This window comes from Anastrepha obliqua, chromosome 6 (assembly GCF_027943255.1).
Source record: "Anastrepha obliqua isolate idAnaObli1 chromosome 6, idAnaObli1_1.0, whole genome shotgun sequence".
NCBI lineage: Eukaryota > Metazoa > Arthropoda > Insecta > Diptera > Tephritidae > Anastrepha > Anastrepha obliqua.
Window position 1 is genome coordinate 2,441,754 of NC_072897.1, and position 72,089 is coordinate 2,513,842.

At 36.4% G+C, this 72,089-nt stretch overlaps 4 protein-coding genes across 4 annotated transcripts; all 4 read left to right on the forward strand.

Moving 5' to 3' along the window:
• The first annotated feature begins 24,225 nt into the window (after nucleotides 1-24,225).
• Nucleotides 24,226-24,703, forward strand: LOC129249768 (uncharacterized). The gene is made up of 2 exons (XM_054889394.1): nucleotides 24,226-24,328; nucleotides 24,413-24,703. The coding sequence occupies exons 1-2, from the start codon at nucleotides 24,251-24,253 to the stop codon at nucleotides 24,659-24,661; spliced, it is 327 nt and encodes a 108-aa protein (XP_054745369.1). The 5' UTR covers nucleotides 24,226-24,250; the 3' UTR covers nucleotides 24,662-24,703.
• Nucleotides 24,704-31,358: 6,655 nt separating this feature from the next.
• LOC129250055 (uncharacterized) lies at nucleotides 31,359-32,427 on the forward strand. Its single transcript, XM_054889698.1, has 2 exons — nucleotides 31,359-32,076; nucleotides 32,161-32,427. Exons 1-2 carry the CDS (start codon nucleotides 31,936-31,938, stop codon nucleotides 32,407-32,409), a joined length of 390 nt encoding a protein of 129 aa, XP_054745673.1. The 5' UTR covers nucleotides 31,359-31,935; the 3' UTR covers nucleotides 32,410-32,427.
• Nucleotides 32,428-35,022: 2,595 nt separating this feature from the next.
• On the forward strand, nucleotides 35,023-38,274 carry LOC129249865 (uncharacterized). Its single transcript, XM_054889533.1, has one exon. It carries the CDS (start codon nucleotides 35,023-35,025, stop codon nucleotides 38,272-38,274), a length of 3,252 nt encoding a protein of 1,083 aa, XP_054745508.1.
• Nucleotides 38,275-57,541: 19,267 nt separating this feature from the next.
• On the forward strand, nucleotides 57,542-58,329 carry LOC129249866 (uncharacterized). Its single transcript, XM_054889534.1, has 2 exons — nucleotides 57,542-57,998; nucleotides 58,081-58,329. Exons 1-2 carry the CDS (start codon nucleotides 57,858-57,860, stop codon nucleotides 58,327-58,329), a joined length of 390 nt encoding a protein of 129 aa, XP_054745509.1. The 5' UTR covers nucleotides 57,542-57,857.
• Nucleotides 58,330-72,089: the final 13,760 nt, after the last annotated feature.

A 72,089-nucleotide genomic window follows, 5' to 3' on the forward strand; every position in this document is an offset into this window, starting at 1 on the left:
ACACACTTTTTTAATAATAGGTTGCCAGAAGGAAAGCAAAAAAAAATGTATCCCACAAAAACAACCCTTATGATGCAAATATCTATTTAAAATTATTAAAATTAAATGTATTACACAAAAAAATATTTACATTATAAATTTTAAAATAATGGCTTTCTTCAAACTGATTTAATTTAAAAAAAACCTTTCCCTGTAAAATTTCGAGTTTGTGGGATACATTTTTTCGGCGGTTATGACTCGATATGTTAGCGAAAAATTATCAAAATGTAATCGTATGGTTAATAGATTTAAAGAGAAATACCCCCAATGGGTTTTCGCAACAACTATTATTGAAATTTCTGAGAATGATTATGAAAAACCCTGTTCAAGTAAAGCAGGACGACCAAAGGTTAGCTACACAGATGCAAAAGATTGGCTTAAGAGGAAGCTGGCAAGTGATCTTTCTTGTGAAAACAATGACGCTGTTGATTTTTTGATTCATGCAACTATTGTTGCGGCAAAAAAATCAAAACGTGATTTAGCATTTATTTTAAAGAAAACTGCGCATCAAGCAGAACAAAGCGAAATAAGAAAAGCTGTTACCTCCAAAAAACCCGAAGCAGTTCCACTAACTCCGGAAGAAGCTCTCGCATTTTTACTTCAAAATGATTTAGCAAAAGACAATTTATCAACATGAGGTTGTTAAATAAAGAAAGGAATTGCAGTGTATATCCAAGCTATGAGGAAGTAATTAAATGCAAGCCACTTTGCCGGCCTAAGGAGGTATCTGTGTCGGTGTCTTCAGAAAAAATAATGTGACTGATGTTTTCAATAGAGCAATGGATTCTTCATCCCCCTTCTATCCGCTAGAGAAAAATATCGGAAAAGAGAGAAGCTACCAGAAGAAATAATACATTTGCTTGCACCTTCAAGTGAGCTACAAATTTTCAACCACTTGCCAGGGGGATCTGAATACGATTCGTATAATTCTGATTCTGATATATCGGAAGCAGACGTTGTGAAGAACGCTTTAGTTTTAGATTCGGAAGACTGTGATTTCGAATGATTTGCTTGGTACATATAACTTTCTATATTATATTCAAGTGAATTTAATAATTCTGTAACTTCTCTCGCATTTCAGATGTACAGTTAATTTTATTATAAAAATAATTGTTTCACTAAAAACATATGTATAAATATTTGGATAATAAAATTATTTGACCACTTTTGCCTATCATATGCAAATTTTTCATTTTATGAAACCAAATTTTTACTATAGGTTCAAGGGAGGTACTCCTAGGGACTGGCCGATTTCAACTATTTTTGGTATCGTCGATGCGTATTACGAGATTAAACATATTTACCAATTTTCGTTAAGATATCGCAATTTTTGGAGCTGAAATTCAAAAATTTTTACTATAGGTCCAAACGGCGTACCCCTGGGGAATGACCGAGTTCATCCATTCTTGGAATTTTTCTTAACTAAGTCATACATAGCTTGTATGTGAAATTTCAATGGCCTAGTACCACTCCTTCTAATTTATGCCAAAAAATTTGAATTTCAGACCATAGTGGAGCAGTAGAAGTAGTACAAAAGTACCACTAAGGTGACGATTTTATCGATGGCGTCCATATAAAAGAAGATGCGTTAAAACTTGCCGCACAAGTCAAAAACATTCACGCCGCACCGGGTTTCCTCATCCGTAACTTGGTATCCAACTCATCTGCTGTTCTCAAGAAACTTTAGGGAGATTCTGGCCAAAATCAAACTCCCAAGGACATGGCGCATACGGAAAAAATATTAGGTTTGTTTTGGGATGCAAATAATAATATTTTCAAGTTTATTTGCAGATTCTCCAAAATGAGGCGAGACATCTTGCAAGTTAGTTTGGTGCCGACAAAGAGAGAGACGATCCAGGTCTTAATTTCAATCTTTGACCCCCTTGGTTTGTTGGCACCTTATAGCATAGGCTTGAAAATACTACTACAGGAGATATGGCGCTCGTGCATCACTGGGATGACCCGCTCCCGAATCAGCTATACAATCAGTGGTGTCAGTGGAAGACGTTGCTATCAACAATAACCCCCGTTAAGATTCCACGATGTTATTCACCACTACTTCGAGCCTCTGAATGTAATCAACTCCACACGTTCGTGGATGCTGGCGAGTACGCTTACGCCAGTGGAGCACACTGAGTTGCGGCATTGCACCTTGCATATAATGAGAAGTGAGAATGCACCTATAATCAATGCTGAGAATTTCTCTACCTGGCGCCGACTATATCGGGTGATAGCGGTGGTAATTATATTTATAGAAACGTTAAAATCTGGCATACAAAAATAGTCGAATGTATTTCACATTTAAAACGCAATTATTCTCAAGGCTAATGACATCCTAATTAAAGAAGCACAGCTGTGTGAAAACCATCCAGAAATTCTTACTCTCAGATCCGGTAAGAGAATTGAAAGTGACAGCAAACTAATACCTTTAAATGTTTACATAAGTGACGAAAATACGGGGAAGAGCCAAAAGCTTGAGTTTTGCCGCTTCCATAATTTTACCGAGAAACCATCCAATCACCTTTCTAATAGTTCGACATTATGACAAACGAAATTACCACAAATTTCATGAAGCGGTCCTAAACTCAATTTGTGAACAATATTATACCTATTTATTTCGCGGCTGCATGTGCCTTATCAGAATGTAAGGCGATCATGTCAACGCTGCAAGAACGAAAGCGCTAAGCCAAATACTCAGCAAATGGCATTACTGCCAGCAGCACATTTGGAAAGCTTTGAGCGACCTCTTACCTACGTTGGCATAGATTTGTTTGGACCGATTTATGAAACAACTGTAAGGCGTCGAGAAAAAAGGTGGGGCGTAGTCTTGGAGCCTGGGAAAGATTGGTCCCTTCGGTTAAATCCGTGATTAATTCTATCTGTCCTTCGTTAAAATTGTGTTACCGCTGTATGTTTTCATTTATATCGCTCCCCCTGTAGTCATACATTATTTACTTACATATTTATATGTATAACTCGGTATACGAATGTCGCCACTATATGTATTTATTTATTTACATATGTATATGTATCATATATAACATAAATAGTTACAGTTGGTGCTTTTTTGCGATTAAAGTAAGCGGAAAACATACAAAGCATTTTTAAAGCGACGGGTAGTACGTATGCATATAAGTGAATATACTTGAAATAAGCTAAAGCTAAAAAATGTTGTATTTGATTTTCTAAATTGCTACAACGGCAAAACTGTTTATACAATCACAGTGAGTCAAAAGAGTATTGGCACTCTCGAAAAATCTAAGCTTTCAGTGCTATAACTTTTATTCTAATGAAAGTATATTGGGCAATTTTTGGCAAACTATAATGTGTTTATTAATGAAAATTGGTTTAGATGTTAGGGAGGTGTTAAGGAACAATCTTTACAACTCCAAATTATTCGGGAAATAATAATTTCGTAAGTATTTGCCTTCAAAGTGCCCTCGGGAACTTCACTATAATGTGGAACATAACACTATATATTTTTTTACACTTCACTAAATATACTCTCACACGCGGGTTTTAACTTATTTTTATACTTATATTCGAATTATTTTAAATTTTAATAATTTAAATAAATAATAAATATTTTTAAAAATTAAATGCAAATGCATTCGGAAAGGAGTTCTACGCAAAAATACTGTGTTGTGCGTAGCCGGAGTTGGACTGATAAGGTTATTTTTTTGAGAGGAAACGAGTTTTTAATAAAGACAACTACGACCACCCGATTTGTTTTGCAGAATACAATACACTTATAAACCGTAATTTTTGCCTTTTAATTACTTTGTTATTTTTTGTCATACGCTTAATATCATTGTTTTTAAGTTTCGATGAGTTGTATGTTTTTATTTTCAAAAATATTTCTTAATTTTAAATTACAGCTAAAAATACTGCAGTTTTACAATCAACCCTCCACTGAACATCTCTGCATACGAACTTCGTTTTTATTTCAGGTGTATGGCAACACCAACTTTTCGCAAAATTATAGAACTTTAACACTAAATTATTTAAAAACTATAAGGCTCCTGAGGGTGCCGGAGGGAGTTTTAAGATGGGGATACACCCCTATATCCCCCCCTTTTAACCTTTTTTTTTCAAAGCGATATACATTACTATATACTAAATTTTTCCCGAAAGTATAAAAAAATAGAAAACGGTATTTTCTAAATGTATTTATTTATTACGTATCTGAACAAAAAAAAATTATTTGGACTTAGGCTTACAAGCCCAACATTGAAAGGTAAAAAATAAATAATTCACATCAAAAAAGTATTGGCACAGGTAGTGTAATAAGCTTGCTCCATTGCAGCTGTAACGCGCTAATACTTTGTGTGCCCTCCTTTAGACTGAATCCCGGTCTGCAAACGTCTCTTACCAGGTTTGAAGTTTCGGAAGGTGTTATTTTACTCCATTCAGCAATTATTCCCTCTTTTAGAGAATCCTTTGACGTTATGTGGTGAGATTGTATCTTCCGTTCCAGAAGATGCCATAGAATTTAAGTCCGTCGATTGGGGATGTTTAAAGCTGTTTGCAATGGTATATCAACCACTCCTGTACAAGATAAGACGAATGTTTTGGGTCATTATCTTGTTGAAAATGCCAGATTGTCCCATTAAGGCCCAGTTTTTCGACGCTTGAACTTAAATTTTCTTTAAGAATGTTGCGATACACATGCTTATACATTGTCTCATCGAGCTTTCCGACACTATATGTCGCGAAACACCCCCAAACCATTACATTTCCTCCACCGTGTTTAGCTGTATTGAGCAGGTTGTTCTCTTGAAGCTCTTTATTTGGCTTTCGCCAAATCTTTTATGCTGCATATGACCCAAGTAAATTGAATTTTGATTCTTGACTAAATATGGTGGTGTTCCAAAAAGCGTCGGGCTTATTTAAATACTGTTTAGTAAATTCTAGCCTCTTCTTTTTATTTACCTTCGAAATAAAGGGTTTGCTTCGAGGAACCCGGCCATGATACCCAGCCTTTTATAGGGTATTCCGAACAGTTTGGGAGCTGAAATTGATTTCAAATAAATTTTATAATAAGCCATAATATCAAATAAGTCTCGCACAATTTGACAGCCGAAGTTTTTGGATTTTGTGCCACCGTGGACACCACAATTCGCTCCTGTCGTTCGGTTAATTTTTTTGGGCGGCCAGATCTGCTCTCCGGAGTTATTTTGACAGCATTCCAACAATGCATAACGATGTTTCGAACGCTGGACCATGATTTATCGACAAGTTTGCCAATTTCGCGATAGGATTTTTTTCTAAATACAGTTTTATCATTAATTGACGTAGTTCTAGGGAAATTTCAGCACCACGGCCCATAAGCTAACATAAAAAACGTGCCAATACTTTTTTGGGGTGAATTTGTGCCTTATTTTACCTTTCGAGTTTGAGCTTGTAAGCCTATGTCGATATTAATTTTTTTTTGCTCAGATACGTAATAAATAAATACCGTTTTCTATTTTTTCTTATACTTTCACTAGATGGAAAGTTATAACACTGAGAACTTAAAGTTTTCGACTGTGCAACAGATTTTTTTGACTCTCTGTATATCCACAATACGAACATAAAAGGAGTATCAGACCAAAAACGAGCTATAATGACAAATAAACTTTTAACGGATGTTAACATTGAAAACTTAAAAACAAGTAGCCAATAAAACAGCAAATATTCTAATAATAATAATAATAACGAAACCAACGATTCAATAGACCTAAACAATAATGATGAACAAAATCCCAACAAAAATACAAACAGCGCAAAAATTCTAAATGAAATAGACACTAGTCTAATAAAGTGGAAAGGGGTAAGCTCAGTCATTTTTCTTGGAAATTAATATTTAAAAGACACCATTAAATACAGGGTGGGCCATATAGCGTTTGCTTATTGAACCACCTATTTTTTTGAGAATGGTAACACAAATGACATGTGAAATGTGTTCAAAATTAACTTAAAGGTTTGACATTTACGAAATGGGACGCTATACGCTTGAATAAAATTGGGAAATATTGAAAACCTATTTCCAAAGTGGTGAGTCTTCTTCTTCTTTTCTGATTTTCACATCGGTTGCTACGTCAATAAGCAAAATTGTCGGATTTGGGGCTCAGAAAATCCACACGTTACTGTAGAGAAGAAAATGCATCCACAACGAGTCAATGTTTGGTGCGGTAATCAACCGAAATTCCGATATCAATTGACCGGCTCGGAGCTGTGATTTAAGCCCGTTGGACTGTTTTTTGTGGAGAGCCGTTAAGGACAAATGCTATGCGAACCATCCAGCGATGATTGATGCTTTAAAACACGAAATCGAAGTTGCCATTCATGAAATTGGAGCCCAAAAATAAAAAATGTGCTTAAAAATTGGGTTGATCGAATGGCCTACTGTAAAGTCAGTCGTGGCAGTCATTTGAACGATATTATTCATTCATTCATAAATGACAATGTTCAATCTTCAAAATAAAAAAAAAAAAAGTTTGAAAAAATATTGATTCGTTTTTTTTAAAGCCGATTCAAAAAGCAAATTTTACATGGCCTACCCTATATATCGAAGCAAGAAACTACACTACACTACCAACAATGCTAAATTATCAGGCATGTTCTGCAAATCGTTTCGCATTTTCCGTTTTCAAATCGTTTGACATGTCCTGTAAATCGTTCCGTTTTCGTTTTTTTTTCGAACATCAGCAAATCGTTTTGTCACCCTGTTCTGGAAATCGAAATCGTTAAAATTTTCCAGTTATTATAAATTTTCGGCAACTTAAACGTTAGAGGTTTGTGGCATTCTTATAAACTGTTTGTTGAAATAAATCTATCAAAATGTGAGTTTTTACTAAAAATAACTGCATATATTTATGTAAATAAAAGTGTTTATTTAAAATATTTAAAACTTATTCAAAAACATTTAGGGGAAAACACAAGAACTCCAAGCAAGAGCTTATTTTAGTCGAGTTTATGGAATCTCATCCAGATTTGGCGAAGAATTTTTCGAAGGGCGACAGAGTTGCTGTTGAGGAAAAGTGGAAAGAGCTAACGACGCTGCTAAATGCAGAAGGGCCGCCCCAAAAAGATGTTAATGGATGGAAAAAAGTAAGTATTTAGCAAATCTATATATATATAAAAATTCAGCCGTTTTTCGCGTTGTGATGCACTTTACGGAGAATGACTCAACCGATTTTAACCAAACTTTGCCATATTGAAGAGACACATGTGGAGAAGGTTTGTAACTATGTTTGGTTAAAATCTCCTTTACTTCTTCGTCAACACACAGTATACACGAGGCAGCGTTCTTTTTACGCGTGTGGTTGTTATTGTAAACGGTTGCATGGAGCGTACATTTTACTCACATATGTACAAGTTAACGCAGCAGTATTTATGCCTAAATTTTCATTCCATTACATACATTTCAATGGAAAAACTTTACCCGTAAAATTCCAACACGAGTATTTGAATTTAAAATGGGATGGATCTGTTAAAGATTTGCTACCTGAAACCGACCAGGAAGATAGTATTTAGCGTTCTTTATATATTTTTATCTATCGTTATTCAAGTTTACAAGATTTTAATATGAATAACATTAGTTTGTTAACAGAAAACTTTAAATATATGAAGGACATTACTTTATTTTTGTTTTATCGAATATACTAAGATATGTATACATTTATTTGTTTAAATCAAATGTAATTTAATTTGAAGGACTAAGTAAAAAAATTAAATAAAAACAAACGGGAAGTCACTTCCTTAAAATAAACTTTTGTGTAACCCACACACTTTTTTAATAATAGGTTGCCAGAAGGAAAGCAAAAAAAAATGTATCCCACAAAAACAACCCTTATGATGCAAATATCTATTTAAAATTATTAAAATTAAATGTATTACACAAAAAAATATTTACATTATAAATTTTAAAATAATGGCTTTCTTCAAACTGATTTAATTTAAAAAAAACCTCTCCCTGTAAAATTTCGAGTTTGTGGGATACATTTTTTCGGCGGTTATGACTCGATATGTTAGCGAAAAATTATCAAAATGTAATCGATTTTATCGATGGCGTCCATATAAAAGAAGATGCGTTAAAACTTGCCGCACAAGTCAAAAACATTCACGCCGCACCGGGTTTCCTCATCCGTAACTTGGTATCCAACTCATCTGCTGTTCTCAAGAAACTTTAGGGAGATTCTGGCCAAAATCAAACTCCCAAGGACATGGCGCATACGGAAAAAATATTAGGTTTGTTTTGGGATGCAAATAATAATATTTTCAAGTTTATTTGCAGATTCTCCAAAATGAGGCGAGACATCTTGCAAGTTAGTTTGGTGCCGACAAAGAGAGAGACGATCCAGGTCTTAATTTCAATCTTTGACCCCCTTGGTTTGTTGGCACCTTATAGCATAGGCTTGAAAATACTACTACAGGAGATATGGCGCTCGTGCATCACTGGGATGACCCGCTCCCGAATCAGCTATACAATCAGTGGTGTCAGTGGAAGACGTTGCTATCAACAATAACCCCCGTTAAGATTCCACGATGTTATTCACCACTACTTCGAGCCTCTGAATGTAATCAACTCCACACGTTCGTGGATGCTGGCGAGTACGCTTACGCCAGTGGAGCACACTGAGTTGCGGCATTGCACCTTGCATATAATGAGAAGTGAGAATGCACCTATAATCAATGCTGAGAATTTCTCTACCTGGCGCCGACTATATCGGGTGATAGCGGTGGTAATTATATTTATAGAAACGTTAAAATCTGGCATACAAAAATAGTCGAATGTATTTCACATTTAAAACGCAATTATTCTCAAGGCTAATGACATCCTAATTAAAGAAGCACAGCTGTGTGAAAACCATCCAGAAATTCTTACTCTCAGATCCGGTAAGAGAATTGAAAGTGACAGCAAACTAATACCTTTAAATGTTTACATAAGTGACGAAAATACGGGGAAGAGCCAAAAGCTTGAGTTTTGCCGCTTCCATAATTTTACCGAGAAACCATCCAATCACCTTTCTAATAGTTCGACATTATGACAAACGAAATTACCACAAATTTCATGAAGCGGTCCTAAACTCAATTTGTGAACAATATTATACCTATTTATTTCGCGGCTGCATGTGCCTTATCAGAATGTAAGGCGATCATGTCAACGCTGCAAGAACGAAAGCGCTAAGCCAAATACTCAGCAAATGGCATTACTGCCAGCAGCACATTTGGAAAGCTTTGAGCGACCTCTTACCTACGTTGGCATAGATTTGTTTGGACCGATTTATGAAACAACTGTAAGGCGTCGAGAAAAAAGGTGGGGCGTAGTCTTGGAGCCTGGGAAAGATTGGTCCCTTCGGTTAAATCCGTGATTAATTCTATCTGTCCTTCGTTAAAATTGTGTTACCGCTGTATGTTTTCATTTATATCGCTCCCCCTGTAGTCATACATTATTTACTTACATATTTATATGTATAACTCGGTATACGAATGTCGCCACTATATGTATTTATTTATTTACATATGTATATGTATCATATATAACATAAATAGTTACAGTTGGTGCTTTTTTGCGATTAAAGTAAGCGGAAAACATACAAAGCATTTTTAAAGCGACGGGTAGTACGTATGCATATAAGTGAATATACTTGAAATAAGCTAAAGCTAAAAAATGTTGTATTTGATTTTCTAAATTGCTACAACGGCAAAACTGTTTATACAATCACAGTGAGTCAAAAGAGTATTGGCACTCTCGAAAAATCTAAGCTTTCAGTGCTATAACTTTTATTCTAATGAAAGTATATTGGGCAATTTTTGGCAAACTATAATGTGTTTATTAATGAAAATTGGTTTAGATGTTAGGGAGGTGTTAAGGAACAATCTTTACAACTCCAAATTATTCGGGAAATAATAATTTCGTAAGTATTTGCCTTCAAAGTGCCCTCGGGAACTTCACTATAATGTGGAACATAACACTATATATTTTTTTACACTTCACTAAATATACTCTCACACGCGGGTTTTAACTTATTTTTATACTTATATTCGAATTATTTTAAATTTTAATAATTTAAATAAATAATAAATATTTTTAAAAATTAAATGCAAATGCATTCGGAAAGGAGTTCTACGCAAAAATACTGTGTTGTGCGTAGCCGGAGTTGGACTGATAAGGTTATTTTTTTGAGAGGAAACGAGTTTTTAATAAAGACAACTACGACCACCCGATTTGTTTTGCAGAATACAATACACTTATAAACCGTAATTTTTGCCTTTTAATTACTTTGTTATTTTTTGTCATACGCTTAATATCATTGTTTTTAAGTTTCGATGAGTTGTATGTTTTTATTTTCAAAAATATTTCTTAATTTTAAATTACAGCTAAAAATACTGCAGTTTTACAATCAACCCTCCACTGAACATCTCTGCATACGAACTTCGTTTTTATTTCAGGTGTATGGCAACACCAACTTTTCGCAAAATTATAGAACTTTAACACTAAATTATTTAAAAACTATAAGGCTCCTGAGGGTGCCGGAGGGAGTTTTAAGATGGGGATACACCCCTATATCCCCCCCTTTTAACCTTTTTTTTTCAAAGCGATATACATTACTATATACTAAATTTTTCCCGAAAGTATAAAAAAATAGAAAACGGTATTTTCTAAATGTATTTATTTATTACGTATCTGAACAAAAAAAAATTATTTGGACTTAGGCTTACAAGCCCAACACTGAAAGGTAAAAAATAAATAATTCACATCAAAAAAGTATTGGCACAGGTAGTGTAATAAGCTTGCTCCATTGCAGCTGTAACGCGCTAATACTTTGTGTGCCCTCCTTTAGACTGAATCCCGGTCTGCAAACGTCTCTTACCAGGTTTGAAGTTTCGGAAGGTGTTATTTTACTCCATTCAGCAATTATTCCCTCTTTTAGAGAATCCTTTGACGTTATGTGGTGAGATTGTATCTTCCGTTCCAGAAGATGCCATAGAATTTAAGTCCGTCGATTGGGGATGTTTAAAGCTGTTTGCAATGGTATATCAACCACTCCTGTACAAGATAAGACGAATGTTTTGGGTCATTATCTTGTTGAAAATGCCAGATTGTCCCATTAAGGCCCAGTTTTTCGACGCTTGAACTTAAATTTTCTTTAAGAATGTTGCGATACACATGCTTATACATTGTCTCATCGAGCTTTCCGACACTATATGTCGCGAAACACCCCCAAACCATTACATTTCCTCCACCGTGTTTAGCTGTATTGAGCAGGTTGTTCTCTTGAAGCTCTTTATTTGGCTTTCGCCAAATCTTTTATGCTGCATATGACCCAAGTAAATTGAATTTTGATTCTTGACTAAATATGGTGGTGTTCCAAAAAGCGTCGGGCTTATTTAAATACTGTTTAGTAAATTCTAGCCTCTTCTTTTTATTTACCTTCGAAATAAAGGGTTTGCTTCGAGGAACCCGGCCATGATACCCAGCCTTTTATAGGGTATTCCGAACAGTTTGGGAGCTGAAATTGATTTCAAATAAATTTTATAATAAGCCATAATATCAAATAAGTCTCGCACAATTTGACAGCCGAAGTTTTTGGATTTTGTGCCACCGTGGACACCACAATTCGCTCCTGTCGTTCGGTTAATTTTTTTGGGCGGCCAGATCTGCTCTCCGGAGTTATTTTGACAGCATTCCAACAATGCATAACGATGTTTCGAACGCTGGACCATGATTTATCGACAAGTTTGCCAATTTCGCGATAGGATTTTTTTCTAAATACAGTTTTATCATTAATTGACGTAGTTCTAGGGAAATTTCAGCACCACGGCCCATAAGCTAACATAAAAAACGTGCCAATACTTTTTTGGGGTGAATTTGTGCCTTATTTTACCTTTCGAGTTTGAGCTTGTAAGCCTATGTCGATATTAATTTTTTTTTGCTCAGATACGTAATAAATAAATACCGTTTTCTATTTTTTCTTATACTTTCACTAGATGGAAAGTTATAACACTGAGAACTTAAAGTTTTCGACTGTGCAACAGATTTTTTTGACTCTCTGTATATCCACAATACGAACATAAAAGGAGTATCAGACCAAAAACGAGCTATAATGACAAATAAACTTTTAACGGATGTTAACATTGAAAACTTAAAAACAAGTAGCCAATAAAACAGCAAATATTCTAATAATAATAATAATAACGAAACCAACGATTCAATAGACCTAAACAATAATGATGAACAAAATCCCAACAAAAATACAAACAGCGCAAAAATTCTAAATGAAATAGACACTAGTCTAATAAAGTGGAAAGGGGTAAGCTCAGTCATTTTTCTTGGAAATTAATATTTAAAAGACACCATTAAATACAGGGTGGGCCATATAGCGTTTGCTTATTGAACCACCTATTTTTTTGAGAATGGTAACACAAATGACATGTGAAATGTGTTCAAAATTAACTTAAAGGTTTGACATTTACGAAATGGGACGCTATACGCTTGAATAAAATTGGGAAATATTGAAAACCTATTTCCAAAGTGGTGAGTCTTCTTCTTCTTTTCTGATTTTCACATCGGTTGCTACGTCAATAAGCAAAATTGTCGGATTTGGGGCTCAGAAAATCCACACGTTACTGTAGAGAAGAAAATGCATCCACAACGAGTCAATGTTTGGTGCGGTAATCAACCGAAATTCCGATATCAATTGACCGGCTCGGAGCTGTGATTTAAGCCCGTTGGACTGTTTTTTGTGGAGAGCCGTTAAGGACAAATGCTATGCGAACCATCCAGCGATGATTGATGCTTTAAAACACGAAATCGAAGTTGCCATTCATGAAATTGGAGCCCAAAAATAAAAAATGTGCTTAAAAATTGGGTTGATCGAATGGCCTACTGTAAAGTCAGTCGTGGCAGTCATTTGAACGATATTATTCATTCATTCATAAATGACAATGTTCAATCTTCAAAATAAAAAAAAAAAAAGTTTGAAAAAATATTGATTCGTTTTTTTTAAAGCCGATTCAAAAAGCAAATTTTACATGGCCTACCCTATATATCGAAGCAAGAAACTACACTACACTACCAACAATGCTAAATTATCAGGCATGTTCTGCAAATCGTTTCGCATTTTCCGTTTTCAAATCGTTTGACATGTCCTGTAAATCGTTCCGTTTTCGTTTTTTTTTCGAACATCAGCAAATCGTTTTGTCACCCTGTTCTGGAAATCGAAATCGTTAAAATTTTCCAGTTATTATAAATTTTCGGCAACTTAAACGTTAGAGGTTTGTGGCATTCTTATAAACTGTTTGTTGAAATAAATCTATCAAAATGTGAGTTTTTACTAAAAATAACTGCATATATTTATGTAAATAAAAGTGTTTATTTAAAATATTTAAAACTTATTCAAAAACATTTAGGGGAAAACACAAGAACTCCAAGCAAGAGCTTATTTTAGTCGAGTTTATGGAATCTCATCCAGATTTGGCGAAGAATTTTTCGAAGGGCGACAGAGTTGCTGTTGAGGAAAAGTGGAAAGAGCTAACGACGCTGCTAAATGCAGAAGGGCCGCCCCAAAAAGATGTTAATGGATGGAAAAAAGTAAGTATTTAGCAAATCTATATATATATAAAAATTCAGCCGTTTTTCGCGTTGTGATGCACTTTACGGAGAATGACTCAACCGATTTTAACCAAACTTTGCCATATTGAAGAGACACATGTGGAGAAGGTTTGTAACTATGTTTGGTTAAAATCTCCTTTACTTCTTCGTCAACACACAGTATACACGAGGCAGCGTTCTTTTTACGCGTGTGGTTGTTATTGTAAACGGTTGCATGGAGCGTACATTTTACTCACATATGTACAAGTTAACGCAGCAGTATTTATGCCTAAATTTTCATTCCATTACATACATTTCAATGGAAAAACTTTACCCGTAAAATTCCAACACGAGTATTTGAATTTAAAATGGGATGGATCTGTTAAAGATTTGCTACCTGAAACCGACCAGGAAGATAGTATTTAGCGTTCTTTATATATTTTTATCTATCGTTATTCAAGTTTACAAGATTTTAATATGAATAACATTAGTTTGTTAACAGAAAACTTTAAATATATGAAGGACATTACTTTATTTTTGTTTTATCGAATATACTAAGATATGTATACATTTATTTGTTTAAATCAAATGTAATTTAATTTGAAGGACTAAGTAAAAAAATTAAATAAAAACAAACGGGAAGTCACTTCCTTAAAATAAACTTTTGTGTAACCCACACACTTTTTTAATAATAGGTTGCCAGAAGGAAAGCAAAAAAAAATGTATCCCACAAAAACAACCCTTATGATGCAAATATCTATTTAAAATTATTAAAATTAAATGTATTACACAAAAAAATATTTACATTATAAATTTTAAAATAATGGCTTTCTTCAAACTGATTTAATTTAAAAAAAACCTCTCCCTGTAAAATTTCGAGTTTGTGGGATACATTTTTTCGGCGGTTATGACTCGATATGTTAGCGAAAAATTATCAAAATGTAATCGCATGGTTAATAGATTTAAAGAGAAATACCCCTAATGGGTTTTCGCAACAACTATTATTGAAATTTCTGAGAATGATTTTGAAAAACCCTGTTCAAGTAAAGCAGGACGACCAAAGGTTAGTTACACAGATGCAAAAGATCGGCTTAAGAGGAAGCTGGCAAGTGATCTTTCTTGTGAAAACAATGACGATGTTGATTTTTTGATTCATGCAACTATTGTTGCGGCAAAAAAATCAAAACAACGTGATTTAGCATTTATTTTAAAGAAAACTGCGCATCAAGCAGAACAAAGCGAAATAAGAAAAGCTGTGACCTCCAAAAAACCCGAAGCAGTTCCACTAACTCCGGAAGAAGCTCTCGCATTTTTACTTCAAAATGATTTAAGCAAAAGACAATATATCAACATGAGGTTGTTAAATAAAGAAAGGAATTGCAGTGTATATCCAAGCTATGAGGAAGTAATTAAATGCAAGCTACTTTGCCGGCCTAAGGAGATATCTGTGTCGGTGTCTTCAGAAAAAATACAAGAAAAAATAATATGACTGATGTTTTCAATAGAGCAATGGATTCTTCAGTCCCCCTTTTTCCAGCTTTTCTCTATCCGCTAGAGAAAAATATCGGAAAAGAGAGAAGCTACCAGAAGAAATAATACATTTGCTTGCACCTTCAAGTGAGCTTCAAATTTTCAACCACTTGCCAGGGGGATCTGAATACGATTCGGATAACTCTGATTCCGATATATCGGAAGCAGACGTTGTGAAGAACGCTTTAGTTTTAGATACGGAAGACTGTGATTTCGAATGATTTGCTTGGTACATATAACTTTTTATATTATATTCAAGTGAATTTAATAATTCTGTAACTTCTCTCGCATTTCAGATGTACAGTTAATTTTATTATAAAAATAATTGTTTCACTAAAAACATATGTATAAATATTTGGATAATAAAATTATTTGACCACTTTTGCCTATCATATGCAAATTTTTCATTTTATGAAACCAAATTTTTACTATAGGTCCAAGGGAGGTACTCCTAGGGACTGGCCGATTTCAACTATTTTTGGTATCGTCGATGCGTATTACGAGATTAAACATATTTACCAATTTTCGTTAAGATATCGCAATTTTTGGAGCTGAAATTCAAAAATTTTTACTATAGGTCCAAACGGCGTACCCCTGGGGAATGACCGAGTTCATCCATTCTTGGAATTTTTCTTAACTAAGTCATATATAACTTGTATGTGAAATTTCAATGGCCTAGTACCACTCCTTCTAATTTATGCCAAAAAATTTGAATTTCAGACCATAGTGGAGCAGTAGAAGTAATACAAAAGTACCACTAAGGTGACGATTTTATTGATGGCGTCCATATAAAAGAAGATGCGTTAAAACTTGCCGCACAAGTCAAAAACATTCACGCCGCACCGGGTTTCCTCATCCGTAACTTGGTATCCAACTCATCTGCTGTTCTCAAGAAACTTTAGGGAGATTCTGGCCAAAATCAAACTCCCAAGGACATGGCGCATACGGAAAAAATATTAGGTTGGTTTTGGGATGCAAATAATAATATTTTCAAGTTTATTTGCAGATTCTCCAAAATGAGGCGAGACATCTTGCAAGTTAGTTTGGTGCCGACAAAGAGAGAGACGATCCAGGTCTTAATTTCAATCTTTGACCCCCTTGGTTTGTTGGCACCTTATAGCATAGGCTTGAAAATACTACTACAGGAGATATGGCGCTCGTGCATCACTGGGATGACCCGCTCCCGAATCAGCTATACAATCAGTGGTGTCAGTGGAAGACGTTGCTATCAACAATAACCTCCGTTAAGATTCCACGATGTTATTCACCACTACTTCAAGCCTCTGAATGTAATCAACTCCACACGTTCGTGGATGCTGGCGAGTACGCTTACGCCAGTGGAGCACACTGAGTTGCGGCATTGCACCTTGCATATAATGAGAAGCGAGAATGCACCTATAATCAATGCTGAGAATTTCTCTACCTGGCGCCGACTATATCGGGTGATAGCGGTGGTAATTATATTTATAGAAACGTTAAAATCTGGCATACAAAAATAGTCGAATGTATTTCACATTTAAAACGCAATTATTCTCAAGGCTAATGACATCCTAATTAGAGAAGCACAGCTGTGTGAAAACCATCCAGAAATTCTTACTCTCAGATCCGGTAAGAGAATTGAAAGTGACAGCAAACTAATACCTTTAAATGTTTACATAAGTGACGAAAATACGGGGAAGAGCCAAAAGCTTGAGTTTTGCCGCTTCCATAATTTTACCGAGAAACCATCCAATCACCTTTCTAATAGTTCGACATTATCACGAACGAAATTACCACAAATTTCATGAAGCGGTCCTAAACTCAATTTGTGAACAATATTATACCTATTTATTTCGCGGCTGCATGTGCCTTATCAGAACGTACGGCGATCATGTCAACGCTGCAAGAACGAAAGCGCTAAGCCAAATACTCAGCAAATGGCACTACTGCCAGAAGCACATTTGGAAAGCTTTGAGCGACCTCTTACCTACGTTGGCATAGATTTGTTTGGACCGATTTATGAAACAACTGTAAGGCGTCGAGAAAAAAGGTGGGGCGTAGTCTTGGAGCCTGGGAAAGATTGGTCCCTTCGGTTAAATCCGTGATTAATTCTATCTGTCCTTCGTTAAAATTGTGTTACCGCTGTATGTTTTCATTTATATCGCTCACCCTGTAGTCATACATTATTTACTTACATATTTACATGTATAACTCGGTATACGAATGTCGCCACTATATGTATTTATTTATTTACATATACATATGTATCATATATAACATAAATAGTTACAGTTGGTGCTTTTTTGCGATTAAAGTAAGCGGAAAACATACAAAGCATTTTTAAAGCGACGAGTAGTACGTATGCATATAAGTGAATATACTTGAAATAAGCTAAAGCTAAAAAATGTTGTATTTGATTTTCTAAATTGCTACAATGGCAAAACTGTTTATACAATCACAGTGAGTCAAAAGAGTATTGGCACTCTCGAAAAATCTAAGCTTTCAGTGCTATAACTTTTATTCTAATGAAAGTATATTGGGCAATTTTTGGCAAACTATAATGTGTTTATTAATGAAAATTGGTTTAGATGTTAGGGAGGTGTTAAGGAACAATCTTTATAACTCCAAATTATTCGGGAAATAATAATTTCGTAATTATTTGCCTTCAAAGTGCCCTCGGGAACTTCACTATAATGTGGAACATAACACTATATATTTTTTTACACTTCACTAAATATGCTCTCACACGCGGGTTTTAACTTATTTTTATACTTATATTCGAATTATTTTCATTAAAATTAAATGCAAATGCATTCGGAAAGGAGTTCTACGCAAAAATACTGTGTTGTGCGTAGCCGGAGTTGGACTGATGAGGTTATTTTTTTGAGAGGAAACGAGTTTTTAATAAAGACAACTACGACCACCCGATTTGTTTTGCAGAATACAATACACTTATAAACCGTAATTTTTGCCTTTTAATTACTTTGTTATTTTTTGTCATACGCTTAATATCATTGTTTTTAAGTTTCGATGAGTTCTATGTTTTTATTTTCAAAAATATTTCTTAATTTTAAATTACAGCAAAAAATACTGTACAAATACTTCGTTTTTATTTCAGGTGTATGGCAACACCAACTTTTCGCAAAATTATAGAACTTTAACACTAAATTATTTAAAAACTATAAGGCTCCTGAGGGTGCCGGAGGGAGTTTTAAGATGGGGATACACCCCTGTATGTATGGGGATACACCCCCAAATGTATTTATTTATTACGTATCTGAACAAAAAAAAAATTATTTGGACTTAGGCTTACAAGCCCAACATTGAAAGGTAAAAAATAAATAATTCACATCAAAAAAGTATTGGCACAGGTAGTGTAATAAGCTCGCTCCATTGCAGCTGTAACGCGCTAATACTTTGTGTGCCCTCCTTTAGACTGAATCCCGGTCTGCAAACGTCTCTTACCAGGTTTGAAGTTTCGGAAGGTGTTATTTTACTCCATTCAGCAATTATTCCCTCTTTTAGAGAATCCTTTGACGTTATGTGGTGAGATTGTATCTTCCGTTCCAGAAGATGCCATAGAATTTAAGTCCGTCGATTGGGGATGTTTAAAGCTGTTTGCAATGGTATATCAACCACTCCTGTACAAGATAAGACGAATGTTTTGGGTCATTATCTTGTTGAAAATGCCAGATTGTCCCATTAAGGCCCAGTTTTTCGACGCTTGAACTTAAATTTTCTTTAAGAATGTTGCGATACACATGCTTATCCATTGTCTCATCGAGCTTTCCGACACTATATGCCGCGAAACACCCCCAAACCATTACATTTCCTCCACCGTGTTTAGCTGTATTGAGCAGGTTGTTCTCTTGAAGCTCTTTATTTGGCTTTCGCCAAATCTTTTATGCTGCATATGACCCAAGTAAATTGAATTTTGATTCTTGACTAAATATGGTGGTGTTCCAAAAAGCGTCGGGCTTATTTAAATGCTGTTTAGTAAATTCTAGCCTCTTCTTTTTATTTACCTTCGAAATAAAGGGTTTGCTTCGAGGAACCCGGCCATGATACCCAGCCTTTTATAGGGTATTCCGAACAGTTTGGGAGCTGAAATTGATTTCAAATAAATTTTATAATAAGCCATAATATCAAATAAGTCTCGCACAATTTGACAGCCGAAGTTTTTGGATTTTGTGCCACCGTGGACACCACAATTCGCTCCTGTCGTTCGGTTAATTTTTTTGGGCGGCCAGATCTGCTCTCCGGAGTTATTTTGACAGCATTCCAACAATGCATAACGATGTTTCGAACGCTGGACCATGATTTATCGACAAGTTTGCCAATTTCGCGATAGGATTTTTTTCTAAATACAGTTTTATCATTAATTGACGTAGTTCTAGGGAAATTTCAGCACCACGGCCCATAAGCTAACATAAAAAACGTGCCAATACTTTTTTGGGGTGAATTTGTGCCTTATTTTACCTTTCGAGTTTGAGCTTGTAAGCCTATGTCGATATTAATTTTTTTTTGCTCAGATACGTAATAAATAAATACCGTTTTCTATTTTTTCTTATACTTTCACTAGATGGAAAGTTATAACACTGAGAACTTAAAGTTTTCGACTGTGCAACAGATTTTTTTGACTCTCTGTATATCCACAATACGAACATAAAAGGAGTATCAGACCAAAAACGAGCTATAATGACAAATAAACTTTTAACGGATGTTAACATTGAAAACTTAAAAACAAGTAGCCAATAAAACAGCAAATATTCTAATAATAATAATAATAACGAAACCAACGATTCAATAGACCTAAACAATAATGATGAACAAAATCCCAACAAAAATACAAACAGCGCTGAAATCACAAACAACCTGGACAACGACATGACAGCAAAAATTCTAAATGAAATAGACACTAGTCTAATAAAGTGGAAAGGGGTAAGCTCAGTCATTTTTCTTGGAAATTAATATTTAAAAGACACCATTAAATACAGGGTGGGCCATATAGCGTTTGCTTATTGAACCACCTATTTTTTTGAGAATGGTAACACAAATGACATGTGAAATGTGTTCAAAATTAACTTAAAGGTTTGACATTTACGAAATGGGACGCTATACGCTTGAATAAAATTGGGAAATATTGAAAACCTATTTCCAAAGTGGTGAGTCTTCTTCTTCTTTTCTGATTTTCACATCGGTTGCTACGTCAATAAGCAAAATTGTCGGATTTGGGGCTCAGAAAATCCACACGTTACTGTAGAGAAGAAAATGCATCCACAACGAGTCAATGTTTGGTGCGGTAATCAACCGAAATTCCGATATCAATTGACCGGCTCGGTGCTGTGATTTAAGCCCGTTGGACTGTTTTTTGTGGAGAGCCGTTAAGGACAAATGCTATGCGAACCATCCAGCGATGATTGATGCTTTAAAACACGAAATCGAAGTTGCCATTCATGAAATTGGAGCCCAAAAATAAAAAATGTGCTTAAAAATTGGGTTGATCGAATGGCCTACTGTAAAGTCAGTCGTGGCAGTCATTTGAACGATATTATTCACTCATTCATAAATGACAATGTTCAATCTTCAAAATAAAAAAAAAAAGTTTGAAAAAATATTGATTCGTTTTTTTTAAAGCCGATTCAAAAAGCAAATTTTACATGGCCTACCCTATATATCGAAGCAAGAAACTACACTACACTACCAACAATGCTAAATTATTAGGCATGTTCTGCAAATCGTTTCGCATTTTCCGTTTTCAAATCGTTTGACATGTCCTGTAAATCGTTCCGTTTTCGTTTTTTTTTCGAACATCAGCAAATCGTTTTGTCACCCTGTTCTGGAAATCGAAATCGTTAAAATTTTCCAGTTATTATAAATTTTCGGCAACTTAAACGTTAGAGGTTTGTGGCATTCTTATAAACTGTTTGTTGAAATAAATCTATCAAAATGTGAGTTTTTACTAAAAATAACTGCATATATTTATGTAAATAAAAGTGTTTATTTAAAATATTTAAAACTTATTCAAAAACATTTAGGGGAAAACACAAGAACTCCAAGCAAGAGCTAATTTTAGTCGAGTTTATGGAATCTCATCCAGATTTGGCGAAGAATTTTTCGAAGGGCGACAGAGTTGCTGTTGAGGAAAAGTGGAAAGAGCTAACGACGCTGCTAAATGCAGAAGGGCCGCCCCAAAAAGATGTTAATGGATGGAAAAAAGTAAGTATTTAGTCAAATCTATATATATATAAAAATTCAGCCGTTTTTCGCATTGTGATGCACTTTACGGAGAATGACTCAACCGATTTTAACCAAACTTTGCCATATTGAAGAGACACATGTGGAGAAGGTTTGTAACTATGTTTGGTTAAAATCTCCTTTACTTCTTCGTCAACACATAGTATACACGAGGCAGCGTTCTTTTTACGCGTGTGGTTGTTATTGTAAACGGTTGCATGGAGCGTACATTTTACTCACATATGTACAAGTTAACGCAGCAGTATTTATGCCTAAATTTTCATTCCATTACATACATTTCAATGGAAAAACTTTACCCGTAAAATTCCAACACGAGTATTTGAATTTAAAATGGGATGGATCTGTTAAAGATTTGCTACCTGAAACCGACCAGGAAGATAGTATTTAGCGTTCTTTATATATTTTTATCTATCGTTATTCAAGTTTACAAGATTTTAATATGAATAACATTAGTTTGTTAACAGAAAACTTTAAATATATGAAGTACATTACTTTATTTTTGTTTTATCGAATATACTAAGATATGTATACATTTATTTGTTTAAATCAAATGTAATTTAATTTGAAGGACTAAGTAAAAAAATTAAATAAAAACAAACGGGAAGTCACTTCCTTAAAATAAACTTTTGTGTAACCCACACACTTTTTTAATGATAGGTTGCCAGAAGGAAAGCAAAAAAAATGTATCCCACAAAAACAACCCTTATGATGCAAATATCTATTTAAAATTATTAAAATTAAATGTATTACACAAAAAAATATTTACATTATAAATTTTAAAATAATGGCTTTCTTCAAACTGATTTAATTTAAAAAAAACCTTTCCCTGTAAAATTTCGAGTTTGTGGGATACATTTTTTCGGCGGTTATGACTCGATATGTTAGCGAAAAATTATCAAAATGTAATCGTATGGTTAATAGATTTAAAGAGAAATACCCCCAATGGGTTTTCGCAACAACTATTATTGAAATTTCTGAGAATGATTATGAAAAACCCTGTTCAAGTAAAGCAGGACGACCAAAGGTTAGCTACACAGATGCAAAAGATCGGCTTAAGAGGAAGGTGGCAAGTGTTCTTTCTTGTGAAAACAATGACGATGTTGATTTTTTGATTCATGCAACTATTGTTGCGGCAAAAAAATCAAAACAACGTGATTTAGCATTTATTTTAAAGAAAACTGCGCATCAAGCAGAACAAAGCGAAATAAGAAAAGCTGTTACCTCCAAAAAACCCGAAGCAGTTCCACTAACTCCGGAAGAAGCTCTCGCATTTCTACTTCAAAATGATTTAAGCAAAAGACAATATATCAACATGAGGTTGTTAAATAAAGAAAGGAATTGCAGTGTATATCCAAGCTATGAGGAAGTAATTAAATGCAAGCTACTTTGCCGGCCTAAGGAGATATCTGTGTCGGTGTCTTCAGAAAAAATACAAGAAAAAATAATATGACTGATGTTTTAGAGAGCAATGGATTCTTCAGTCCCCCTTTTTCCAGCTTTTCTCTATCCGCTAGAGAAAAATATCGGAAAAGAGAGAAGCTACCAGAAGAAATAATACATTTGCTTGCACCTTCAAGTGAGCTTCAAATTTTCAACCACTTGCCAGGGGGATCTGAATACGATTCGGATAACTCTGATTCCGATATATCGGAAGCAGACGTTGTGAAGAACGCTTTAGTTTTAGATACGGAAGACTGTGATTTCGAATGATTTGCTTGGTACATATAACTTTTTATATTATATTCAAGTGAATTTAATAATTCTGTAACTTCTCTCGCATTTCAGATGTACAGTTAATTTTATTATAAAAATAATTGTTTCACTAAAAACATATGTATAAATATTTGGATAATAAAATTATTTGACCACTTTTGCCTATCATATGCAAACTTTTCATTTTATGAAACCAAATTTTTACTATAGGTCCAAGGGAGGTACTCCTAGGGACTGGCCGATTTCAACTATTTTTGGTATCGTTGATGCGTATTACGAGATTAAACATATTTACCAATTTTCGTTAAAATATCGCAATTTTTGGAGCTGAAATTCAAAAATTTTTACTATAGGTCCAAACGGCGTACCCCTGGGGAATGACCGAGTTCATCCATTCTTGGAATTTTTCTTAACTAAGTCATATATAACTTGTATGTGAAATTTCAATGGCCTAGTACCACTCCTTCTAATTTATGCCAAAAAATTTGAATTTCAGACCATAGTGGAGCAGTAGAAGTAATACAAAAGTACCACTAAGGTGACGATTTTATCGATGGTGTCCATATAAAAGAAGATGCGTTAAAACTTGCCGCACAAGTCAAAAACATTCACGCCGCACCGGGTTTCCTCATCCGTAACTTGGTATCCAACTCATCTGCTGTTCTCAAGAAACTTTAGGGAGATTCTGGCCAAAATCAAACTCCCAAGGACATGGCGCATACGGAAAAAATATTAGGTTTGTTTTGGGATGCAAATAATAATATTTTCAAGTTTATTTGCAGATTCTCCAAAATGAGGCGAGACATCTTGCAAGTTAGTTTGGTGCCGACAAAGAGAGAGACGATCCAGGTCTTAATTTCAATCTTTGACCCCCTTGGTTTGTTGGCACCTTATAGCATAGGCTTGAAAATACTACTACAGGAGATATGGCGCTCGTGCATCACTGGGATGACCCGCTTCCGAATCAGCTATACAATCAGTGGTGTCAGTGGAAGACGTTGCTATCAACAATAACCTCCGTTAAGATTCCACGATGTTATGCACCACTACTTCGAGCCTCTGAATGTAATCAACTCCACACGTTCGTGGATGCTGGCGAGTACGCTTACGCCAGTGGAGCACACTGAGTTGCGGCATTGCACCTTGCATATAATGAGAAGCGAGAATGCACCTATAATCAATGCTGAGAATTTCTCTACCTGGCGCCGACTATATCGGGTGATAGCGGTGGTAATTATATTTATAGAAACGTTAAAATCTGGCATACAAAAATAGTCGAATGTATTTCACATTTAAAACGCAATTATTCTCAAGGCTAATGACATCCTAATTAAAGAAGCACAGCTGTGTGAAAACCATCCAGAAATTCTTACTCTCAGATCCGGTAAGAGAATTGAAAGTGACAGCAAACTAATACCTTTAAATGTTTACATAAGTGACGAAAATACGGGGAAGAGCCAAAAGCTTGAGTTTTGCCGCTTCCATAATTTTACCGAGAAACCATCCAATCACCTTTCTAATAGTTCGACATTATCACGAACGAAATTACCACAAATTTCATGAAGCGGTCCTAAACTCAATTTGTGAACAATATTATACCTATTTATTTCGCGGCTGCATGTGCCTTATCAGAACGTACGGCGATCATGTCAACGCTGCAAGAACGAAAGCGCTAAGCCAAATACTCAGCATATGGCACTACTGCCAGCAGCACATTTGGAAAGCTTTGAGCGACCTCTTACCTACGTTGGCATAGATTTGTTTGGACCGATTTATGAAACAACTGTAAGGCGTCGAGAAAAAAGGTGGGGCGTAGTCTTGGAGCCTGGGAAAGATTGGTCCCTTCGGTTAAATCCGTGATTAATTCTATCTGTCCTTCGTTAAAATTGTGTTACCGCTGTATGTTTTCATTTATATCGCTCACCCTGTAGTCATACATTATTTACTTACATATTTACATGTATAACTCGGTATACGAATGTCGCCACTATATGTATTTATTTATTTACATATACATATGTATCATATATAACATAAATAGTTACAGTTGGTGCTTTTTTGCGATTAAAGTAAGCGGAAAACATACAAAGCATTTTTAAAGCGACGAGTAGTACGTATGCATATAAGTGAATATACTTGAAATAAGCTAAAGCTAAAAAATGTTGTATTTGATTTTCTAAATTGCTACAACGGCAAAACTGTTAATACAATCACAGTGAGTCGAAAGAGTATTGGCACTCTCGAAAAATCTAAGCTTTCAGTGCTATAACTTTTATTCTAATGAAAGTAATATATATTGGGCAATTTTTGGCAAACTATAATGTGTTTATTAATGAAAATTGGTTTAGATGTTAGGGAGGTGTTAAGGAACAATCTTTATAACTCCAAATTATTCGGGAAATAATAATTTCGTATTTATTTGCCTTCAAAGTGCCCTCGGGAACTTCACTATAATGTGAAACATAACACTATATATTTTTTTACACTTCACTAAATATGCTCTCACACGCGGGTTTTAACTTATTTTTATACTTATATTCGAATTATTTTCATTAAAATTAAATGCAAATGCATTCGGAAAGGAGTTCTACGCAAAAATATTGTGTTGTGCGTAGCCGGAGTTGGACTGATGAGGTTATTTTTTTGAGAGGAAACGAGTTTTTAATAAAGACAACTACGACCACCCGATTTGTTTTGCAGAATACAATACACTTATAAACCGTAATTTTTGCCTTTTAATTACTTTGTTATTTTTTGTCATACGCTTAATATCATTGTTTTTAAGTTTCGATGAGTTGTATGTTTTTATTTTCAAAAATATTTCTTAATTTTAAATTACAGCAAAAATACTGCAGTTTTACAATCAACCCTCCGCTGAACATCTCTACATACGAACTTCGTTTTTATTTCAGGTGTATGGCAACACCAACTTTTCGCAAAATTATAGAACTTTAACACTAAATTATTTAAAAACTATAAGGCTCCTGAGGGTGCCGGAGGGAGTTTTAAGATGGGGATACACCCCTATATCCCCCCCTTTTAACCTTTTTTTTTTCAAAGCGATATACATTACTATATACTAAATTTTTCCCGAAAGTATAAAAAAATAGAAAACGGTATTTTCTAAATGTATTTATTTATTACGTATCTGAACAAAAAAAAAATTATTTTTACTTAGGCTTACAAGCCCAACATTGAAAGGTAAAAAATAAATAATTCACATCAAAAAAGTATTGGCACAGGTAGTGTAATAAGCTTGCTCCATTGCAGCTGTAACGCGCTAATACTTTGTGTGCCCTCCTTTAGACTGAATCCCGGTCTGCAAACGTCTCTTACCAGGTTTGAAGTTTCGGAAGGTGTTATTTTACTCCATTCAGCAATTATTCCCTCTTTTAGAGAATCCTTTGACGTTATGTGGTGAGATTGTATCTTCCGTTCCAGAAGATGCCATAGAATTTAAGTCCGTCGATTGGGGATGTTTAAAGCTGTTTGCAATGGTATATCAACCACTCCTGTACAAGATAAGACGAATGTTTTGGGTCATTATCTTGTTGAAAATGCCAGATTGTCCCATTAAGGCCCAGTTTTTCGACGCTTGAACTTAAATTTTCTTTAAGAATGTTGCGATACACATGCTTATCCATTGTCTCATCGAGCTTTCCGACACTATATGCCGCGAAACACCCCCAAACCATTACATTTCCTCCACCGTGTTTAGCTGTATTGAGCAGGTTGTTCTCTTGAAGCTCTTTATTTGGCTTTCGCCAAATCTTTTATGCTGCATATGACCCAAGTAAATTGAATTTTGATTCTTGACTAAATATGGTGGTGTTCCAAAAAGCGTCGGGCTTATTTAAATGCTGTTTAGTAAATTCTAGCCTCTTCTTTTTATTTACCTTCGAAATAAAGGGTTTGCTTCGAGGAACCCGGCCATGATACCCAGCCTTTTATAGGGTATTCCGAACAGTTTGGGAGCTGAAATTGATTTCAAATAAATTTTATAATAAGCCATAATATCAAATAAGTCTCGCACAATTTGACAGCCGAAGTTTTTGGATTTTGTGCCACCGTGGACACCACAATTCGCTCCTGTCGTTCGGTTAATTTTTTTGGGCGGCCAGATCTGCTCTCCGGAGTTATTTTGACAGCATTCCAACAATGCATAACGATGTTTCGAACGCTGGACCATGATTTATCGACAAGTTTGCCAATTTCGCGATAGGATTTTTTTCTAAATACAGTTTTATCATTAATTGACGTAGTTCTAGGGAAATTTCAGCACCACGGCCCATAAGCTAACATAAAAAACGTGCCAATACTTTTTTGGGGTGAATTTGTGCCTTATTTTACCTTTCGAGTTTGAGCTTGTAAGCCTATGTCGATATTAATTTTTTTTTGCTCAGATACGTAATAAATAAATACCGTTTTCTATTTTTTCTTATACTTTCACTAGATGGAAAGTTATAACACTGAGAACTTAAAGTTTTCGACTGTGCAACAGATTTTTTTGACTCTCTGTATATCCACAATACGAACATAAAAGGAGTATCAGACCAAAAACGAGCTATAATGACAAATAAACTTTTAACTGATGTTAACATTGAAAACTTAAAAACAAGTAGCCAATAAAACAGCAAATATTCTAATAATAATAATAATAATAATAACGAAACCAACGATTCAATAGACCTAAACAATAATGATGAACAAAATCCCAACAAAAATACAAACAGCGCTGAAATCACAAACAACCTGGACAACGACATGACAGCAAAAATTCTAAATGAAATAGACACTAGTCTAATAAAGTGGAAAGGGGTAAGCTCAGTCATTTTTCTTGGAAATTAATATTTAAAAGACACCATTAAATACAGGGTGGGCCATATAGCGTTTGCTTATTGAACCACCTATTTTTTTGAGAATGGTAACACAAATGACATGTGAAATGTGTTCAAAATTAACTTAAAGGTTTGACATTTACGAAATGGGACGCTATACGCTTGAATAAAATTGGGAAATATTGAAAACCTATTTCCAAAGTGGTGAGTCTTCTTCTTCTTTTTTGATTTTCACATCGGTTGCTACGTCAATAAGCAAAATTGTCGGATTTGGGGCTCAGAAAATCCACACGTTACTGTAGAGAAGAAAATGCATCCACAACGAGTCACTGTTTGGTGCGGTAATCAACCGAAATTCCGATATCAATTGACCGGCTCGGAGCTGTGATTTAAGCCCGTTGGACTGTTTTTTGTGGAGAGCCGTTAAGGACAAATGCTATGCGAACCATCCAGCGATGATTGATGCTTTAAAACACGAAATCGAAGTTGCCATTCATGAAATTGGAGCCCAAAAATAAAAAATGTGCTTAAAAATTGGGTTGATCGAATGGCCTACTGTAAAGTCAGTCGTGGCAGTCATTTGAACGATATTATTCATTCATTCATAAATGACAATGTTCAATCTTCAAAATAAAAAAAAAAGTTTGAAAAAATATTGATTCGTTTTTTTAAAGCCGATTCAAAAAGCAAATTTTACATGGCCTACCCTATATATCGAAGCAAGAAACTACACTACACTACCAACAATGCTAAATTATCAGGCATGTTGTGCAAATCGTTTTGCATTTTCCGTTTTCAAATCGTTTGACATGTCCTGTAAATCGTTCCGTTTTCGTTTTTTTTTTCGAACATCAGCAAATCGTTTTGTCACCCTGTTCTGGAAATCGAAATCGTTAAAATTTTCCAGTTATTATAAATTTTCGGCAACTTAAACGTTAGAGGTTTGTGGCATTCTTATAAACTGTTTGTTGAAATAAATCTATCAAAATGTGAGTTTTTACTAAAAATAACTGCATATATTTATGTAAATAAAAGTGTTTATTTAAAATATTTAAAACTTATTCAAAAACATTTAGGGGAAAACACAAGAACTCCAAGCAAGAGCTAATTTTAGTCGAGTTTATGGAATCTCATCCAGATTTGGCGAAGAATTTTTCGAAGGGCGACAGAGTTGCTGTTGAGGAAAAGTGGAAAGAGCTAACGACGCTGCTAAATGCAGAAGGGCCGCCCCAAAAAGATGTTAATGGATGGAAAAAAGTAAGTATTTAGTCAAATCTATATATATATAAAAATTCAGCCGTTTTTCGCATTGTGATGCACTTTACGGAGAATGACTCAACCGATTTTAACCAAACTTTGCCATATTGAAGAGACACATGTGGAGAAGGTTTGTAACTATGTTTGGTTAAAATCTCCTTTACTTCTTCGTCAACACATAGTATACACGAGGCAGCGTTCTTTTTACGCGTGTGGTTGTTATTGTAAACGGTTGCATGGAGCGTACATTTTACTCACATATGTACAAGTTAACGCAGCAGTATTTATGCCTAAATTTTCATTCCATTACATACATTTCAATGGAAAAACTTTACCCGTAAAATTCCAACACGAGTATTTGAATTTAAAATGGGATGGATCTGTTAAAGATTTGCTACCTGAAACCGACCAGGAAGATAGTATTTAGCGTTCTTTATATATTTTTATCTATCGTTATTCAAGTTTACAAGATTTTAATATGAATAACATTAGTTTGTTAACAGAAAACTTTAAATATATGAAGTACATTACTTTATTTTTGTTTTATCGAATATACTAAGATATGTATACATTTATTTGTTTAAATCAAATGTAATTTAATTTGAAGGACTAAGTAAAAAAATTAAATAAAAACAAACGGGAAGTCACTTCCTTAAAATAAACTTTTGTGTAACCCACACACTTTTTTAATGATAGGTTGCCAGAAGGAAAGCAAAAAAAATGTATCCCACAAAAACAACCCTTATGATGCAAATATCTATTTAAAATTATTAAAATTAAATGTATTACACAAAAAAATATTTACATTATAAATTTTAAAATAATGGCTTTCTTCAAACTGATTTAATTTAAAAAAAACCTTTCCCTGTAAAATTTCGAGTTTGTGGGATACATTTTTTCGGCGGTTATGACTCGATATGTTAGCGAAAAATTATCAAAATGTAATCGTATGGTTAATAGATTTAAAGAGAAATACCCCCAATGGGTTTTCGCAACAACTATTATTGAAATTTCTGAGAATGATTTTGAAAAACCCTGTTCAAGTAAAGCAGGACGACCAAAGGTTAGTTACACAGATGCAAAAGATCGGCTTAAGAGGAAGCTGGCAAGTGATCTTTCTTGTGAAAACAATGACGATGTTGATTTTTTGATTCATGCAACTATTGTTGCGGCAAAAAAATCAAAACAACGTGATTTAGCATTTATTTTAAAGAAAACTGCGCATCAAGCAGAACAAAGCGAAATAAGAAAAGCTGTGACCTCCAAAAAACCCGAAGCAGTTCCACTAACTCCGGAAGAAGCTCTCGCATTTTTACTTCAAAATGATTTAAGCAAAAGACAATATATCAACATGAGGTTGTTAAATAAAGAAAGGAATTGCAGTGTATATCCAAGCTATGAGGAAGTAATTAAATGCAAGCTACTTTGCCGGCCTAAGGAGATATCTGTGTCGGTGTCTTCAGAAAAAATACAAGAAAAAATAATATGACTGATGTTTTCAATAGAGCAATGTATTCTTCAGTCCCCCTTTTTCCAGCTTTTCTCTATCCGCTAGAGAAAAATATCGGAAAAGAGAGAAGCTACCAGAAGAAATAATACATTTGGTTGCCCCTTCAAGTGAGCTTCAAATTTTCAACCACTTGCCAGGGGGATCTGAATACGATTCGGATAATTCTGATTCTGATATATCGGAAGCAGACGTTGTGAAGAACGCTTTAGTTTTAGATGTACAGTTAATTTTATTATAAAAATAATTGTTTCAGTAAAAACATATGTATAAATATTTGGATAATAAAATTATTTGACCACTTTTGCCTATCATATGCAAATTTTTCATTTTATGAAACCAAATTTTTACTATAGGTCCAAGGGAGGTACTCCTAGGGACTGGTCGATTTCAACTATTTTTGGTATCGTCGATGCGTATTACGAGATTAAACATATTTACCAATTTTCGTTAAGATATCGCAATTTTTGGAGCTGAAATTCAAAAATTTTTACTATAGGTCCAAACGGCGTACCCCTGGGGAATGACCGAGTTCATCCATTCTTGGAATTTTTCTTAACTAAGTCATACATAGCTTGTATGTGAAATTTCAATGGCCTAGTACCACTCCTTCTAATTTATGCCAAAAAATTTGAATTTCAGACCATAGTGGAGCAGTAGAAGTAATACAAAAGTACCACTAAGGTGACGATTTTATCGATGGCGTCCATATAAAAGAAGATGCGTTAAAACTTGCCGCACAAGTCAAAAACATTCACGCCGCACCGGGTTTCCTCATCCGTAACTTGGTATCCAACTCATCTGCTGTTCTCAAGAAACTTTAGGGAGATTCTGGCCAAAATCAAACTCCCAAGGACATGGCGCATACGGAAAAAATATTAGGTTTGTTTTGGGATGCAAATAATAATATTTTCAAGTTTATTTGCAGATTCTCCAAAATGAGGCGAGACATCTTGCAAGTTAGTTTGGTGCCGACAAAGAGAGAGACGATCCAGGTCTTAATTTCAATCTTTGACCCCCTTGGTTTGTTGGCACCTTATAGCATAGGCTTGAAAATACTACTACAGGAGATATGGCGCTCGTGCATCACTGGAATGACCCGCTCCCGAATCAGCTATACAATCAGTGGTGTCAGTGGAAGACGTTGCTATCAACAATAACCTCCGTTAAGATTCCACGATGTTATTCACCACTACTTCGAGCCTCTGAATGTAATCAACTCCACACGTTCGTGGATGCTGGCGAGTACGCTTTCGCCAGTGGAGCACACTGAGTTGCGGCATTGCACCTTGCATATAATGAGAAGCGAGAATGCACCTATAATCAATGCTGAGAATTTCTCTACCTGGCGCCGACTATATCGGGTGATAGCGGTGGTAATTATATTTATAGAAACGTTAAAATCTGGCATACAAAAATAGTCTAATGTATTTCACATTTAAAACGCAATTATTCTCAAGGCTAATGACATCCTAATTAAAGAAGCACAGCTGTGTGAAAACCATCCAGAAATTCTTACTCTCAGATCCGGTAAGAGAATTGAAAGTGACAGCAAACTAATACCTTTAAATGTTTACATAAGTGACGAAAATACGGGGAAGAGCCAAAAGCTTGAGTTTTGCCGCTTCCATAATTTTACCGAGAAACCATCCAATCACCTTTCTAATAGTTCGACATTATCACGAACGAAATTACCACAAATTTCATGAAGCGGTCCTAAACTCAATTTGTGAACAATATTATACCTATTTATTTCGCGGCTGCATGTGCCTTATCAGAACGTACGGCGATCATGTCAACGCTGCAAGAACGAAAGCGCTAAGCCAAATACTCAGCAAATGGCACTACTGCCAGCAGCACATTTGGAAAGCTTTGAGCGACCTCTTACCTACGTTGGCATAGATTTGTTTGGACCGATTTATGAAACAACTGTAAGGCGTCGAGAAAAAAGGTGGGGCGTAGTCTTGGAGCCTGGGAAAGATTGGTCCCTTCGGTTAAATCCGTGATTAATTCTATCTGTCCTTCGTTAAAATTGTGTTACCGCTGTATGTTTTCATTTATATCGCTCACCCTGTAGTCATACATTATTTACTTACATATTTACATGTATATGTATTTACATAAATAGTTACCGTTGGTGCTTTTTTGCGATTAAAGTAAGCGGAAAACATACAAAGCATTTTTAAAGCGACGAGTAGTACGTATGCATATAAGTGAATATACTTGAAATAAGCTAAAGCTAAAAAATGTTGTATTTGATTTTCTAAATTGCTACAACGGCAAAACTGTTTATACAATCACAGTGAGTCAAAAGAGTATTGGCACTCTCGAAAAATCTAAGCTTTCAGTGCTATAACTTTTATTCTAATGAAAGTATATTGGGCAATTTTTGGCAAACTATAATGTGTTTATTAATGAAAATTGGTTTAGATGTTAGGGAGGTGTTAAGGAACAATCTTTATAACTCCAAATTATTCGGGAAATAATAATTTCGTAATTATTTGCCTTCAAAGTGCCCTCGGGAACTTCACTATAATGTGGAACATAACACTATATATTTTTTTACACTTCACTAAATATGCTCTCACACGCGGGTTTTAACTTATTTTTATACTTATATTCGAATTATTTTCATTAAAATTAAATGCAAATGCATTCGGAAAGGAGTTCTACGCAAAAATACTGTGTTGTGCGTAGCCGGAGTTGGACTGATGAGGTTATTTTTTTGAGAGGAAACGAGTTTTTAATAAAGACAACTACGACCACCCGATTTGTTTTGCAGAATACAATACACTTATTGTTCAGAATTCGTCCAGTCTGGCACCACCTTAAGATGTTCATCAATTCGTCCAGTCTGGCACCACCTCAATTTATAGCATTATTGGTATTATTTCTTCGAATTCATCAATGCACAGTTAGCTTTAACAGTTATTGAAAAATGAGACGCTCAATAAATTTAGTACTTGTACAGCTTCGGAGTAATCAAGTCTTTGTCTTTTGCTTAAACATTTTGGTGCCTCCTGTGAGGACAAATAATTAAATTGAGTGAAATTATACAAAGTTGTACCAATCGTTTGGAATATCAAAGCTTATTCAAATAAATGCGTTCGGTGCGTGAAATCAAAGTACATTCATTGATAGTTTTACGTGCAATACAGCCACGTAAGGAGTGATTCGAATTTTATACACAAGCAATCAAGTGCATAAATAGCAGTTAAAGTGCATCCCACAGCTGTGTGATTTTAATTCTGCGAGCTAATGGCAGAATTAAATTTGCGCGCTTCGGCAATAAAGGCCATTAAACGCATACACGATCGGGTGAGTGGATTCCAGCAGGGTGCATTTGATGAATTTCATCTTCAGCAAGAGTTGAAATCATTGTCAGCACATTATGCACGATTCGTGACCAACCATGACCTGTTGGTGGGCAATGCAGCAAACGCCGAGTTGGAGGCGCACGAGAAGTTATGGGAAGAGTTTGAAGGTATTTACAACAATGCATGTACCCACTTGAACCGTGCAATCATGGGTGCAAAACCGAGTCAGTCTGCTGTGATGCCTGTGCGAGAATGTGAGGTTAAGTTAGAACCGCTTGCAATTCCAACGTTCGATGGAACTATGCAGAATTGGCTGGCGTTTAAGGACGTTTTTGAATTGCTTGTCCACAATACAGACTATCCTGAGGCCTACAAGTTAGGCAAGTTGCGGCAGGCAGTAAGCGCAAGTGCTGTACCGCTCGTCGGGAGTGTATATTCTGGGGGATACGCTGATTTATGGAAGGCGCTTAAAGAACGTTTTGACAATAGAAGGCAACTGGCTGAGACTCATGTGTCACGCTTACTCAATATCAAGCCGACAACTGAGGACACACCAACTGCGTTACTGTTCATCGTCGACACGGTACATGAATCACTACGAGCTTTACATGTCATGGGTCTACCAGTGGCCGAATGGGATGCTGTGGTCGTACCAATAATAGTTTCGAAACTTCCGATAACTACACAGCGCGAGTGGAACATGAGCTGTTCACCCACCGAAATTCCGAGCCTCGATGAGCTGCTTACGTTTTTGGGTCAGCGAGCTCATAGCATCAGCACAACAGTTGTCACATGGAGCAATGGGGTTGAATTTACGTCCAAGAGCCAGCAACGCCGCCAACTCTTTCCTTCAGCACCCAGCAAGGCGAAGAGGACGCACGCTTGGAGGAGCTCGTAAGAAGCTTTTGGAAGTTAGAGGAAGTGCCTTCACAAGATTGTAACGACGAAGATGAATGTGAGAAAATCTTTTTGACCACACACTCCCGCACAAGGGAAGGGCGCTACATGGTTCATATACCATTTCATCCTGACGCACCGGCTTTGGGCAACTCATATGCCCATGCTTTACGACAATTTCACCTTCTTGAACGACGACTAGCAGTGAATTGTGAGCTCAAGAAAAAATACATTGCCTTCATGCGCGAATACGCGGACCTCGGCCATATGGAACCCGTTAGTCACATTGGAGATGGGGGGGTCAACTGCTACATCCCTCACCACGCGGTTCTGGAAAAGTTCCGCGTTGTGTTCAATGCTTCAGCGCGGACCACGAGCGGCCTCTCACTGAACGACGTCCAGTTGGTGGGAGCCACGATTCAAGAACCACTTGTGAATATCATCTTTCGTTTTCGGTGTTTTCGCGTAGCATTAACAGCAGACATCGAGAAAATGTTCCGTCAAATTCTGATAACTCCCGAACATAGGGATTTCCAACGCATTATTTGGAGAGAATCACCAGACACTGACCTAGCAGTATACCGTTTAACTACAGTGACGTATGGGATGGCTTGTAGCCCGTACAACGCAGTTCGTGCACTCAATCAATGCAGTTATGATAACTACAACGTAGTCGCAGATGGCCATCAGTCGATTGTTGCGCGCGATGCGATTCTGTCATCATTTTATGTAGATGATTTTCTCATCAGTTGTGACACTGAGGATAAAGCCTTCGAACTCGCTGTCAATGTGAGTGCGATTTTGTCGGCCGGACAGTTCCGTTTACGAAAATGGAATTCTAATAGTGGTGAGGTTGTAAAGCGTTTAATTAGTAACAATTCCTCAATCGTAGAGTTAGCAAGTGAACCATCGACGGCAACTGTGCTTGGTTTAAGTTGGGACCCAACAACAGATGAGATCTTTTTCAAAGCGAATCTAAACCAGAACATCGGATGTCTCACAAAACGTCGGGTTTTAAGAGAGGTCGCCAAACTATTTGATCCTACTGGCATGCTTGATCCAATTGTGATTGCCGGGAAGATATTTATTCAGAAGTTGTGGTCTGCTGGCTTAGAATGGGATGCACCACTCCCAGATGCACTTCAAAATACGTGGGTCTTATTTTACAGAGAACTTGACGTGATAAACCGTATCCGTGTACCACGATGGTTAGGTTTGGCTGAGGGTAAGACTACTATGCTACTTGGGTTTTGTGATGCAAGTCCACTTGCCTATGCGGCTGTCCTCTATACTAGGACAACAGACGGTGAAGGTCGGTCAACTGTATCATTGCTAACAGCTCGCACCAAAGTGGCGCCACTCAAGGGTGCAACGATTCCTCGCCTAGAACTTTGTGCGGCACATTTACTCGCATCCACACTTGACAGTGTGCGGACTGCTTTACGTCTAACGGACGCTTCTTATCATTTATGGTCCGACTCGCGAATCGTGTTATGTTGGTTACGTAAACCTCCAACTACTCTCAAGCCGTACATTTCCAATCGTGTTCGTCACATTCAAGAGCTGACATCACCAGATCGTTGGCATTATGTACGGTCTGCACAAAATCCGGCAGACTGTGCCAGTAGAGGTATCCGAGCATCAGAGCTGGTTGAACATCAGTTGTGGTGGCAAGGGCCAAAATGGCTTATGGACAAACAGCTACCAATTTCCTTTGGGATCGAATTAAAAGATGACGAGCTTGACATTGTACGTGGTGAACAGAGAGTGTCATCATTTGTAGCAACGACGGCCCACGCGAGCATTCTTACAACTCGACGTCTAGACGGCCAAATAATTCCATTAAACGAACGCTATAGTTCATTGCAAAAGCTTCTTCGTACCGTGGCAATCGTACTTCGGTGGCTACCAGTTCGCCGACATTTGCGAAGACTGATCGTTAATCCTACAGAAATGGACGATGCTCTTAACGTGCTAATCCGAAACGAGCAATATACCTTTGCGACTGATATGTCTCTGATTCGGAAGGGATCGGAAATTTCCAGCTCCAGCAAACTAAGGTCATTGAACCCTTACATAGATTGTAACGACATATTGCGAGTCAGAGGTCGTATTGGTCACGCTGACCTTCCAGAAGATCGACGTTTTCCGATAATTTTACCGAAGCATGGGAGTTTGGTACACTTACTCATCCAACACGCACATGAAACCACGCTTCATGGTGGGGCGCAAATCACTCTTCAAGCTCTTCGCGCACGGTACTGGATATTGAACGGAAGGCAAACAGTCCGAAGCTTCGTGCAGACTTGTGTTATTTGCCGACGACGAGGCGTAACGTTATCTCAGCAGATGGCATCCTTACCCAGGCATCGCATTACTGCAGCACGGCCATTGATATCTTCAGGCGTCGACTATTGCGGGCCTTTTACAGTGCGCATCGGCACAAAAAGATCGCGTACAACGATCAAAACATATCTAGCCGTTTTCGTTTGCATGGCGACCAAGGCCGTGCATATTGAAGTTGTCGATGATCTTTCATCACCTGCATTCTTAGATGCATTTACGCGATTTACAAGTAGACGAGGTCCATGTCGAGATCTCTATAGTGACAACGGTACTACGTTCACAGGTGCTAACCGTTTGCTTAAAGAAGACTTGGCTGCTTGGCAGAACGACAACAACCAACAAAGTTTGGCGAATCTCGGTACTCATTGGCACTTTATCGCTCCCAGCGCTCCTCATCAAGGTGGTCTCTGGGAGGCTGCGGTAAAATCTGCCAAATATCATTTGGTGCGCCTCGTTGGAGCGCAGTCATTATGGTATAGCCAACTTCAGACTTTGGCGACACGTATTGAAGCATGCCTAAATTCTCGTCCGCTAACACCTATATACGATGATCCCAATGATAAGTTAGCTTTGACCCCTGCCGACTTTCTGGTTGGCGCTCCACTGGTTGCAGTCCCTGAAGCTGACATCAGAACAATTCCGTCCAACCGTATTAAGCACTGGCTCTGGCTGCGTCAGGTACATCAACAATTTTGGCAACGGTGGAGCGAGGAATATTTATCTACCCTTCAAACTCGAAACAAGTGGCAGACGAAATCAAGGGACGTGAAGATCGGAGACATAGTCATCGTAAGACATGAGACCTTACCACCAACATATTGGCGCTTAGGGCGCGTAACTGCGGTTCATCCGGGCAGCAATGGTTTAATACGTAATGTCACGCTTCAGACGGCGAACGGTATGATGACGTGTGCGGTACAGAAATTGTGCCGGCTTCTGGATGCAGAGCATTTTGAGGCCAGCGCCTCAACCGCGCAGGATGTTCAGAATTCGTCCAGTCTGGCACCACCTTAAGATGTTCATCAATTCGTCCAGTCTGGCACCACCTCAATTTATAGCATTATTGGTATTATTTCTTCGAATTCATCTATGCACAGTTAGCTTTAAACAGTTATTGAAAAATGAGACGCTCAATAAATTTAGTACTTGTAGAGCTTCGGAGTAATCAAGTCTTTGTCTTTTGCTTAAACACTTATAAACCGTAATTTTTGCCTTTTAATTACTTTGTTATTTTTTGTCATACGCTTAATATCATTGTTTTTAAGTTTCGATGAGTTGTATGTTTTTATTTTCAAAAATATTTCTTAATTTTAAATTACAGCAAAAAATACTGCAGTTTTACAATCAACCCTCCACTGAACATCTCTGCATACGAACTTCTTTTTATTTCAGGTGTATGGCAACACCAACTTTTCGCAAAATTATAGAACTTTAACACTAAATTATTTAAAAACTATAAGGCTCCTGAGGGTGCCGGAGGGAGTTTTAAGATGGGGATACACCCCTATATCCCCCCCTTTAACCTTTTTTTTCAAAGCGATATACATTACTATATACTAAATTTTTCCCGAAAGTATAAAAAAATAGAAAACGGTATTTTCTAAATGTATTTATTTATTACGTATCTGAACAAAAAAAAAATTATTTGGACTTAGGCTTACAAGCCCAACATTGAAAGGTAAAAAATAAATAATTCACATCAAAAAAGTATTGGCACAGGTAGTGTAATAAGCTTGCTCCATTGCAGCTGTAACGCGCTAATACTTTGTGTGCCCTCCTTTAGACTGAATCCCGGTCTGCAAACGTCTCTTACCAGGTTTGAAGTTTCGGAAGGTGTTATTTTACTCCATTCAGCAATTATTCCCTCTTTTAGAGAATCCTTTGACGTTATGTGGTGAGATTGTATCTTCCGTTCCAGAAGATGCCATAGAATTTAAGTCCGTCGATTGGGGATGTTTAAAGCTGTTTGCAATGGTATATCAACCACTCCTGTACAAGATAAGACGAATGTTTTGGGTCATTATCTTGTTGAAAATGCCAGGTTGTCCCATTAAGGCCCAGTTTTTCGACGCTTGAACTTAAATTTTCTTTAAGAATGTTGCGATACACATGCTTATCCATTGTCTCATCGAGCTTTCCGATACTATATGCCGCGAAACACCCCCAAACCATTACATTTTCTCCACCGTGTTTAGCTGTATTGAGCAGGTTGTTCTCTTGAAGCTCTTTATTTGGCTTTCGCCAAATCTTTTATGCTGCATATGACCCAAGTAAATTGAATTTTGATTCTTGACTAAATATGGTGGTGTTCCAAAAAGCGTCGGGCTTATTTAAATGCTGTTTAGTAAATTCTAGCCTCTTCTTTTTATTTACCTTCGAAATAAAGGGTTTGCTTCGAGGAACCCGGCCATGATACCCAGCCTTTTATAGGGTATTCCGAACAGTTTGGGAGCTGAAATTGATTTCAAATAAATTTTATAATAAGCCATAATATCAAATAAGTCTCGCACAATTTGACAGCCGAAGTTTTTGGATTTTGTGCCACCGTGGACACCACAATTCGCTCCTGTCGTTCGGTTAATTTTTTTGGGCGGCCAGATCTGCTCTCCGGAGTTATTTTGACAGCATTCCAACAATGCATAACGATGTTTCGAACGCTGGACCATGATTTATCGACAAGTTTGCCAATTTCGCGATAGGATTTTTTTCTAAATACAGTTTTATCATTAATCGACGTAGTTCTAGGGAAATTTCAGAACCACGGCCCATAAGCTAACATAAAAAACGTGCCAATACTTTTTTGGGGTGAATTTGTGCCTTATTTTACCTTTCGAGTTTGAGCTTGTAAGCCTATGTCGATATTAATTTTTTTTTGCTCAGATACGTAATAAATAAATACCGTTTTCTATTTTTTCTTATACTTTCACTAGATGGAAAGTTATAACACTGAGAACTTAAAGTTTTCGACTGTGCAACAGATTTTTTTGACTCTCTGTATATCCACAATACGAACATAAAAGGAATATCAGACCAAAAACGAGCTATAATGACAAATAAACTTTTAACTAATGTTAACATTGAAAACTTAAAAACAAGTAGCCAATAAAACAGCAAATATTCTAATAATAATAATAATAATAACGAAACCAACGATTCAATAGACCTAAACAATAATGATGAACAAAATCCCAACAAAAATACAAACAGCGCTGAAATCACAAACAACCTGGACAACGACATGACAGCAAAAATTCTAAATGAAATAGACACTAGTCTAATAAAGTGGAAAGGGGTAAGCTCAGTCATTTTTCTTGGAAATTAATATTTAAAAGACACCATTAAATACAGGGTGGGCCATATAGCGTTTGCTTATTGAACCACCTATTTTTTTGAGAATGGTAACACAAATGACATGTGAAATGTGTTCAAAATTAACTTAAAGGTTTGACATTTACGAAATGGGACGCTATACGCTTGAATAAAATTGGGAAATATTGAAAACCTATTTCCAAAGTGGTGAGTCTTCTTCTTCTTTTCTGATTTTCACATCGGTTGCTACGTCAATAAGCAAAATTGTCGGATTTGGGGCTCAGAAAATCCACACGTTACTGTAGAGAAGAAAATGCATCCACAACGAGTCACTGTTTGGTGCGGTAATCAACCGAAATTCCGATATCAATTGACCGGCTCGGAGCTGTGATTTAAGCCCGTTGGACTGTTTTTTGTGGAGAGCCGTTAAGGACAAATGCTATGCGAACCATCCAGCGATGATTGATGCTTTAAAACACGAAATCGAAGTTGCCATTCATGAAATTGGAGCCCAAAAATAAAAAATGTGCTTAAAAATTGGGTTGATCGAATGGCGTACTGTAAAGTCAGTCGTGGCAGTCATTTGAACGATATTATTCATTCATTCATAAATGACAATGTTCAATCTTCAAAATAAAAAAAAAAGTTTGAAAAAATATTGATTCGTTTTTTTTAAAGCCGATTCAAAAAGCAAATTTTACATGGCCTACCCTATATATCGGAGCAAGAAACTACACTACACTACCAACAATGCTAAATTATCAGGCATGTTCTGCAAATCGTTTCGCATTTTCCGTTTTGAAATCGTTTGACATGTCCTGTAAATCGTTCCGTTTTCGTTTTTTTTTTTCGAACATCAGCAAATCGTTTTGTCACCCTGTTCTGGAAATCGAAATCGTTAAAATTTTCCAGTTATTATAAATTTTCGGCAACTTAAACGTTAGAGGTTTGTGGCATTCTTATAAACTGTTTGTTGAAATAAATCTATCAAAATGTGAGTTTTTACTAAAAATAACTGCATATATTTATGTAAATAAAAGTGTTTATTTAAAATATTTAAAACTTATTCAAAAACATTTAGGGGAAAACACAAGAACTCCAAGCAAGAGCTAATTTTAGTCGAGTTTATGGAATCTCATCCAGATTTGGCGAAGAATTTTTCGAAGGGCGACAGAGTTGCTGTTGAGGAAAAGTGGAAAGAGCTAACGACGCTGCTAAATGCAGAAGGGCCGCCCCAAAAAGATGTTAATGGATGGAAAAAAGTAAGTATTTAGTCAAATCTATATATATATAAAAATTCAGCCGTTTTTCGCGTTGTGATGCACTTTACGGAGAATGACTCAACCGATTTTAACCAAACTTTGCCATATTGAAGAGACACATGTGGAGAAGGTTTGTAACTATGTTTGGTTAAAATCTCCTTTACTTCTTCGTCAACACACAGTATACACGAGGCAGCGTTCTTTTTACGCGTGTGGTTGTTATTGTAAACGGTTGCATGGAGCGTACATTTTACTCACATATGTACAAGTTAACGCAGCAGTATTTATGCCTAAATTTTCATTCCATTACATACATTTCAATGGAAAAACTTTACCCGTAAAATTCCAACACGAGTATTTGAATTTAAAATGGGATGGATCTGTTAAAGATTTGCTACCTGAAACCGACCAGGAAGATAGTATTTAGCGTTCTTTATATATTTTTATCTATCGTTATTCAAGTTTACAAGATTTTAATATGAATAACATTAGTTTGTTAACAGAAAACTTTAAATATATGAAGTACATTACTTTATTTTTGTTTTATCGAATATACTAAGATATGTATACATTTATTTTTTTAAATCAAATGTAATTTAATTTGAAGGACTAAGTAAAAAAATTAAATAAAAACAAACGGGAAGTCACTTCCTTAAAATAAATTTTTGTGTAACCCACACACTTTTTTAATAATAGGTTGCCAGAAGGAAAGCAAAAAAAAATGTATCCCACAAAAACAACCCTTATGATGCAAATATCTATTTAAAATTATTAAAATTAAATGTATTACACAAAAAAATATTTACATTATAAATTTTAAAATAATGGCTTTCTTCAAACTGATTTAATTTAAAAAAAACCTTCCCCTGTAAAATTTCGAGTTTGTGGGATACATTTTTTCGGCGGTTATGGCTCGATATGTTAGCGAAAAATTATCAAAATGTAATCGTATGGTTAATAGATTTAAAGAGAAATACCCCCAATGGGTTTTCGCAACAACTATTATTGAAATTTCTGAGAATGATTTTGAAAAACCCTGTTCAAGTAAAGCAGGACGACCAAAGGTTAGCTACACAAGATGCAAAAGATCGGCTTAAGAGGAAGGTGGCAAGTGATCTTTCTTGTGAAAACAATGGCGATGTTGATTTTTTGATTCATGCAACTATTGTTGCGGCAAAAAAATCAAAACGTGATTTAGCATTTATTTTAAAGAAAACTGCGCATCAAGCAGAACAAAGCGAAATAAGAAAAGCTGTTACCTCCAAAAAACCCGAAGCAGTTCCACTAACTCCGGAAGAAGCTCTCGCATTTTTACTTCAAAATGATTTAGCAAAAGACAATTTATCAACATGAGGTTGTTAAATAAAGAAAGGAATTGCAGTGTATATCCAAGCTATGAGGAAGTAATTAAATGTAAGTTACTTTGCCGGCCTAAGGAGATATCTGTGTCGGTGTCTTCAGAAAAAATACAAGAAAAAATAATATGACTGATGTTTTCAATAGAGCAATGGATTCTTCAGTCCCCCTTTTTCCAGCTTGTCTCTATCCGCTAGAGAAAAATATCGGAAAAGAGAGAAGCTACCAGAAGAAATAATACATTTGCTTGCACCTTCAAGTGAGCTTCAAATTTTCAACCACTTGCCAGGGGGATCTGAATACGATTCGGATAATTCTGATTCTGATATATCGGAAGCAGACGTTGTGAAGAACGCTTTAGTTTTAGATACGGAAGACTGTGATTTCGAATGATTTGCTTGGTACATATAACTTTTTATATTATATTCAAGTGAATTTAATAATTCTGCAACTTCTCTCGCATTTCAGATGTACAGTTAATTTTATTAATATATAAAAATAATTGTTTCAGTAAAAACATGTGTATAAATATTTGGATAATAAAATTATTTGACCACTTTTGCCTATCATATGCAAATTTTTCATTTTATGAAACCAAATTTTTACTATAGGTCCAAGGGAGGTACTCCTAGGGACTGGCCGATTTCAACTATTTTTGGTATCGTCGATGCGTATTACGAGATTAAACATATTTACCAATTTTCGTTAAGATATCGCAATTTTTGGAGCTGAAATTCAAAAATTTTTACTATAGGTCCAAACGGCGTACCCCTGGGGAATGACCGAGTTCATCCATTCTTGGAATTTTTCTTAACTAAGTCATATATAACTTGTATGTGAAATTTCAATGGCCTAGTACCACTCCTTCTAATTTATGCCAAAAAATTTGAATTTCAGACCATAGTGGAGCAGTAGAAGTAATACAAAAGTACCACTAAGGTGACGATTTTATCGATGGCGTCCATATAAAAGAAGATGCGTTAAAACTTGCCGCACAAGTCAAAAACATTCACGCCGCACCGGGTTTCCTCATCCGTAACTTGGTATCCAACTCATCTGCTGTTCTCAAGAAACTTTAGGGAGATTCTGGCCAAAATCAAACTCCCAAGGACATGGCGCATACGGAAAAAATATTAGGTTTGTTTTGGGATGCAAATAATAATATTTTCAAGTTTATTTGCAGATTCTCCAAAATGAGGCGAGACATCTTGCAAGTTAGTTTGGTGCCGACAAAGAGAGAGACGATCCAGGTCTTAATTTCAATCTTTGACCCCCTTGGTTTGTTGGCACCTTATAGCATAGGCTTGAAAATACTACTACAGGAGATATGGCGCTCGTGCATCACTGGGATGACCCGCTCCCGAATCAGCTATACAATCAGTGGTGTCAGTGGAAGACGTTGCTATCAACAATAACCTCCGTTAAGATTCCACGATGTTATTCACCACTACTTCTAGCCTCTGAATGTAATCAATTCCACACGTTCGTGGATGCTGGCGAGTACGCTTACGCCAGTGGAGCACACTGAGTTGCGGCATTGCACCTTGCATATAATGAGAAGCGAGAATGCACCTATAATCAATGCTGAGAATTTCTCTACCTGGCGCCGACTGGGTGATAGCGGTGGTAATTATATTTATAGAAACGTTAAAATCTGGCATAAAAAAAAAAGTGGAATGTATTTCACATTTAAAACGCAATTATTCTCAAGGCTAATGACATCCTAATTAAAGAAGCAGAGCTGAGTGAAAACCATCCAGAAATTCTTACTCTCAGATCCGGTAAGAGAATTGAAAGTGACAGCAAACTAATACCTTTAAATGTTTACATAAGTGACGAAAATACGGGGAAGAGCCAAAAGCTTGAGTTTTGCCGCTTCCATAATTTTACCGAGAAACCATCCAATCACCTTTCTAATAGTTCGACATTATCACGAACGAAATTACCACAAATTTCATGAAGCGGTCCTAAACTCAATTTGTGAACAATATTATACCTATTTATTTCGCGGCTGCATGTGCCTTATCAGAACGTACGGCGATCATGTCAACGCTGCAAGAACGAAAGCGCTAAGCCAAATACTCAGCAAATGGCACTACTGCCAGCAGCACATTTGGAAAGCTTTGAGCGACCTCTTACCTACGTTGGCATAGATTTGTTTGGACCGATTTATGAAACAACTGTAAGGCGTCGAGAAAAAAGGTGGGGCGTAGTCTTGGTGCCTGGGAAAGATTGGTCCCTTCGGTTAAATCCGTGATTAATTCTATCTGTCCTTCGTTAAAATTGGCTGGCGAAAATCCTCCACTGAACCCTCCCCGAGGGTGCCAGCTGGTAATAAGTACCACAGTTTTCATATTTTCAGGAGGTACTTAGCTAAGTTAAGGGTACTATGGGTAGGGTTCGATACTCCTCAATAGTACAGCACTACTCAAAGTACCTTTAACGTGGTCGGGGGTGAAGGGCTGGATTAAGGTGTTATGCGACCCGTGCCGAGAATCTGTCAGGCTTGGGGCCCTTCTATAAAATAACCAAGTCTCGAACGGAGCTTACGGATAACAGGCATCCTCCGTAATAATTAGCCTTACCCGTGTAGTTCGCAGCTATGCACGGGCGGACATCCTTTCTCCGACACTCGTGGGTCCAAAATGCAGAGAGATCATAAAAACATAAATAAAAAAAAGGAGATCGGTCCTCCTTCTAATAGACCGACAGGAACAAACAGTTCCGCAACAAGAGTAACGGTCGCACCGAGCTCAAGGAAAACGCCATCCATCGGCTTAATAAGTCGATCCAAACAAACAACGACAGCCTCAGCGAAAGCGAGGACTCAGAACTGGACACAGGTCCAAGTACAAGTAGGGGGGCACTAGCCCGTCAGTCAACTGCGATTCAGCCCCCAAAAACGGTCCCGACCGGAAGCAATGCTACTGCTAGCTCCGGTACCGAAGGATGGCCGCTTGTGAGGGTGGTAGACCCAGCGAAAGTGAGCTACCAGGATCGCAGAAACGCGGCTAGGCTCCTAAGGAGGGTGCACGAAACTCACCCAAAGGAAAGTGAAATGACACAGGAGTTGAAAGAGGCGATTGATAGAGCGAAAGCGATCATCCCTGATTTCAACCCTGACTTCAAGCCAACACAATCGGCTCCGAAACGACAGCGGTCCTCGGAGGAAAATAAGCCAAACGCAAAAAGGCACAAATCAATGGGCGTGACGCCCAGAAGATCATTTGCGGAGGTTGCAAAAGACCGCCTGATCATAGGAGTCCTCGACGAGAACCACCCAGAAGGTATGATCCCCAGGGCCCAGTGGAAATGGATCGAGGCCGAGCTAACGAAAGTGGCACTGAAAGTTATTCTGGAGAACCCCGGTCCCCCGCCTGCGTGCGAAGACTTAGGCTGGCAGCAAGGCCAGATAAAAATTATAGCTTGCGACGATGAGAGATCGGTTCAACTGTATAAAGAGGCCATCTCCAAAGTCGGCGAAGTGTACCCAAATGCCAAGCTAGTGGTCGTGGACAGGAAGGATATTCCGTCCAGGCCGCGAGCAAGGGTTTGGTTACCTTCAACCGTCGAAGACCCGGATGAGATTATGAAGCTCATTCGGGTCTGCAATCCGGACATCCCAACGCAGGAATGGAGGTATGTCAAAACTCTCACCAGCAAAAATAGCGCGGAAGAATCGAAAGAGCAGAAGCGCGCCACCATGCAGGCTCTCCTGCTCCTCACAGAGAATTCAATCGAACCATTAGCGAAATGCGATGGGCATCTGAGATACGGTTTTGTAAAGGTGAAGCTTCACATTTACAAAACAGACACAGATGCAATTGAGTTCCTCGCCACTAAGGAAGGTGAAAAGCACATGGGCGAACCAAAACCCATGAGCGAAACCGAGCCAATGAGCGAAGACGACCGGCCCACCGAAGAAGAATACGCCTCTTCAGGCTCAGAAATGGGCTTAGGGAGGCTGTACTTCGAACGGGAGGGTAAGTACCACACACAACAGCGTAAGTATTCCGAAAGGGAACTTTTATGCGAAAGCAAAGAAGACCCAGACATTACGCTAACAGCTGATGCATCTTCTACAGATAAACCTTCATCACTGTAAAGAAGCCTGCCTTGCCCTCCTGGAGCGTCTGGCAGAAGATCAGCCGGACGTAGTCCTCATCCAGGAATTCTGGGTACGGAATGGCGAAATCTGCGGTCTGAGGACATCAGGGTATAAAGTATACAAGACCAATGGTGAAGGTACTAAAAGAGCATGCATAATGGCAAAAGCACATCTTAATATATTTATGATTCAAAATTTCAGTAACGCAGATACTACGACGGTTAGCTGGGAAGTGAGCGGAAGCAACATCTGGCTAACCTCGTTCTACTTTGCCGGAGACGACACAGGTCCACTGCCGTCGCCGCTAATAAGAAGCCTTGTGGAAGACTGCAAAGCACACAACCGCAAACTAGCCCTAGGAGGTGATGCCAATGCCCACCATACCGTATGGGGGAGCTCGGATACAAACGAACGAGGTGAGTCTCTCTTTAATTATATTATATGTAGTAAGCTTTTAGTGTGTAACAAAGGCAACGAACCTACATTTATTGCGCGCAATAGACAAGAAGTTCTTGATATTACGCTAGTTTGTCAAACCCTCTACGAAAAGATGACGCAGTGGAGGGTTCTGAATGAACACTCTTACTCCGATCATCGTTACATAGAAATAAAATTTGGGGGAAAAAACTCACGGGCCCCGCCCGCCAGCAGGAACTTGAAAAAGACAAACTGGCATATATATAAACGGGAACTTAAGGAAAGACTTCCAAACTCCCAAAATATTACTATTGAAGACAGAGAATCATTGAACGAACACGTACAAATCCTTACGGAGGTCTGTAGAACTGCGCTAAACAAGGCATGCCCCTTAATTAAGTATAAGGGGAAGAAAAAGCCGCCCTGGTGGTCAGAAGACCTGTCTACACTAAGAAACGACAGCAGAAGACAGTTTAATAGAGCGAAAGCGACACGAGAGAGTAAAGACTGGGACTGCTACTACACTAAGCTAAAAATTTACAAAAAAGAAGTTAGGAAAACGAAAAGGTCTGGTTGGAGAACGTTCTGTGGAGAAATCGAAGGAACCACAGAGGCCTCCAGACTGCGTAAAATCCTTTCAAAAAAACACTATACCACCGGATACCTCCAAAAACCGGACAGGAGTTGGACTACTTCGAGTGACGAAACTCTGAAGTTGCTAGTGGACACACACTTTCCCAGCAACGAATCATCTACCGTGTTAATCAACAATGGTACAGAAAGACCAAACTCTGACATTGAAGAAATAATCACTGAAACTAGGATAACCTGGGCAGTGAACACGTTCAAACCATTTAAATCACCGGGCCCAGATGGATTATTCCCGGCCCAAATACAACATTCACTAAACTACATCATGGAGTGGTTGACGGTCATATTTAAGGCTGCTCTGAAACTGAAAAGTGTCCCATCAACATGGAAAGAGGTAAAAGTGGTCTTTATCCCTAAAGCGGGAAAAAGTTCACACACGACACCTAAGGATTTCAGGCCAATAAGCCTATCCTCCTTTCTGCTAAAAACATTAGAAAGAATTTTAGAAGAGCATATTAGGGCTAACATCAGCCCTTATAAGCTCAGCATCTCACAACATGCGTACTGTAAAGGGAAATCAACCGAAACAGCACTTAACTCACTTGTTACAGAAATCGAGAAGTCAATGTATAATAAAGAATTCACACTGGTAGCTTTCCTAGATATCGAGGGCGCATTCAACAACATCCTACCGGATACCATAATAAAGGCACTGACGGACTTCGGGATCTCTGGCGCTCTGGTTGAGTTCATCAAAAACATGCTCTTGAGCAGATTGGTGATCGCAACCCTAGGGGACTCAGAGATCAAGAAAAAAGTTAGCAGAGGAACACCTCAAGGCGGTGTGCTGTCCCCTCTCCTATGGGTGCTGGCACTAAACTCATTGCTAAAGAGCCTAGAGGAGAGAGGACAACACGTTGTAGCCTATGCGGACGATGTTGCATTGGTAGTAAGGGGGAAATTCCCCAATACACTCATAGAAGTCATGCAGGTCTAGGTCTAATACTAGACCGAAAGCTAACATGGAAGGCAAATGTCGAAGATAGAGTAAAAAGGGCGACAATAGCACTATACTCTTGTAAACAGCTAATAGGACTAAGTTGGGGTCTCTCCCCATCTACCGTATACTGGCTTTACACGGCAATTGTCAGACCAATTCTAACATACGGCATATTAGTATGGTGGCCAGCTTTAGATAAATTGTACGTCAAAAGAACCATGGCACACGTACAAAGATTGGCCAGTCTTTGCATCTGCGGGGCCCTCAGAACCACACCCACAGATGCACTAAATATTATTCTTAGCATTTTACCAATAGAGCAGTACGGTAAGCAAACAGCTGCCAAAGCAACTCTCAGACTAAGAGAAATCGGCCTACTCAGAACGTCCAAAGAGGGCACTCCTCAATTTTAGAACAATTCCCCTGCATTCCCAGCACAACGGATTTCTGTAAGACCAAGGACATCAATTTCGATAAATCCTTTGTCACAGTATTTCCTTCCAAAGAGGAATGGGATAACGGGCTCATTGTCAAGATAAATGACTTAAACATCTACACAGATGGCTCAAAACTAGACAACCAAGTAGGCGGAGGGGTCTACTCCGACAAACTCGGAGTATGCCAATCATTTCGCTTGCCTGATCATTGCAGTGTATTTCAGGCGGAAGTCACTGCCATAAAAGAAGGGCTTAAAGAGATAAAAACGAGAGTATTATCCGCAAATGAAGTCTTCATTTACTCGGACAGTCAAGCAGCAATAAAAGCGCTGGAATCAAAAACACACTCGTCAAAAACAGTTCTAGAATGTTTTAAACTACTAGATGACGTATCTAAGTGCTACAAGGTGCACCTTATCTGGGTACCAGGCCACAGAAACATTGCAGGAAATTGTAAGGCGGATGAACTCGCAAGAACCGGTACAACGCTCGGTCTCGAACCGGATAAGGCGCTGATACCCATGCCCATAGCCACTTGTAAATTACTTATAGACAGGGAAACCATCAAAAAGGTAAATACAATCTGGCAAAACCTCACAACATGCGAACTAAGCAGACAGACATGGCCGAACTGGAACAGCGGTCGATCGAAGATCTTGCTACGATTCAACAGAGAATCTATAAGAAAAATGATAGGTGTTTTAACTGGTCATTGCTTATTAGGCAGCCACGCTAGAAGGTTAGGACTCCCTTACTTCGATTTCTGTAGAAGCTGTCTCAATACAGAAGAAGAGGAAACAGTCAGACACCTTTTATGTGAGTGTGAAAGCCTAGCTATGAGAAGGCTGCGCACTCTCGATACAGCATTTCTAACCGATGTAGCGGACATAGCCCATCTAAAACTAACGAAGCTCTGCTCGTTTATTAAAGCAACCGGATGGTTTGAAAAGGAACACGTAGAGTAAGGATAAGCTCCAGTGGTATCACAATGGACCTGCTGAAGGTCTAAGTGTGTCTTGCGACAACCACCCTACCTACCTACCTACCTACCTTCGTTAAAATTGTGTTACCGCTGTATGTTTTCATTTATATCGCTCACCCTGTAGTCATACATTATTTACTTACATATTTACATGTATAACTCGGTATACGAATGTCGCCACTATATGTATTTATTTATTTACATATACATATGTATCATATATATTATAACATAAATAGTTACAGTTGGTGCTTTTTTGCGATTAAAGTAAGCGGAAAACATACAAAGCATTTTTAAAGCGACGAGTAGTACGTATGCATATAAGTGAATATACTTGAAATAAGCTAAAGCTAAAAAATGTTGTATTTGATTTTCTAAATTGCTACAACGGCAAAACTGTTTATACAATCACAGTGAGTCAAAAGAGTATTGGCACTCTCGAAAAATCTAAGCTTTCAGTGCTATAACTTTTATTCTAATGAAAGTATATTGGCCAATTTTTGGCAAACTATAATGTGTTTATTAATGAAAATTGGTTTAGATGTTAGGGAGGTGTTAAGGAACAATCTTTATAACTCCAAATTATTCGGGAAATAATAATTTCGTAAGTATTTGCCTTCAAAGTGCCCTCGGGAACTTCACTATAATGTGGAACATAACACTATATATTTTTTTACACTTCACTAAATATACTCTCACACGCGGGTTTTAACTTATTTTTATACTTATATTCGAATTATTTTCATTAAAATTAAATGCAAATGCATTCGGAAAGGAGTTCTACGCAAAAATACTGTGTTGTGCGTAGCCGGAGTTGGGCTGATGAGGTTATTTTTTTGAGAGGAAACGAGTTTTTAATAAAGACAACTACGACCACCCGATTTGTTTTGCAGAATACAATACACTTATAAACCGTAATTTTTGCCTTTTAATTACTTTGTTATTTTTTGTCATACGCTTAATATCATTGTTTTTAAGTTTCGATGAGTTGTATGTTTTTATTTTCAAAAATATTTCTTAATTTTAAATTACAGCAAAAAATACTGCAGTTTTACAATCAACCCTCCCCTGAACCCTGAACATCTCTGCATACGAACTTCTTTTTATTTCAGGTGTATGGCAACACCAACTTTTCGCAAAATTATAGAACTTTAACACTAAATTATTTAAAAACTATAAGGCTCCTGAGGGTGCCGGAGGGAGTTTTAAGATGGGGATACACCCCTATATCCCCCCCTTTTAACCTTTTTTTTTCAAAGCGATATACATTACTATATACTAAATTTTTCCCGAAAGTATAAAAAAATAGAAAACGGTATTTTCTAAATGTATTTATTTATTACGTATCTGAACAAAAAAAAAATTATTTGGACTTAGGCTTACAAGCCCAACATTGAAAGGTAAAAAATAAATAATTCACATCAAAAAAGTATTGGCACAGGTAGTGTAATAAGCTTGCTCCATTGCAGCTGTAACGCGCTAATACTTTGTGTGCCCTCCTTTAGACTGAATCCCGGTCTGCAAACGTCTCTTACCAGGTTTGAAGTTTCGGAAGGTGTTATTTTACTCCATTCAGCAATTATTCCCTCTTTTAGAGAATCCTTTGACGTTATGTGGTGAGATTGTATCTTCCGTTCCAGAAGATGCCATAGAATTTAAGTCCGTCGATTGGGGATGTTTAAAGCTGTTTGCAATGGTATATCAACCACTCCTGTACAAGATAAGACGAATGTTTTGGGTCATTATCTTGTTGAAAATGCCAGATTGTCCCATTAAGGCCCAGTTTTTCGACGCTTGAACTTAAATTTTCTTTAAGAATGTTGCGATACACATGCTTATCCATTGTCTCATCGAGCTTTCCGACACTATATGCCGCGAAACACCCCCAAACCATTACATTTCCTCCACCGTGTTTAGCTGTATTGAGCAGGTTGTTCTCTTGAAGCTCTTTATTTGGCTTTCGCCAAATCTTTTATGCTGCATATGACCCAAGTAAATTGAATTTTGATTCTTGACTAAATATGGTGGTGTTCCAAAAAGCGTCGGGCTTATTTAAATGCTGTTTAGTAAATTCTAGCCTCTTCTTTTTATTTACCTTCGAAATAAAGGGTTTGCTTCGAGGAACCCGGCCATGATACCCAGCCTTTTATAGGGTATTCCGAATAGTTTGGGAGCTGAAATTGATTTCAAATAAATTTTATAATAAGCCATAATATCAAATAAGTCTCGCACAATTTGACAGCCGAAGTTTTTGGATTTTGTGCCACCGTGGACACCACAATTCGCTCCTGTCGTTCGGTTAATTTTTTTGGGCGGCCAGATCTGCTCTCCGGAGTTATTTTGACAGCATTCCAACAATGCATAACGATGTTTCGAACGCTGGACCATGATTTATCGACAAGTTTGCCAATTTCGCGATAGGATTTTTTTCTAAATACAGTTTTATCATTAATTGACGTAGTTCTAGGGAAATTTCAGCATCACGGCCCATAAGCTAACATAAAAAACGTGCCAATACTTTTTTGGGGTGAATTTGTGCCTTATTTTACCTTTCGAGTTTGAGCTTGTAAGCCTATGTCGATATTAATTTTTTTTTGCTCAGATACGTAATAAATAAATACCGTTTTCTATTTTTTCTTATACTTTCACTAGATGGAAAGTTATAACACTGAGAACTTAAAGTTTTCGACTGTGCAACAGATTTTTTTGACTCTCTGTATATCCACAATACGAACATAAAAGGAGTATCAGACCAAAAACGAGCTATAATGACAAATAAACTTTTAACGGATGTTAACATTGAAAACTTAAAAACAAGTAGCCAATAAAACAGCAAATATTCTAATAATAATAATAATAACGAAACCAACGATTCAATAGACCTAAACAATAATGATGAACAAAATCCCAACAAAAATACAAACAGCGCTGAAATCACAAACAACCTGGACAACGACATGACAGCAAAAATTCTAAATGAAATAGACACTAGTCTAATAAAGTGGAAAGGGGTAAGCTCAGTCATTTTTCTTGGAAATTAATATTTAAAAGACACCATTAAATACAGGGTGGGCCATATAGCGTTTGCTTATTGAACCACCTATTTTTTTGAGAATGGTAACACAAATGACATGTGAAATGTGTTCAAAATTAACTTAAAGGTTTGACATTTACGAAATGGGACGCTATACGCTTGAATAAAATTGGGAAATATTGAAAACCTATTTCCAAAGTGGTGAGTCTTCTTCTTCTTTTCTGATTTTCACATCGGTTGCTACGTCAATAAGCAAAATTGTCGGATTTGGGGCTCAGAAAATCCACACGTTACTGTAGAGAAGAAAATGCATCCACAACGAGTCAATGTTTGGTGCGGTAATCAACCGAAATTCCGATATCAATTGACCGGCTCGGTGCTGTGATTTAAGCCCGTTGGACTGTTTTTTGTGGAGAGCCGTTAAGGACAAATGCTATGCGAACCATCCAGCGATGATTGATGCTTTAAAACACGAAATCGAAGTTGCCATTCATGAAATTGGAGCCCAAAAATAAAAAATGTGCTTAAAAATTGGGTTGATCGAATGGCCTACTGTAAAGTCAGTCGTGGCAGTCATTTGAACGATATTATTCACTCATTCATAAATGACATTGTTCAATCTTCAAAATAAAAAAAAAAAGTTTGAAAAAATATTGATTCGTTTTTTTTAAAGCCGATTCAAAAAGCAAATTTTACATGGCCTACCCTATATATCGAAGCAAGAAACTACACTACACTACCAACAATGCTAAATTATTAGGCATGTTCTGCAAATCGTTTTGCATTTTCCGTTTTCAAATCGTTTGACATGTCCTGTAAATCGTTCCGTTTTCGTTTTTTTTTCGAACATCAGCAAATCGTTTTGTCACCCTGTTCTGGAAATCGAAATCGTTAAAATTTTCCAGTTATTATAAATTTTCGGCAACTTAAACGTTAGAGGTTTGTGGCATTCTTATAAACTGTTTGTTGAAATAAATCTATCAAAATGTGAGTTTTTACTAAAAATAACTGCATATATTTATGTAAATAAAAGTGTTTATTTAAAATATTTAAAACTTATTCAAAAACATTTAGGGGAAAACACAAGAACTCCAAGCAAGAGCTAATTTTAGTCGAGTTTATGGAATCTCATCCAGATTTGGCGAAGAATTTTTCGAAGGGCGACAGAGTTGCTGTTGAGGAAAAGTGGAAAGAGCTAACGACGCTGCTAAATGCAGAAGGGCCGCCCCAAAAAGATGTTAATGGATGGAAAAAAGTAAGTATTTAGTCAAATCTATATATATATAAAAATTCAGCCGTTTTTCGCGTTGTGATGCACTTTACGGAGAATGACTCAACCGATTTTAACCAAACTTTGCCATATTGAAGAGACACATGTGGAGAAGGTTTGTAACTATGTTTGGTTAAAATCTCCTTTACTTCTTCGTCAACACACAGTATACACGAGGCAGCGTTCTTTTTACGCGTGTGGTTGTTATTGTAAACGGTTGCATGGAGCGTACATTTTACTCACATATGTACAAGTTAACGCAGCAGTATTTATGCCTAAATTTTCATTCCATTACATACATTTCAATGGAAAAACTTTACCCGTAAAATTCCAACACGAGTATTTGAATTTAAAATGGGATGGATCTGTTAAAGATTTGCTACCTGAAACCGACCAGGAAGATAGTATTTAGCGTTCTTTATATATTTTTATCTATCGTTATTCAAGTTTACAAGATTTTAATATGAATAACATTAGTTTGTTAACAGAAAACTTTAAATATATGAAGTACATTACTTTATTTTTGTTTTATCGAATATACTAAGATATGTATACATTTATTTTTTTAAATCAAATGTAATTTAATTTGAAGGACTAAGTAAAAAAATTAAATAAAAACAAACGGGAAGTCACTTCCTTAAAATAAATTTTTGTGTAACCCACACACTTTTTTAATAATAGGTTGCCAGAAGGAAAGCAAAAAAAAATGTATCCCACAAAAACAACCCTTATGATGCAAATATCTATTTAAAATTATTAAAATTAAATGTATTACACAAAAAAATATTTACATTATAAATTTTAAAATAATGGCTTTATTCAAACTGATTTAATTTAAAAAAAACCTTCCCCTGTAAAATTTCGAGTTTGTGGGATACATTTTTTCGGCGGTTATGGCTCGATATGTTAGCGAAAAATTATCAAAATGTAATCGTATGGTTAATAGATTTAAAGAGAAATACCCCCAATGGGTTTTCGCAACAACTATTATTGAAATTTCTGAGAATGATTATGAAAAACCCTGTTCAAGTAAAGCAGGACGACCAAAGGTTAGCTACACAGATGCAAAAGATCGGCTTAAGAGGAAGCTGGCAAGTGATCTTTCTTGTGAAAACAATGACGATGTTGATTTTTTGATTCATGCAACTATTGTTGCGGCAAAAAAATCAAAACGTGATTTAGCATTTATTTTAAAGAAAACTGCGCATCAAGCAGAACAAAGCGAAATAAGAAAAGCTGTTACCTCCAAAAAACCCGAAGCAGTTCCACTAACTCCGGAAGAAGCTCTCGCATTTTTACTTCAAAATGATTTAAGCAAAAGACAATTTATCAACATGAGGTTGTTAAATAAAGAAAGGAATTGCAGTGTATATCCAAGCTATGAGGAAGTAATTAAATGCAAGTTACTTTGCCGGCCTAAGGAGATATCTGTGTCGGTGTCTTCAGAAAAAATACAAGAAAAAATAATATGACTGATGTTTTCAATAGAGCAATGGATTCTTCAGTCCCCCTTTTTCCAGCTTGTCTCTATCCGCTAGAGAAAAATATCGGAAAAGAGAGAAGCTACCAGAAGAAATAATACATTTGCTTGCACCTTCAAGTGAGCTACAAATTTTCAACCACTTGCCAGGGGGATCTGAATACGATTCGTATAATTCTGATTCTGATATATCGGAAGCAGACGTTGTGAAGAACGCTTTAGTTTTAGATTCGGAAGACTGTGATTTCGAATGATTTGCTTGGTACATATAACTTTTTATATTATATTCAAGTGAATTTAATAATTCTGCAACTTCTCTCGCATTTCAGATGTACAGTTAATTTTATTAATATATAAAAATAATTGTTTCAGTAAAAACATGTGTATAAATATTTGGATAATAAAATTATTTGACCACTTTTGCCTATCATATGCAAATTTTTCATTTTATGAAACCAAATTTTTACTATAGGTCCAAGGGAGGTACTCCTAGGGACTGGCCGATTTCAACTATTTTTGGTATCGTCGATGCGTATTACGAGATTAAACATATTTACCAATTTTCGTTAAGATATCGCAATTTTTGGAGCTGAAATTCAAAAATTTTTACTATAGGTCCAAACGGCGTACCCCTGGGGAATGACCGAGTTCATCCATTCTTGGAATTTTTCTTAACTAAGTCATATATAACTTGTATGTGAAATTTCAATGGCCTAGTACCACTCCTTCTAATTTATGCCAAAAAATTTGAATTTCAGACCATAGTGGAGCAGTAGAAGTAATACAAAAGTACCACTAAGGTGACGATTTTATCGATGGCGTCCATATAAAAGAAGATGCGTTAAAACTTGCCGCACAAGTCAAAAACATTCACGCCGCACCGGGTTTCCTCATCCGTAACTTGGTATCCAACTCATCTGCTGTTCTCAAGAAACTTTAGGGAGATTCTGGCCAAACTCAAACTCCCAAGGACATGGCGCATACGGAAAAAATATTAGGTTTGTTTTGGGATGCAAATAATAATATTTTCAAGTTTATTTGCAGATTCTCCAAAATGAGGCGAGACATCTTGCAAGTTAGTTTCGTGCCGACAAAGAGAGAGACGATCCAGGTCTTAATTTCAATCTTTGACCCCCTTGGTTTGTTGGCACCTTATAGCATAGGCTTGAAAATACTACTACAGGAGATATGGCGCTCGTGCATCACTGGGATGACCCGCTCCCGAATCAGCTATACAATCAGTGGTGTCAGTGGAAGACGTTGCTATCAACAATAACCTCCGTTAAGATTCCACGATGTTATTCACCACTACTTCGAGCCTCTGAATGTAATCAACTCCACACGTTCGTGGATGCTGGCGAGTACGCTTACGCCAGTGGAGCACACTGAGTTGCGGCATTGCACCTTGCATATAATGAGAAGCGAGAATGCACCTATAATCAATGCTGAGAATTTCTCTACCTGGCGCCGACTATATCGGGTGATAGCGGTGGTAATTATATTTATAGAAACGTTAAAATCTGGCATAAAAAAAGTCGAATGTATTTCACATTTAAAACGCAATTATTCTCAAGGCTAATGACATCCTAATTAAAGAAGCAGAGCTGAGTGAAAACCATCCAGAAATTCTTACTCTCAGATCCGGTAAGAGAATTGAAAGTGACAGCAAACTAATACCTTTAAATGTTTACATAAGTGACGAAAATACGGGGAAGAGCCAAAAGCTTGAGTTTTGCCGCTTCCATAATTTTACCGAGAAACCATCCAATCACTTTTCTAATAGTTCGACATTATCACGAACGAAATTACCACAAATTTCATGAAGCGGTCCTAAACTCAATTTGTGAACAATATTATACCTATTTATTTCGCGGCTGCATGTGCCTTATCAGAACGTACGGCGATCATGTCAACGCTGCAAGAACGAAAGCGCTAAGCCAAATACTCAGCAAATGGCACTACTGCCAGCAGCACATTTGGAAAGCTTTGAGCGACCTCTTACCTACGTTGGCATAGATTTGTTTGGACCGATTTATGAAACAACTGTAAGGCGTCGAGAAAAAAGGTGGGGCGTAGTCTTGGAGCCTGGGAAAGATTGGTCCCTTCGGTTAAATCCGTGATTAATTCTATCTGTCCTTCGTTAAAATTGTGTTACCGCTGTATGTTTTCATTTATATCGCTCACCCTGTAGTCATACATTATTTACTTACATATTTACATGTATAACTCGGTATACGAATGTCGCCACTATATGTATTTATTTATTTACATATACATATGTATCATATATAACATAAATAGTTACAGTTGGTGCTTTTTTGCGATTAAAGTAAGCGGAAAACATACAAAGCATTTTTAAAGCGACGAGTAGTACGTATGCATATAAGTGAATATACTTGAAATAAGCTAAAGCTAAAAAATGTTGTATTTGATTTTCTAAATTGCTACAATGGCAAAACTGTTTATACAATCACAGTGAGTCAAAAGAGTATTGGCACTCTCGAAAAATCTAAGCTTTCAGTGCTATAACTTTTATTCTAATGAAAGTATATTGGGCAATTTTTGGCAAACTATAATGTGTTTATTAATGAAAATTGGTTTAGATGTTAGGGAGGTGTTAAGGAACAATCTTTATAACTCCAAATTATTCGGGAAATAATAATTTCGTAAGTATTTGCCTTCAAAGTGCCCTCGGGAACTTCACTATAATGTGGAACATAACACTATATATTTTTTTACACTTCACTAAATATACTCTCACACGCGGGTTTTAACTTATTTTTATACTTATATTCGAATTATTTTCATTAAAATTAAATGCAAATGCATTCGGAAAGGAGTTCTACGCAAAAATACTGTGTTGTGCGTAGCCGGAGTTGGGCTGATGAGGTTATTTTTTTGAGAGGAAACGAGTTTTTAATAAAGACAACTACGACCACCCGATTTGTTTTGCAGAATACAATACACTTATAAACCGTAATTTTTGCCTTTTAATTACTTTGTTATTTTTTGTCATACGCTTAATATCATTGTTTTTAAGTTTCGATGAGTTGTATGTTTTTATTTTCAAAAATATTTCTTAATTTTAAATTACAGCAAAAAATACTGCAGTTTTACAATCAACCCTCCCCTGAACCCTGAACATCTCTGCATACGAACTTCTTTTTATTTCAGGTGTATGGCAACACCAACTTTTCGCAAAATTATAGAACTTTAACACTAAATTATTTAAAAACTATAAGGCTCCTGAGGGTGCCGGAGGGAGTTTTAAGATGGGGATACACCCCTGTATGTATGGGGATACACTCCCAAATGTATTTATTTATTACGTATCTGAACAAAAAAAAAATTATTTGGACTTAGGCTTACAAGCCCAACATTGAAAGGTAAAAAATAAATAATTCACATCAAAAAAGTATTGGCACAGGCAGTGTAATAAGCTTGCTCCATTGCAGCTGTAACGCGCTAATACTTTGTGTGCCCTCCTTTAGACTGAATCCCGGTCTGCAAACGTCTCTTACCAGGTTTGAAGTTTCGGAAGGTGTTATTTTACTCCATTCAGCAATTATTCCCTCTTTTAGAGAATCCTTTGACGTTATGTGGTGAGATTGTATCTTCCGTTCCAGAAGATGCCATAGAATTTAAGTCCGTCGATTGGGGATGTTTAAAGCTGTTTGCAATGGTATATCAACCACTCCTGTACAAGATAAGACGAATGTTTTGGGTCATTATCTTGTTGAAAATGCCAGATTGTCCCATTAAGGCCCAGTTTTTCGACGCTTGAACTTAAATTTTCTTTAAGAATGTTGCGATACACATGCTTATCCATTGTCTCATCGAGCTTTCCGACACTATATGCCGCGAAACACCCCCAAACGATTACATTTCCTCCACCGTGTTTAGCTGTATTGAGCAGGTTGTTCTCTTGAAGCTCTTTATTTGGCTTTCGCCAAATCTTTTATGCTGCATATGACCCAAGTAAATTGAATTTTGATTCTTGACTAAATATGGTGGTGTTCCAAAAAGCGCCGGGCTTATTTAAATGTTGTTTAGTAAATTCTAGCCTCTTCTTTTTATTTACCTTCGAAATAAAGGGTTTGCTTCGAGGAACCCGGCCATGATACCCAGCCTTTTATAGGGTATTCCGAACAGTTTGGGAGCTGAAATTGATTTCAAGTAAATTTTATAATAAGCCATAATATCAAATAAGTCTCGCACAATTTGACAGCCGAAGTTTTTGGATTTTGTGCCACCGTGGACACCACAATTCGCTCCTGTCGTTCGGTTAATTTTTTTGGGCGGCCAGATCTGCTCTCCGGAGTTATTTTGACAGTATTCCAACAATGCATAACGATGTTTCGAACGCTGGACCATGATTTATCGACAAGTTTGCCAATTTCGCGATAGGATTTTTTTCTAAATACAGTTTTATCATTAATCGACGTAGTTCGAGGGAAATTTCAGCACCACGGCCCATAAGCTAACATAAAAAACGTGCCAATACTTTTTTGGGGTGAATTTGTGCCTTATTTTACCTTTCGAGTTTGAGCTTGTAAGCCTATGTCGATATTAATTTTTTTTTTGCTCAGATACGTAATAAATAAATACCGTTTTCTATTTTTTCTTATACTTTCACTAGATGGAAAGTTATAACACTGAGAACTTAAAGTTTTCGACTGTGCAACAGATTTTTTTGACTCTCTGTATATCCACAATACGAACATAAAAGGAGTATCAGACCAAAAACGAGCTATAATGACAAATAAACTTTTAACGGATGTTAACATTGAAAACTTAAAAACAAGTAGCCAATAAAACAGCAAATATTCTAATAATAATAATAATAACGAAACCAACGATTCAATAGACCTAAACAATAATGATGAACAAAATCCCAACAAAAATACAAACAGCGCTGAAATCACAAACAACCTGGACAACGACATGACAGCAAAAATTCTAAATGAAATAGACACTAGTCTAATAAAGTGGAAAGGGGTAAGCTCAGTCATTTTTCTTGGAAATTAATATTTAAAAGACACCATTAAATACAGGGTGGGCCATATAGCGTTTGCTTATTGAACCACCTATTTTTTTGAGAATGGTAACACAAATGACATGTGAAACGTGTTCAAAATTAACTTAAAGGTTTGACATTTACGAAATGGGACGATATACGCTTGAATAAAATTGGGAAATATTGAAAACCTATTTCCAAAGTGGTGAGTCTTCTTCTTCTTTTCTGATTTTCACATCGGTTGCTACGTCAATAAGCAAAATTGTCGGATTTGGGGCTCAGAAAATCCACACGTTACTGTAGAGAAGAAAATGCATCCACAACGAGTCAATGTTTGGTGCGGTAATCAACCGAAATTCCGATATCAATTGACCGGCTCGGAGCTGTGATTTAAGCCCGTTGGACTGTTTTTTGTGGATAGCCGTTAAGGACAAATGCTATGCGAACCATCCAGCGATGATTGATGCTTTAAAACACGAAATCGAAGTTGCCATTCATGAAATTGGAGCCCAAAAATAAAAAATGTGCTTAAAAATTGGGTTGATCGAATGGCCTACTGTAAAGTCAGTCGTGGCAGTCATTTGAACGATATTATTCATTCATTCATAAATGACAATGTTCAATCTTCAAAATAAAAAAAAAAGTTTGAAAAAATATTGATTCGTTTTTTTTAAAGCCGATTCAAAAAGCAAATTTTACATGGCCTACCCTATATATCGAAGCAAGAAACTACACTACACTACCAACAATGCTAAATTATTAGGCATGTTCTGCAAATCGTTTCGCATTTTCCGTTTTCAAATCGTTTGACATGTCCTGTAAATCGTTCCGTTTTCGTCTTTTTTTTCGAACATCAGCAAATCGTTTTGTCACCCTGTTCTGGAAATCGAAATCGTTAAAATTTTCCAGTTAAATTTTCGGCAATTTAAACGTTAGAGGTTTGTGGCATTCTTATAAACTGTTTGTTGAAATAAATATATCAAAATGTGAGTTTTTACTAAAAATAACTGCATATATTTATGTAAATAAAAGTGTTTATTTAAAATATTTAAAACTTATTCAAAAACATTTAGGGGAAAACACAAGAACTCCAAGCAAGAGCTAATTTTAGTCGAGTTTATGGCATCTCATCCAGATTTGGCGAAGAATTTTTCGAAGGGCGACAGAGTTGCTGTTGAGGAAAAGTGGAAAGAGCTAACGACGCTGCTAAATGCAGAAGGGCCGCCCCAAAAAGATGTTAATGGATGGAAAAAAGTAAGTATTTAGTCAAATCTATATATATATAAAAATTCAGCCGTTTTTCGCGTTGTGATGCAGTTTACGGAGAATGACTCAACCGATTTTAACCAAACTTTGCCATATTGAAGAGACACACGTGGAGAAGGTTTGTAACTATGTTTGGTTAAAATCTCCTTTACTTCTTCGTCAACACACAGTATACACGAGGCAGCGTTCTTTTTACGCGTGTGGTTGTTATTGTAAACGGTTGCATGGAGCGTACCTTTTACTCACATATGTACAAGTTAACGCAGCAGTATTTATGCCTAAATTTTCATTCCATTACATACCTTTCTATGGAATGCAAACATACATACATATACAGTGGCTGTACGCCTGCATTCGCATAGAATAGAAACATACAAATTAGCAGGCACAGCTGTAGCTGACCGCCTGCAATAATTAATCGTAACACAATGCTGCTGTGACTAACTTAACACTGTGCTTAAATACTTCTTCTTTACACCCACACTTCGGGATAACCGAAGCAAAACCATTAGTTCAACGAACCTGAACAGGTCGTCGCTAAAAAAGTACTTAAGCAAGGCCGTTTTCTTAGAAGATTACCTAAGGTTATCAGTAATAGTGCATAGTGAAAATAAGTGTTAAAACTAACAAGAAAGTGTTTTATTTGGTAAAGTGTTCAAGTGAAGCAGTTTCCAGGCATCAACCAAAGAGATAAAAAAAGTGCGTCAGAAATATTTAAGAGAAGAGATTGTTTTCACATTTTCCAACGATATTTTCACGAAAAATTTACAAAATATATATTAATTTTGCAAATGATTGATAACAAGTGAAACAGTGTGTAACATGTGAATAAATGGTGTGAAAAATACACACAACAGAAATCGGCAAAAATAGTTAATATTTTAGAAGTTTTTCCTTAAGATATTTAAGAAGAGAGATTGTTTTCACACTTTCCGTAGATATTTTCAAGAAAAATTTCAAAAATATATATTATTTTTGCTGATCACTTCCCATTTCTGTTCTGTGTAATTTTCATTTCAACACGTGCTCACAGTTCTATTATATTTGTAAAAGATGGCGCTAACAGTATGTTAATTTGAATTCCAGTTTAAAAACAAGAAAAGTAGCAATCAAGAGCTCAGAGTGACATAAAGAAGACTACTTTGATTCGGTAAAAGAAATGCCAAGAGGTAGAAGACATGCTAACATCGGACGTAATACACGTCACAACAGAAATGTACAAAATCACAGACAAAATGAAAGTGAGGAAAATCATGCTGATAGATTAAGTCAACAAAGAGATCGTACTAGGTTACGTTCTCAAAATCGGCCAATAAATATCAATTCTGTACATTTGAATGGTGCAGCATTTCAATATAATCCATAAATTGATTATTCATCTCACAAATACGTTGTCATTGGAAGTATGGATAAAATTTGCGGATTTTGTCAAGCATTGAAATTCAAAACTGAAACACCAGGCATGTGTTGCGCTGCAGGAAAAGTTCGTTCACCAGACATACAATATCCGCCCGAAACATTAGCTACATTATTATCGGGAACATCACCCGATTCCAAACATTTTCTTGAAAAAATTTCCACACATAATTTATGTTTTCAAATGACATCTTTCGGTGCTGGAAAAATTATAACCGATAACTTCATGCCACCGTTCAAGGTAATACATAAACTTCAACGTTCAAACAACATTCGCTGACACATCTAATGAATCATTAGATTTTATGGACACAAATTATGGCTTTTTTCAGATTCAAGGGCAAGCATATCACCTAATAGGTTCATTACTACCACTACCCGATCAAGAGTCAAAATTTTTGCAAATTTATTTCATTAATAACAACGATGATGAACTAGAAGCACGGTGTGCATTTTCCAGAAACATGAACAGAGTCATTATGAGAGAGTTACAAGATTTATTACACACACACAATGTTTTGGTGCAAAGTTTTAAAACAACAATCGAAAGATTGTCATCTGATAATCATAAAATTAAAATTGATGCAAATAAAACGCCTGCCGGCGAACATCGTGGAAGATACAATCAACCAACTGCAAGCAACGAGGTTGCAATTGTTATATCTGGAGATGAATTTCAACCAAGAGATATTGTTTTGCAAAGAAGAAATGATACACTGCAACGTGTTAATGAAACGCATCAAAAATATGATGCATTACAATATCCTCTTATGTTCTGTCGTGGTGAAGATGGTTATTCGATTGATATAAAACAAATAAATCCAGCAAATGGTCAAGAGACAAATAAAACTGTAAGCGCAATGAATTATTATGCATACAGAATCATGATAAGAGAAAATCAAGAGAATCACATTTTAAAATGTCGTAAATTATTTCATCAGTATATTGTTGACATGTTTGCGAAAATAGAAACAGAACGATTGAATTACATTAGATTCAACCGGTTTAATGCTTGTTGACGTTGAGAAAGCTTTTGATTCGATATGGCATGATGGTCTTATTTACAAATTAATAAATTTAAAATTTCCGTTACCACTAGTAAAAATCATAAATTGCTTTTTAAAAAATCGTTACTTTTGCGTGTCTCTGAATGACGAATACTCTGACATGATCGAATTACCCGCTGGAGTTCCCCAGGGATCGGTACTTGGTCCTTTACTGTACATTATTTATTGCTCTGATTTTCCCAAATTAGCCAACTGTTCATATGCCATGTACGCAGACGACATTGGCATATTTTATTCGCATGCGTTTGGTAACCAAACTTCAAGATGCACTACAAAACATGGCAGACTACTTGTGTACTTGGAAAATAAAATTAAACATTGGTAAGACGCAAGCTATCTTTTTCACTTTCATTGTTTTATACCAAGTACAGGTTTGAAATTAGGTAGTTATGATATCCCGTGGGCCAATACCGTACGATATCTGGGGGTGATTTTTGATAAAAAAGTATCTTTTTGCGATCATGTAAAGTACATACAGGAGAAAGTAAATTTGGCGATTAAAATGTTATACCCCCTAATAAATAGACGCTCAGGCTTAAGTGATGAAAATAAGCTAATAATTTATAAGTTTATATTTCAGCCAATAATATTATATGCCTGTCCAGCCTGGAGTAATATCGCAAAGTCACATGTTAAGAAACTGCAAATCTGCCAAAATAAGGTACTCAAAATGATGCTACGACTCCCATGGCATTTCTCCACCAGAAAGCTTCATGATGAATCAAAAACTAAGATTTTGTCAGATCAAATACAAAATTTGACTGAAAGATTCAAAATTCGTTCCAGTTTTTCGGACAATCTACTAATAACTGAACTTTCTTAATGTTCAATTAGGCCCTGGTACTTAAATGCGTACAGATTAACCCTAGCTTGTAAGATGTATAGCGGAGGTTTTTCATAGTAGTTTTTTCCTTCGAAAAAAAAAAAAAGAAAAAATCGTTTAAAAAACCAAACCTGTGATAAATATACAAATATAATGATGTAGAATTAAGATTTATATCATATTCTGTAAATTGTGCGATAACATAAATATTGTAACGTTTTCTACTTAATAAACTCTTATCTCTTACATTAGATTCAACCAAAGAAAATTACGCTGTGACGAATACATACATTTACGAGATACAATTAACAACGATACCAACGTTAATAACATTGGTCAAATGGTAATATTACCTTCATCGTATACAGGCAGTCCAAGGCATATGCATGAATACGCCCAAGATGCAATGTGTTATGTCAGAAATTAGAAAATGTTATGTCGACCCGACTTATTCATAACTTTCACATGCAATCCGAAAAGGGATGATATTAAGAATCATTTATATACTGGGCAATCAGCTACTGATAGGCATGACATTACTGCAAGAGTGTTTAGACGAAAGCTACAGTCTCTAATGAATTTCATTGTAAAACATAAAGTTTACGGAGATGTACAATGTTTCATGTATTCTGTGGAATGGCAAAAAAGAGGCTTGCCTCATGCGCATATTTTGATTTGGTTAAAACAAAAACTAACCACAGATAAAATTGATCATATTATATGTGCTGAAATTCCAGATATAAATGAAGATCCAGAATTACATACTACTGTAACCAAAAACATGATTCATGGACCGTGTGGTACGTTAAATCAAAATTCTCCATGTATGGTTGATGGTAAATGTTCAAAAAACTACCCAAGGCAATTAATTGCTGAAACAATGACTGCAAATGATGGATATCCATTGTACCGTAGAAGATCACCAGAAGATAATGGAAAAACAGTCACTGTGAAAATAAATAATCAAGATGTGGAGATCGATAACCGTTGGATAGTTCCGTATTCCAAATTATTATCGAAAACATTTAACGCATATATAAATGTTGAATATTGTAACTCCGTAAAATCCATCAAATACATATACAAATATATCAATAAAGGACGTGACATGGCAGTATTTGGAGTTGTAAATCGAAATGATGAAATTACTAATTACCAAATGGGAAGATACATTAGTAGCAACGAAGCAGTTTGGAGAATATTATCATTTCCGATTCATGATCCCCATGCAGCTGTTATTCATTTGTCAGTCCATTTAGAAAATGAACAAAGTGTTTATTTTACTGAAAACACTGCTCAACAAATGGCCGAACGACCACAAGCAACAACACTAACTGCATTTTTCAACTTATGTGAAATAGATTCATTTGCAAGAACATTGCTTTATTCAAATGTTCCTAAATATTATACTTGGAATGCATCATCAAGGTCCTGGGTACGAAGGCAGCGAGGAATACCTGTAGATGGATATCCAGGTGTTCATTTGGGTGATACAATCGGACGACTTTACACTGTGCATCCAAGTAAAGTGGAATGTTTCTATTTACGTTTACTCTTAGTTGATATTCCCCGCCCAAGATCATTAGAAAGTTTGAAACGAGTTAATGGTCATCTTTGTTGTACTTATCAGCAAGCATGCAAAGAATTGAATTTGCTTGAAAATGATAATCAGTGGTATGCAACTCTTATGGATGCATGTGCAACAAGTTCTCCACACCAAATAAGAACACTATTTGCCATCATTATTGCTACATGTTTCCCAGCAAACCCAAAAGAATTGTGGAGTACTTACCAAGAATACATGACAGAAGATATCCTACATCAAGTACGTCGCATTACTGCAAATACAAATTTGAATTATACAGATGAATTATATAATGAAACATTAATTAAAATCGAAGACTTTTGCCTGGTGATTACAAATAAAACTCTGAGTGAGCTAGGTATGATCGCACCAAATCGTCCGATGCATGATGCATACAATGCAGAATTAAGACGTGAAAAAGAATATGATCGAAATGATCTGAACACATTTGTAACAACAAGCCTACCAAAATTAAACACAGAACAAAGGCAGGCATATGCCACAATTATAGACAATGTTGCAAATGAAAGAGGAGGAATATTCTTCTTAGATGCACCAGGTGGGACTGGAAAAACGTTTTCCTTGTCGTTAATTTTGGCCACCATTCGATCACAGAATAATATTGCATTGGCTTTGGCATCATCTGGAATAGCGGCAAATTTATTGGACGGCGGTCGCACTGCACATTCTGCATTAAAGTTACCATTAAATATGCAAGTAAATGAAGAACCAACTTGCAAAATTTCTAAAAATTCTGAAATGGGAAAGGTTTTACAAACATGTAAAATTATTGCATGGGATGAATGTACGATGGCTCATAATAAATCACTGGAAGCCTTAAATAGAACACTGAAAGATTTTCGAAATAACGCAAACATATTTGGTGGTGCACTAATTCTATTGGTCGGTGATTTTCGACAAACTTTGCCTGTTATTCCCAAATCAACAGCAGCTGATGAATTGAGAGCGTGCCTTAAATCTTCTAATCTGTGGAGATATGTTCAAAAGCTCACATTAACTACTAATGTTCGTGTGCAGTTACAGAATGATCCAACAGCTGCTGAATTTTCCGAACATTTGTTGCAAATTGGAAATGGACGAAAGCCAATTGATAAGAATACAGGCATGATCACACTTCCAACTAATTTTTGTACCGTAACAGAATCAAGAGTACAATTAGTGCAAAATGTATTCCCAAATATTGCACAAAACTATAAAAATTAAGATTGGCTAAGCGAGAGAGCTATATTAGCTGCCAAAAATGTCGATGTTAATGAAATCAATGCCAGTATTTTGACTCAAACTCCAGGTGAAGTTGTCACCTATAAATCAATTGATTCAATCACTAATCCCGACGATGTAGTGAATTATACAATTGAATTTTTGAATTCACTTAATTTGCCTGGCTTGCCACCACATCGTTTGCAATTGAAAGTCGGCGCAGTGATCATTATGTTGCGAAATATCAATCAGCCGAAACTATACAATGGGACAAGATTAGCAGTGAAACGGACAATGAACAATGTAATTGAAGCAACAATTTTGAAAGGCAAATTTAAAGATGAAGATGTTTTGATTCCGCGCATTCCAATGATTTCAACAGATTTGCCTTTTGATTTTAAGCGACTTCAATTTCCCATTCGCCTTGCTTTTGCTATTACAATCAATAAGTCTTAAGGTCAAACACTTAAATTATGTGGAATTGACCTAACTTATCCATGCTTTGGACATGGGCAACTGTATGTAGGATGTTCTCGAGTAGGGAAACCATCGTTACTTTATATTTATACACCGCATGAAAATGAAACTTTTGTTTATCAGAAGGCTTTAGAATAAGTTGTTAGTTTACAATCATTAGAGTAAGTCACTAAAATATTTAAATAAAACATTGTTATTAGAATAAGTCACAAAATAATGGGCGAGCATGAATTAAATGATGAAACAAGAAAAAAACAAAGAACACTTTTCATTTAAATTTTTCTTTCACGCAGCGAAGCGGGTGAGGGTCCGCTAGTATTAAAATAAATATTTTTGAGTTGTCTTTTTTCAAGATATGGTCTGACTGGAAGGGGTGCATTCGGAAAAAGGTTGCCCATAACAATCTAGAATCGAGGGCAACAGGAGGCGGACCCTTTAATAAGCATGTACTGACGAGCAACGAAGAATGTGTTGCAAGAACTTGTGGAATTTTTGCAGCCGTTGAGGGAATAAACCATTCTAGAAGCTTTGGGACAGAAGAAAATAATAGCGCTATCGAATCTGCGGAAGAACGTCCCCAAACAAGTAGGGAAGCGGTGGCTACCCCGAGAGCTGCAAAAAGGCCACGAGTGTCAACGCAGGACAGCCTTCAGACGTTTATGGCAACGCAATCTACTTGTATGGAGAAAATAGATAACATTTGCGAAAACCAACACAAGATTGCAAAATCGCAGGAAGGTGAAAGGGAAGAGATTCGACGAGAGAGAAACAAAATGAATTGCTGGCAGAGCAAAATCGCTTGAAGATCCAAAGTATAGAGCAAAAGCAAAGACATTACCTCAGAATGGAGCAGTTGCAACATGAAATAGTTAAAATTAAAATGCTTGAGATAGAGACTAAAAAAGAATCTTATTGAACTGTTATGTATATATTTACTTTTAATATGAATAAATTTTATGTTTCATAATATTAAATTTCTAGTAATAGCGTCTCTCATATTTCTGCCAACACTATATAAACTACTGTTTCCTTTATTTTCAGCAATTTCCTCATCAATTGGATTGTTTTCTAATACGCTTTCTGTTTCAATGTCCTCTATTGATTACTCCTACATATGTTATGTAGTGCGCAACAAACATTTATTATCTTCACTACCTTTTGTGGCGTATATGGCAGGGTAGTTTTCAAACAACGAAACCGACTTTTTACTACTCGCACTCAACGATGTTACGTGCTTTTGCATGCTGCTGGTTAAATCTGTGTTCTGCTGATCTTGGGTCTGGGTTTCTATATGGAGTCAGTAGAAATGGCTCTATACCAAAACCAGAACCAGTAGCCAAGACCCTCGGTCACCAGCTTCATACTGCGATAGGTAATAGTGTTTTGCACTGCTCATACTAAATACGAAAGCGTCATGGCTTGCACCAGGCCGAGTTGCATCTACTGCTCTTATTATCATATCAAAATCTCAAATCTATAAAATAAAGGCAGTAAATTTTAAATTTTAGAAACACAATTTAAATTCGTTCTTACAATCATTGCGTTTATGCTAAAAAAAACCTTTTCGGTTAAAAAATAGATGCTCGTTCTCAAAAGGTTTAATCAGAGCCACATGTGTTCCATCAATACACCCTAATACTCCTGGAATACCGAATTTTTCTACAAAATGAAGTTTTGATTTTCTAGAATCCTTTTCAGACATTTTCAGCTTAATCCATAGCAATATCTGTATCCTTTCCGGCGGAACGTTGATAGGAACCTTCTGCGAAAAACCTAAGACTTGCTGCCAGCTTTAGTAAAATAAGTATGGACGTTTCTTTGACGAAAGGTTTTACTTCATTGAGGACTTCTAAAAAAGCGTACTTGTTTAGGTGATAGTTGGAAACAAATCCAAACAACGAATTCTTTTGTCATTTGGTTTGTTTAGTTGTCAAAGAGAAATCAGCTGTTTCGAACTTAAATTCGAATTTAAATGAAATTGGACGAATTCCAGAACACTCAAAATAAAATCGTACGAATTCCCATTTCGGATCCGAATTGAAATCGCGCGATTTTCAGAACATGTCTGTATAACTCCGAAATAGAAAACATTCACACACATATATACGTAGCTGCAATAACTACAACAATACTGAACCACTAAGGCGAATTGAGTATCTAAGGTGGTACCATTTACTTTTTTTCGCGATTTTGACAGGTCTGACGTCAGCTCCCTTCTCAATACAAAACAAAAAAAAGTAGGAGAAATTACACGTTTGTGAAAATTCAGTGAATGGCTTGGTAGTATTGCGATTTGAGGGATTTAAACTAATCAAACTAATGAAAACTTAATACCGTGTGTTAAAATGTGGAAGCACGAATTAATATAAAGCCTACAAATGTAGTTTGTTTGCGTTTTTATGCGGAAGTCGCCATGGCAAGAAAGTATGTGAGTGTGCGTATAATTTCTTGTGTTTGGTTGTTTCTATTGCTTTCGCCTGCTCTTCTTCTACACAAACAAGTAATTCCCCTTCTTTTTGCTTGTTTATTCATGGGCTCTTACGACACGATGAATTCGGAAGGCGCAATCTTGTATTCTATCATTCTTGCTGAACAACCAACATCCTATAACGCAACACAATAAAATATATAACCCAAGAAAACGTAAGTGGCAAATAAGAATTGAAAATAAAGTCAATGAACTCCGGAGTAATTTAGGACAATATATCGAA

Bases quoted from the DNA above. Each gene is read 5' to 3' on its own strand.
- LOC129249768 (XM_054889394.1), top strand. From the start codon at position 24,251: ATGAGAAGCGAGAATGCACCTATAATCAATGCTGAGAATTTCTCTACC. The intron at 24,329-24,412 runs GTAATTATATTT...ATTATTCTCAAG, and splicing joins TATATCGGGTGATAGCGGTG to GCTAATGACATCCTAATTAA.
- LOC129250055 (XM_054889698.1), top strand. From the start codon at position 31,936: ATGCTGGCGAGTACGCTTTCGCCAGTGGAGCACACTGAGTTGCGGCAT. The intron at 32,077-32,160 runs GTAATTATATTT...ATTATTCTCAAG, and splicing joins TATATCGGGTGATAGCGGTG to GCTAATGACATCCTAATTAA.
- LOC129249865 (XM_054889533.1), top strand. From the start codon at position 35,023: ATGGTTCATATACCATTTCATCCTGACGCACCGGCTTTGGGCAACTCA.
- LOC129249866 (XM_054889534.1), top strand. From the start codon at position 57,858: ATGCTGGCGAGTACGCTTACGCCAGTGGAGCACACTGAGTTGCGGCAT. The intron at 57,999-58,080 runs GTAATTATATTT...ATTATTCTCAAG, and splicing joins TATATCGGGTGATAGCGGTG to GCTAATGACATCCTAATTAA.